The sequence below is a fragment of the Hippopotamus amphibius genome, chromosome 12 (genome assembly GCF_030028045.1).
Source record: "Hippopotamus amphibius kiboko isolate mHipAmp2 chromosome 12, mHipAmp2.hap2, whole genome shotgun sequence".
Classification (NCBI taxonomy): Eukaryota; Metazoa; Chordata; class Mammalia; order Artiodactyla; family Hippopotamidae; genus Hippopotamus; species Hippopotamus amphibius.
Genome location: NC_080197.1, coordinates 73626891 through 73698552, shown reverse-complemented (window position 1 = coordinate 73698552; position 71662 = coordinate 73626891). Strand labels below are relative to the sequence as shown.

General features: G+C 41.8%; 2 protein-coding genes across 3 annotated transcripts; both read right to left on the bottom strand.

Annotated features, from left to right (window-relative positions):
- Positions 1-13130: 13130 nt before the first annotated feature.
- On the bottom strand, positions 13131-21410 carry AICDA (activation induced cytidine deaminase). The gene is made up of 5 exons (XM_057703075.1): positions 21377-21410; positions 16297-16444; positions 13949-14222; positions 13578-13693; positions 13131-13184 (listed from the first exon to the last, which is right to left on the bottom strand). The coding sequence occupies exons 1-5, from the start codon at positions 21382-21384 to the stop codon at positions 13131-13133; spliced, it is 600 nt and encodes a 199-aa protein (XP_057559058.1). The 5' UTR covers positions 21385-21410.
- An 18545-nt stretch (positions 21411-39955) lies between these two features.
- On the bottom strand, positions 39956-50344 carry MFAP5 (microfibril associated protein 5). 2 transcript variants are annotated; one of them, XM_057702516.1, is made up of 9 exons: positions 50121-50344; positions 49593-49652; positions 48577-48612; positions 45708-45752; positions 44936-44968; positions 44465-44500; positions 42340-42427; positions 41676-41749; positions 39956-40381 (listed from the first exon to the last, which is right to left on the bottom strand). In XM_057702516.1, the coding sequence occupies exons 2-9, from the start codon at positions 49648-49650 to the stop codon at positions 40269-40271; spliced, it is 483 nt and encodes a 160-aa protein (XP_057558499.1). In that variant the 5' UTR covers positions 49651-49652; positions 50121-50344; the 3' UTR covers positions 39956-40268. The 2 variants fall into 2 exon arrangements, with proteins under 2 accessions (XP_057558499.1, XP_057558500.1); XM_057702517.1 differs by lacking the exon at positions 44465-44500.
- Positions 50345-71662: the final 21318 nt, after the last annotated feature.

Here is a 71662-nt window from a genome sequence, read left to right as displayed (position 1 = left end):
TGCTCAAATTCCAGCTCTGTTACTTCTGCTGCATGACCTGGGGCAGATTACTTCACCTGTTTGTTCTTCCGTTCCCTCCTCTATAAAATGGGGTAATAAAGTACCTGCACCATAGGGTTGTTACTTGAGTCATACAGTGTAATAGTTGTAAAGCATTTAGAAGAGCCTGGAATATAATAAGCACTCAATAAATGATAGTTATTATTCATTATTCTACAACTATGTTTCTTTTTTTAATATTTATTTATTTATTTTATTATTATTTATTTGGCTGCACCGGTCTTAGTTGTGACAGGCGAGCTCCTTAGTTGTGGCATGTGAACTCTTAGTTGTGGCATGTATGTGGGATCTAGTTCCCTGACCAGGGATTGAACCCCCGCCCCCTGCATTGGGAGTTTGGAGTCTTAACCACTGTACCACCAGGGAAGTCCTCACAACTATGCTTCTAATCCAGACTGCAGCCACTCCCTGCAGTGAGCCCTGAGGAAACTCAGGATGTGAAAACACAGGACAGTGGCCCCAGATAGCTGAGGTGTATATCAAATGAATGATTTCCGTGAGCCCAGACTCTTGCATCTTCCCATACCTAGAAAAGTGCTAAATTCCTTCACTTGAGATATTTGGTTTTCTTTCTTTAACAATAATCTTCTGACATTCCCAATTACCTGCTCTTTTTTGCAACCCTCCTATATATCCTGGCTCCTCCCATCGCCCCCTGCGAGCAGTTTCTCAAGAGTTATCTGAAACACTGTCTCCCACGCTACAGTCCTCATTTTGCTTCAAATAAAACTTAACTTGCAACTCTCATGTTGTGTGTGTGTGTATGTGTGTGTGTGTGTATATATATATATATTTTTTAAAGTCAACAAGTATAAAGTGATTTTTCTGAGACAGAAGAGTTTCCGTGTGCTTGGACAGCCCTGCTTCATTGCCTAATTACTAAAGAGCAGACAAATGCCATAGGAGCCAGAGACAAAGGAACCAACAAACCTGAATCATTTCCTGTACACCTACCTCCTCGTCCCAGCACTTAGGGTGAGTGAACACAGATATGAGTATCTGTACAGACCTGCATGATGAATTTTGACCTGTCCACAAAAAAGTAACCAGTTTTTACACAGTGTAATAAGAATGCTATCTATGTTTCCAGTGTTCGTGATAGTCACTTAGCTTCACTGAGACTCTATACTTGCTGAGAACAGCTATCCTCTGAAACTGGCCAAGGCAGTGTTTCTTAAACTGAGGTTCTTTACCTTTTTTTTTTGGCCACCCCCTGTGGCATGTGGGATCTTAGTTCCCCAACCAGGAACTGAACCCGAGCCCCTTGCTGTGGAAGTGCAGAGTTGTAACCACTGGACCGCCAAGGAATTCCCTCAAACAGGTTTTTAATGATGAGATAAATCACATCCTTTCATATAAGAATAGGCTAGACCATCTGGAATAACTATTTCATAACTAATAATTGTCAAAGTCAAGAGCAGCCTGAATGAGAGCACCAGGTGTGCCAAAGAAAGAGTCTCAGTAAACTGCATAAATTAAAATTGGGGGAGAGCTGACCCACAGATATAGAAAAAAAAACTTACGGTAACAAAGGGGAAAGTGGGGGGAGGGATAAGTTAGGAGTTTGGGATTAACATATACACAGTGCTATGTATAAAATAGATGACCAGAAAAAAAAAAAATAGGGGACACCTGAGTCATTCTGAGACACAGGATAGAATTCTGAGCTCCTTTCCATTCCTATATAAGTTATTGGCCATCTTTATTTTGTAGTAAATGCTTATGAAATCTCATCTTTGTGTGAACCAACCTGAAGACATTTCATTAGGAATTGTCACTGAAACCTTCCTAGTTAGGAAAAGAAAGTGGGCGTTTGTACTCCCAAGTAGATGATCATAGCCGGTTCCTTCTTTTTTTAATTTTTATTTAAAAAAAATTTTTTTAATTGGGGTATCGTTGTTTTACAATGTTGTGTTAGTTTCTACTTCACAGAGAAGTGGAATTCCCTGTGCTATACGGCAGGTTCTTATTAGTTGTCTATTTTATACATATTAGTGTATATATGTCAATCCCAATCTCCCAATTCATCTCCCCCCACACCCCCTGTTGCCACAGGTTCCTTCTAATTTTATTCTGTCATTGAGGTGATTTTGTGTTTTTATGACTCTAGTTCAACTTCACCAATTTTTATGAAGGCCTTTGGAAACTTTTGCAGCTCACGGATTTTGATGTACTTTATCCCTCTTGGCTTAATTTCAGATTCGGATCTCATCTGTGATAAAGGCTACATGAAGCTCCCATGGGACTTAAAATTAGAAGGGAAAAGAAACCAAATTGCATGGACCATGACAGCTTTAAAACCCTAGGGGCAGAATTTATTTGATTAACACTCAGAGGTGGTTACTTGTACGCTGTAGGTTTCATGGTCCAAAGATTAGAACAGCTTGTTATGCATCAAGCTAGCCAGCCTTTGTGCCTGTGTTCCTGATGGCCTGACTTCAGACAAGTTCTTTCCAGAGCTGGCTCTCGATCCCTACAGCTAATTCTTCAGGTCATTCCTCTTCTGGCCTCGAAAGCAAGAGATGGGACATTTCCTGAGCTGTTACTAGCCCCAGGACACTTCACTATCTATTTTTGGCTCCCTTAAACTCTCTCCTCACCTTGTAAATAGTGCAGTCTGTTCCTGCCAGGATTCTGACTGCTTTAATGAAATCAACAGGAAACACATTCTTGCTCTTCCCAGATTTTGTAGGCGTTGGCAATATTTGTGATTGTATTTGTGGACCAGCATATTGATGCATGTGAGTGGTGGTTTACAGAGCCAGAAATAAAGCAGACACCTCTCAACTTGGACACCTGTATGGAATGGAGCCTAGGGACAACTAGCTCTGCAGTGCAAGTACCCAGAACCTGTCTTTAGGTTATATGCCCTTTCCACAGCACCAAGTATTAGAGATGGACGAGGATTCAGAAATACTTCCTCCAAGCATCTACTCTTTCTCTTTTTCTTCATTTTTATTGGTGCTGGATGCTGGTTTCTGAGCTAGAAAATCCAGGAAGGGTGTATCTAAATAGAGAAGAGTTGTTGAAGATGAGAATTTAAAGGGGTTATTAACTCTATTACCTTGACTAGCTTAAAAGAAAAAGGGGGGAGGGGAAGACTTCCAGTTGGGACTGGAGAAGTGAGAGAGCTACATCATAAGCAAACCTGTCAATATCTCTAGCTTGGGTTTTCTCTTGGTAATTGATGCTTTCACTTTATGCTACAAACTTAATATCCTAGAAAAGCTGGTGGGTGGTCTGCAGGTCTTCCTGGGCTTGTGATAGTACCCAGCAGCATGAGCAAGTTTGCTGGGATAAAACCATAGGTGCTGCAGTACATTTTACTTTTCGTAGAGGAGGGAATTACTCTGTGGGATTTCTGTGAAGGCAAATTTGGTGGGTCAGTTATATTCTCTGACAGATAAATGGCAGAGATATTCTCCCAGGTTCTGACTAGTCATCAAGGACAAAACTCAAACAGTGCTTTCTAGACTGATGATATCAAAAGACAACTGTATGAGATTATATAGCCAGGTAAGCAGTACAGGTGAGATAATCCAGAGTCTTAAGATAATAAGGAAAATTACCATATATCTTCCTGAATCCCTAAATCTCTGAATATGGAAATGTTTATACAATTTCCCAGCTGTATCCCAAATCCAACTTCCTTGGAGGGTCACATGTTTCCTATGAATGTCTTCATACTACAAGGTAATAAATTCTTCAACCTTCACTAAAGTATTTTATTTATTTTGGCTCTGTTGGGTCTTTGTTGCTGCCTGAAGGCTTTCTGTAGTTGTGGTGAGCAGGGGTGACTCTTCCTTGCAGTGCATGGGCTTCTCAGTGCAGTGGCTTCTCTTGTTGCGGAGCACGGGTTCTAGGCATGAGGGCTTCAGTAGTTGTGGCACACAGGCTCTAGAGCTCAGGCTCAGTATTTGTGGCACATGGGCTTAGTTGCTCCACAGCATGTGGCATCTGGCCGGACGAGGGATCGAATGGGTGTCCCCTGCATTGGCAGGTGGAGTCTTAACCACTGCGCCACCAGGGAAGTCCCTATAAGCCCCATTTTAATTTCATCACTTTTTAAAGACCCCATCTCCAAATACAGTGACATTCTGAGCGAAGTTCCTCAGTAAAGTTTTATATATTACCTCAAGGCATTTTTTTTCCCCACAAAGAAACAGAAGTTACTCTCTATATAATGCAAAAAAAATACTAAAGCCATATTGAGATACAGATTCTGGGTTGTCAGCCTCCTTTATGCCAACATTGAAGGTCAGCCACAAACAAAATAAAAAGTATTGCGTATCCTAGCAATTTAGTATTCTAGGGAAATACTAAAACCATATAGGCGTAGAAAAATGTTTCCTTCATCTGAGTTCTTTGGCTGGTGTAATAAATTGACACAAGAGTAACAGGAGAAAAACAATTCTAATTTTGTGTGTATAGGAGCCCCATAGAAATTTGAGATTCAAGTAACCAAAGAAGGAAGTTTCTATACCCTTTAGACAAAGACAATAAATTTGTGAAGAATTGACAAGATAAAGGGGTTTGGGTTTGGTATAGGAAACAGATGAAGAGTTAACAAGGTTTGTTTACACAGACTTCTTGGCCCTAAATCCCTTGTCTCTAGGGATACAAGGATGATTTCTACCCTCTTGGTACAGGATGGGTATCTTTTTTTTTGTCCCCAAAACTCACTTTATTCCAATGTGAAATGAAGACGTGATGGTTTAAAAACAAGAAAAAGTTCTTGATCAGCTGTGGGGATGCTTCGCTTGCTAGCTCACACCCACTCCCTTTGAAACAAGGTGTTCGGACGGATCGTACCCAGAAGCAGCTCCCCACAAAGCCACCAGGCAAAGGCCCCAGCCGGAGGACAACTCCCTCCAGCTCACAAGGGTGGCCATCTCCCCCCACCCGCCAGGGCTCTGAGGCACAGAGGAGCGGCCCTGCAGGCGATGGAGGAGGAGCCGGGGCCGTGGGGCCACAAGCTTCCGCAGCCCCCTCCCTGCCACCCCCAGAGCTCCTCTCTGTAGAAGATGCCTGTGTAGCCAAGGACCAAGTAGGGAGGTAGCCTCCACAAACAAGTGACAATCACTCCTGTATCTGTAACGTCTCCCCCAGGATCCATGATTCATCCCTGGTTCCCCTAGCCCCCCACCCCCACTGTGTGTTAGGCAGCTGAGGTTCAACCGGGAGAAGGATACATTCAGGCTATACCCCAAGGTTATCCCCAGCTGGGGTGCAGGGAGTGGGGAGGCAGCACCTCCTGCTGGGGACCAAGGGCCCACAAGTAGGGGCTGGCACAGGGGTATCTGGGGAACCACCTCTGCCCACCCCTTTCCCCGGGGCAGGGAGGGCGGCATCTTTTACTTGAGAGATTTATCTCCCATTCAGGGAGACAAAGGACGGTCAGAGGGTCCTTGCACCAATTTCACCATTTTATCTCTCTGAAAACTAGAAACGGAATACCCAGTGTATTATGTATGACTTGGGAGAGGGGTAAAGGCATTCTTACATTCACCAACTAGACCTATTCATGGCCTTGGGGGAAGAGGTGTGTATAAGATAAAATGTGGGAAGAGTCAAGGAGATAGCTAAGTGCTATCTTAAGACCTATAGGCCTTAGGCAATGCTTCCTTGGGGGAAGGAGATGTTTAATTTTTTTTTCCTGTTTTATATTCTTTTATGAGATTATCAGTCAAGTGTAGCCACGAGGAGACGGAATAAAGTTCATTATACTCACAGATCTAGGCCAGAGGCTTTATTGGTGTTTCCAGGAGGAAAGGCAAGGCAGTGCAGGGTAAGCAGGTTAGGACTGGCTAGTTTGAATAATTTCAACAGGCTCTAACCTGTAGGGATAGTCCCTAGTTGCCTGGTACCTGGCCCTGGGATGATTAAGGGAGAGGAGTATTGCCTTCTGGGGTATATGAGCCAAATAGGGGCATGACTCTGGATTGGTTAGTTTGCCTATCTTTGCTGTGCCTAAGAATTGGCTCACCCTAGAAAGGACAGCCTCTCCCCAGCCTGAAAGGTATTTTTAAGTTGTCATAATATAGTATACAGAAAAAGAAAATTTTAAAATATACATAATATATAAAATCTGTAGTAGGGGTCCCTACTACATATCCATTGCCTATATTTATGTGTGACATTAAGTTTATATATGAGTTGGGTAACAATTGGCTAATTGGCCTGATATGTTTTGTTGATGTAGAAACATTAATTTTGTTTTTGCAGGAATTTGGCAATGGGGAGCTGGGTATTTTAGAGGGGTTTGTTTGCTTTCACGTCTCAAATAGTTTTTAGACCCTTGAAAAGTTAATACACTGCAGGGTAGCTTAGACTAGTTTATCAAATTGCCCTATGTCCTTAATCTATCTGCACATTTTTCAGGAGTGATGGGTTGTGGTAAGCCTCAACTTTTTTTTTTAAATAAATTTATATATTTATTTATTGGCTGCATTGGGTCTTTGTTGTTGCGAGTGGGCTTTCTCCAGTTGTAGCCAGCCAGGCTACTCTTAGTTGCGATGCATGGGCTTCTCATTGCAGTGGCTACTCTTTTTGCAGAGAACGGGCTCTGGGTGCAAGGGCTCAATAGTTGTGGCTCTCGGGCTCTAGAGCACAGGCTCAGTAGTTGCGGTGCACGGGGTTAGTTGCTCCGTGGCATATGGCATCTTCCTGGATCAGGGATCGAATCTGGTATCCCCTGCATTGGCAGGCTGATTCTTAACTACTGCGCCACTGGGGAAGTCCCAACCCTCAACTTTTGATGGGTATCATACCACCCAGTAAGACCAGACAAATTTGTCCTTGACTAATGGACTGTGTGATCCCCTGGCCTGCTGTGATACCAGGCATCAACAGACCTGATCGTCCACAGAATAGGTAGAGCCACCCTGCTGCCCTCCACAGACCAGCAGATATTTACTATTTGTGGCCCTCCAGGCAAGAGGAGGTATGGCTTGGGTGCAAGCAATCTCAGTAGAATTAAAGATCTGTTGAGAAGGGACTAACCTGGTGGCACAGTGGTTAAGAATTTGCCTGCCAATGCAGGGGACATGGTTTCGAGCCCTGATCAGGGAAGATCCCACATGCTATGGAGCAACTAAGCCCTTGCGCCACAACTACTGAGTCCACATGCTGCAACTACTAAAGCCTGCGTAGTAAGAGAAGTCACCACAGTGAGAAACCCACGCCCCACAATGAAGACCCAACGCAGCCAAAAAATAAGTGTGTGTGGGGGGGGTTGAGTTTAGAGTTTAAGTGCTGTCAGGTACCTGTGTGAGTAGCATGGGCTTATGGGAGCAGGGATGGCAGAGACAACCAGTTAGACAAGGGACTGTGGTCATTGGGTGAGACCCAGGGGCTCAGATGCAATATATTTCTCTCAAGTGCAGCTGTCCTCAAGTGGCAAAGCTCTAGTCAGTGGAGAAAGCTGCAGTTTGCTTTTCATCCACTCTCTAGTCTAGTTTTATTTCATGCCTCTCATTTCGAATTCCCACTGATACCACTTGAGTAGTAAAATCATCTGAATGGCCCAAAAGATTTGTTGGGGCAATTAAATTGTCCCTCTTTGGGGAATTTGAAGGGGGGGGGGGGAAAGCCAATTAGCTGAAAGGATTAAGAATAAAAAGTAGAGGGACTTCCCTGGCAGTCCAGTGGTTAAGACTCCATGCTTTCACTGCAGGGGTCACGTGTTTGATCCCTGGTTGGGGAACTAAGGTCCTGCATGCCACGCACCATGGCAAAAAAAAAAGAGAGAGAATAAAAAGAAGCTAGGAGCATCTATGATGGATTAAGATATTATGGAGTAGGAACTCCCAAAAGAGGAAGGCAACCTAATAAGGGAGGGGAACAGAGGGAACCCTTAGGGGAAAAAAGTACAGACAGAGACAGAGGCTATGTGGTCCCTGAAAAAGAGAAAAGTGGCCAGTCACAAGAACCATCTTAGTCACTAGCAAAACCATCTCATTTTTCCAGTTATCGTCTACATAGGACTGTAAAATAAATCCCCTTTTTAATAAGTAGGTTGAGTTGGTCTCAGTTATCTGCAACTAAATAAGCTACACTATGACAAGCACAGGGTCACAGGTACCTGTAAGTTTAAATCCACTTTTGAGGTTAGCTGAGTGAGATATTGTAAAGCACTTAGCACCATGGCAAGCATATAGTCTGCACTCAAATGTTAACTCTCTGTGATATGTGGGTTGTTTTTGTTTTTGTTTTTTTCACTTTGTTTTTCAGTTTTTTTGTTTTGTTTCTTACATATACATACTGTGACGTATTTTATGTGCCAATTTGGCGAAGGCCCAGTTTTTTTTTTTTTTAATATTTATTTGTTTGGTTGCACCGGGTCTTAGTTGCAGCAAGTGGGCTCCTTAGTTGTGGCATGCAAACTCTTAGTTGCGGCATGCATGTGGGATCTAGTTCCCTGAAATGGGATTGAACCTGGGCCCCCTGCATTGGGAGGGGGAGTCTTAACCACTGCACCACCAGGGAAGTCTCGAGGGCCCAGTTATTCAATCAAACTAATCTGGGTGTTCCAGGGTATTTTGTAAATATATTTATAATCAATAATCCCTTCATTGGAATTCCCTGGTTAGGATTCACCTTCCACTGCAGGTGGCACAGTTCCGGTTTAATCCCTGGTTGGAGAACTAAGATCTGACAGCAGACAAAAAAAAAAAAATCCCTTTATTGTAGTATTTTACATAATCTGGGTGGCCCTAATTCAATTAGTTTGAGGATTTAAGAGCCGAACTGAGAGGCTTCCATGATTTTTCAGCAGAGGACTGAAGCTTCTGCCGTAAGAGTTCTTGCCTGCCCTTCCTGCCAACCTGTACTAGACTTCAGACTCTGTGAGCTCCTCAAATCGTGAGTCAATTCCTTAATGTGTATCTTTTGCTGGTTCTCTTTCTCTGTGGAATCCTGAGTGATAGACTCCCTTTCCTGCATACTGTCTGGCCCTCAAAATTGTTTCATAAATTATTGGCAGGCGGATTCTTAGCCACTGAGCCACCAGGAAAGTCTGAGGGTGTTTCTCTTACTGAGACACTCCATAGCTATACATTCAATTATAGAATTTGGTCATTTGGGGGAGGGCATAAGAAAAGGGAGATTTGCTTTAGATTGGACATTGTGAGGGAGTGGGGTTGATTCTATGGTTGATAAATCTTTGGGGAAGGCTGACTAGAACAAGGATAAAGCTGTAATTGGTAAAGAAATAGCCATTCTTTTTAGCCAAGAAAAGCGGGTGTTGGGTGTTTTGTGGGCATCTCAGACAAATTATGACGTGGCTTTGCTTGCTCTCACTTTATCCTGGTTTTAAAGAGTAATCTTGTCTGAGGTTGGTATTCTACGAGATTTATGTCCAACAGGAAAAATACTATGGCCTGGCTACAAGTATCAGGCCAGTTTTTGACTATCAGGGGCTACTTTTTGCCTCCCTCCTCTCCCCCAACCCAGGTGCTTGTAGAGGAGATAGAGAAAAGTAAATACATTTGAGATTTAGCTCACAAGTCTACAGGACTGGGTATGGGGTCAGAGGGTGATGTCAGTGGTGATTTCTAGGTTTCTGTCTTGTAAACAGAGGATGGCAGTGCTATTCACTAAGATAGTACCAGCCTTGTGTAATCCTCCAATTTTATACCAAAAATATATGAAAAGTTAACATTATCATACCCATTTTACAGATGGAAAATTAAAACTTTACAAAGGTTAAATACCTTTCCACTGTCACATGGAATCAGAACTCTGCATTTATCTACTTCGGACATCTCATATAAGTGGAATCATACAATAGTTGGTGTTTTGTATCTGGCTGCTTTCACTTAGCACAATGTTATCAAGGTTTTAACCATGTTGTAGGATGTATCAGTACTTTCTCTCTTTCATAAGCAAGTAAAATGCCATTATATGGATGTACCATGTTTATCCATGTGTCAGTTGATGGACACTTGGGTGTTTCCACTTTTGGTCTACTACAAATAATGCTACTAGTACATTTATGTACAAGTTTTCATTTGAACATGTTATTAATTCTCTTGGATATATGCCAAGGAATGGAACTGCTGTGTCATGCTGTAATTACATATTAACTTTTGAGGAACCAGTGTTTATCATAGTGCCTGCACAATTTCACATTTCTACCAGCCAATAAGTGGTTCTAATTTCTCCACATTCTCACCAATTTTCATCATTGGCTTTTTTGTTTATAGCTATCCTAGGAGGTATAAGTGGTATCTCATTGTGGTTTTGATTTGCATTTCCCTAATGACTAAGAATGCTGAGAATCTTTTCAAATGCTTACTAGCCATCTGTCAAAATTCCTTGGAGGAATGTATTCAAGTCTTTTGGCCATTTTTAAATTAGGTTGTCTTGAGTCTTTTATGTATTCTGGATACTGGACTCATCAGATAAAATAGTTGTAAATATTTTTCCTCATTCTGTGGGTTGAAACCAAATCCCCCTAAAACAGAGTTCCCCTGCTGAGCTTATGATTAACCTCTCTATCCAAAACTTTATTCCCTTTCTTGCCCCACCCTGTTCTCCTCAGGAGTCCTGTCAAAGAAAAGGGAGAATTGAAAAGGACCCTCCAGGGTTCAAAAGCCCCACTGTGTCCCCTTATTCTTGTTCGTAGAAAAAGGCTTTAGTATTTCAGGTCTTCCCTGAGTTCCAAAGAGCAGACTTAAGCAGGTACTAACTAGGGAAGTTCTTAGGTTGAGGTATTTAATAAACTTTGAGTTAAATTTTATGTGTGTGTGGTAGAGGACCTTATTCTGCTGCAAATAGATATCTAGTTGTCCCAGAATCATTTTTTAAATACTTAATTCATTCAGCAAATATTTATTGAACATCAATATGTCAGGCACTGTACAAGGTACTGGAGGCTCCAGGTATTTTTAAAAAACATTTATTTATTTTGGACGCACCAGGTCTTCCTTGTGGCACATGGGATCTTTGTTGCGGCATGTAGGCTTATAGTTGCAGCATGCGAATTCTTAGTTGCAGCATGCGAATTCTTAGTTGAGGCATGCATGTGGGATCTAGTGCCCCAACCAAGGATTGAACTTGGGATCCCTGCATTGGGAACGTGTGGAGTCTTACCCACTGGGACCACTAGGGAAGTCCCCTGTCCCAGCATCATTTGTTGAAAAGACTGTTCTTTCTCCCACTGAATGGGCCTGGCAACCTTGTCAGAAATCAGTTGAACATAGATGTGTGTGTGGGCTTATTCCTGGACTCAGAAATCTATCCATCATACAATCTTTGTAACAACTTTTTAAAAGTCACTTTTGGAATTACTCTAGTTTGGCATTTTATCTCCAAAACTCCAAAATGTATCATTTATTCAGTTGATTGAAATGAGCCAGAATCAAATTTGTTGCAGGAAAAGTTTACTAAAAACAAGCGGATGGTTTTATAGCAATGTTATTACAACATTAGACTATGTTAGAATTATATGCTTTACTGTTAGAAGTATTTCTAAAGGTATAAACTTATGAGACATTAGGAATCCATTTCAACACATCAAAAGGGGAATTATGATAAAAATATGAGACAGTATATAGCATAAACATACAACATGAAGGAATATATGAATAAGGATTTTTAGTATTTAAGTCTTTTACAAACTATGTACAATAAGAGTAAAATTACAATCATACGTTCAACTTTTCCTGTGGATCTGTTTATCTGCATTGCAAGGGTTGCTAGATAATAACTGTACAGTGTCATGGTCATTCTGAATATTTTTCTCACAGTCCAGGATAGTTATTAGGGGCAAATAACCACCCTCTGCCATGCTGGCTCAGTCCATTTTCCTGGATAAAACACGATTTCCTTGCAATGCTCTGTCATCCTTCCCTCTCAACCATTCTTTTCTTCTGTCGCAGTTAAAAAAATGTTTATTTATTGTATCTATTTATTTGGTTGTACCAGGTCTTGGCTGTGGCAGGTGGTCTCCTTAGTTGTGGCACGCCAGCTCCTTAGTTGTGGCATGCCAGCTCCTTAGTTGCAACACTCAGGCTCTTTAGTTGTGGTCATGTGAATTTAGTTGCAGTACGCATGTGGGATCTAGTTCCCTGACCAGGGATGGAACCCAGGCCCCCTGCACTGGGAGCTCGAGGTCTTTACCACTGCGCCACCAGGGAAGTGCCCACAGTCTCATATTTCTTTGAGAGAAGAAACACATAAAGGCAAAAAGGGGAAACCTTGACCTGGTTGGCATTGCTGAGGTTCAGACACCAACAGAGAGAACAGATTTTCTTTTCTCAACATCCCAGCAAGTCTCTTCCAAGCATTCGCTGGTTATATGGGAAATGTGTAGTTGCAAAACTACGATTTTAAAAAGATCTTTTTGCAGATTTGTTACTTGAGGTATCAATTCACTTTTAGCGTGTCTTCTTCACAGCCCTCAAATTCATTTTAAGATCCTTTATTATACAAGAGCCTAAAGGTGACCATGCGTTTTCCATACCAAGAAAAAAATCTTCTGTACGTACAAACATAAAAACATGCTTCAGACAATTAAAACATACAACACATGCTTGGATATTAATGCTTTGAAGAGATGGCTTGGAGTTACAATCACCTAGGTTCTCACATTAGGAAGTTCTATGGATCACAAGGTGACAGTTTGTTCACTTGAAAGTGAATCCCAAAGGAAAAGAGTAGAAAAATTTATCATTAGTTCCATTGAAAAGTCAGAACAGGGATCAAATAATGAATGATACTGGTTATAAAACATTTGATACTCTCACCATGCTCCTCAGCATTTACCCTCTGCTTTCTCTGCTTAAATGTCAGAGTATGGACACTTAGGGGGCTCCCAGGCCCTGTAGTTCTGTCGTTTCCCAGTAGGGGACGATGTTGCATTTAAAACCTGCACCACTTGGGGCATTAACCCTGGTGGGCTTGGGTTCCTCCTATTTTCAAGACATTTTAAAAAAGTCGTCTATGAATCCTTTTTTCTAAACTCAAAGAAAGTGAGAGTTGATGAAAAACAAATTCTTGAAGGATAGTTCTTTTACCCACTATCTTCGGAGGTATTTCTTTGTATGTGACATTCTTGAAGGTTGGTATCAAAGTCCCAAAGTACGAAATGCATCTCGTAAGTCATCAACCTCATATAGGGGCTGTGGAGAAAGACAGAGTGGGCGACTTTGTAATATTTCTGAAGAAAGTAAGGGGAGAGGTAGAGGGAAAGGAAATTGTAAGAGAGGAAGGATTCTACCGGGAGGGAAACGCATTCTGAGGCAAGTCTAAGAAGATGGTGAGCGAGGAAGGTGGGGTGGGAGTGGGGGGGGGTGGTAATCTTAGAGGGCTCTGACTTGTGAAACAACAGAAGAGCAAACTCAGTTGTACAGAATTGACAACAGAAAAGAGAAAATAAATTTTTCATCAGAGGAAAAATGAGAGAATGATAAATACACACACACACACACGAAAATGTAGGAAATATATAAGAAAAGGACGTATAAGTAGCTCCAGGGATAGATGCCTTGAGAGAGAGAAAGTCCCTTACTTACCAAAAGGATGCGTCGAAGCTGTCTAGAAAGACGAACAGAATTTTCATGCAGCCCCTCCCAAGCTTTGAAAGTTCTTTCATGATTTTCCACAAAAGTATTCCAGCAATAAAAATAATCTATAAAAAGAGGGGGAAGGGCATAGCTCAGATCTCAAATCATGAGGAAAGAAAGAAAACCCTGGCTCCCACCCCCCAAGCCTTGGGTCCAAGCCATTGATTCTTTTCCTCTAATTCCAGTTGATAATTTTTGGCTAGGTGAACTAGAAGCCCCAGAATTCTGCCCCCCTGACTCTCAAACTCTCCCCACCCCCCGCCCTCCTTCTCAACTGCAAACTGTGCTTTGCCGAGCCAGGCAGCAAGGTCCCCGCGCACCTTTGAAGGTCATGATGGCGATTTGGACCCCAGCGCGGTGCAGCCGCCGCAGCCCCTCGGGCTCCGACTTGCGTTCCTTGTCGCAGAAGTAGAGGCGCGCCGCGAAGATCCTCAGACTCAGATTGGGGTACCCTCTCAGGAAGTCGGCCACGTGCCGCGCACAGTCATAGCAGGGGCTCCAAGAGGTGAACCAGGTGACACGGTAGCACCGCCCAGGGTCCAGGTCCCAGTCGGAGATGTAACGGAGGAAGAGCAATTCCACGTGGCATCCCGCCTGGGAAGAGAGAGCAGAGGGCTCAGCGGAGGGTTACTGACCTTGACTGCGCTGCTGGTAGCTTTACAGTCATTAATTCGAGTCCGTCGCACGGTGATATTTTTGGGGTGTCTGCAGTTTTGTCCTAGGTTTCAGAAAGGGTACGCAATGGTCCGAAAGGACACGATGTAAGTGGTGATCCCAAACACTTCTGCACTTTTGGCTCTAGGAAGGGAAAAGGGTACAGATTTTCTGTGGAACAGGGAGAAGGGAATGAGTTGAATGGATGAAGTAGCACCACACTATCTCAGATTTAATTTTTGTTTGTGAAGTTATTCTTTCTTCCTTGGAAGTGCCATGGATGTAACGTGGAAAAAACACTGGACCACTGAGTGGAAGTCCGAAAATTTAGGATTAGGAGATAGAGTGTGAGGCTGACAGGTGGATGTTGTAAAAGAGGTAATAGGCACTGCCGTGGGCTAAGAGCAATTAAATACAGGCATGCATTTTATTGTGCTTGGCTGTATTGGACTTTACAGATACTTTGCATTTTGAAGGTTTCTGGAAACCCTGCCTGGAGCAAGACTATCGGCATCATTTTTTTCCAAGAGCATTTGCTCGCTTTGTGTCTCTGTGTCACTTTCTGGTAATTCTTGCAATTTTCAGACTTTTATTATATTTGTTACGGTGATCTGTGGTCAGTGATCTTTGTTAATGTTATGACTCACTGAAGGCTTAGATGATAGCACTTTTTAGCAATAAGCTTTTAAAATTAAGGTATGTACTTTTCTTTGTTGTAGATAATTGCACACTTTATTGCTGTGTTCTGGAACCAAACCTGCAAAATCTCTAAGGTGTCTGCCTGTAATGTGTTTGCTCTTTGCATGACCCCCATGATTGTAATAATAATCACCATAGTGAGTTATAGCAAGTCCACTTAGCTGGTTTTTGGTTTTGGTTTTTTTTTTTTTTTGGCCACACCGTGCAGCATGCAGGATCTTACTTCCTTGACCAGAGTTCGAACCCATGCTCCCTGCAGTGGAAGCACAGAGTCCTAACCATGGGATCGCCAGGGAATTCCCAGCAAGTCCACTTAGTATTGCAGAGAAGTCGTTAGTCCCAGAATCTGAAGACCTAGGTTGCATTTCCTGTCATCACCACTCTTGTGACTTAAGTCACCCAACTCTTGGGTCTTTTAATTCCTTATCAGTAAAATGGAGTTTTGTTGTGAGGATTAAATGTGAGGGAAGGAAAGGGTTGGTAACACAAGCTTTCTGTGTTCATAGAATGCAACTTATCACTAAATAGGGAACAGATTAGAAGGTAAAACAACTGCAGTGAGATAATTTACACAATACAAATGGAGGCCAAGACAACTGAAGAGAAAAACTAGCCCTAAAAAAATGAGGCAGTGTCATTCCACCCATGGATTCTTCCCTGGGTGTCCACCAAGATCAGATCTCACTGCCTGTTATGAGAGGAAATATTCATTGGCAGAAGCGTATGTAAACCCATCTGGATTTTGGTGAAGAAGTCTCTTGGAAACATAATTCTTTGATTTTCTAGTTTAAATGAATGGCTTCCCTGAGTTTTCTGGGCCTTACTATGTTGAATGTACTCCCTGGCCTACAATCTAGGTGAGCAGGAGGGAATAGAAATCATTTGGAAGACAGAATTGAGTCATTATTTTTCTCTAAATTTTTCTTCCTTAATTTTTTAAAATTCTAAAGCCACAATTTGTTTTTCCACGTTTAAAATTCAGCTTGAATGAGCTGATAGTATTCATGCAAATCAAAAGTCTTTCTTTGGATATCGTCTTTAATCTCAGTGGCAATTTGGATGCTGGGGAAAGGAGAGGAAGGTTTGGGGCAGTTATTCTTGGCATTGAAGCAAGGTGTGGTCTTGATATGCCCAGCATGATTGGGGAGGCTATTAAATGACACCCTTTGGGGCATCTCTATTGTGGTTGTAGGGACACGTAAAAAAGAGATTTGAGGAAGCTAGTGGAGACAAATGAAATAGGCAGGCTGAAAGCAGTACCATCAGCAGGTGGCTCTAAAAGTGCCCTGCCTGGGAAGCACCTATTTATTGATACCTTGTTTCGAAGGTGCCCGAAGTCCAGGGAGAAGGAGGTGGCGCTATCCCGCCGCTTCACCACGTAGCACAAGTAGGTCTCATGGCGGCCCTTAGCCCAGCGCACGTTTTTGAAGTGGTAAAGAAACTTCCTCTGCTTCATCAGGAGGCTGTGGGTGAGAGGAGGGAGGAAGTGCAAGAGCACAGCTGATTCTCTGGTCACGCCTGGCTTTCCTTCAGCTTTTTAAAAAATCTGTAATACTTGGGCCAAACCAGAGGACATGCTGTTGCTTCCCTTTGTTGGATGCCTGGGGCTTACTGAGCTTGGAATCCATTGCAACCCCCTTTTCATGCTTATATTTAAGATCAGTTGAGATAGCAAGAACCGCAAAGCCATATGGGCTCACAGGACAGGCTCCTCCCACAGCTGCCTTCTAGATACTGATAACTTAGAATAACAAACCTGTTCCCCATACTGATCTTTTCAGGCTTCCCCTCCAATCTCTGCCTAAATGTCCAACATGGACCTCACACCCAATGTAGTTAACACAGTATCCCCAAAACTGCCCTGTCCTGACCTGCCTCTCCTTCTCCCCTACCGACTTTCCACCCCAAGTAACCAGGCTAAAAGCTTGGAATCATTTCTGATTCTCCTTCACTCATCATATTTGATTCATCATCTAAATTTATTGAGTCAAACTTTCAAATATTTCTGGATTTGTTCCTGCTCTATTCCCTCGGTTCTCTCCTTGAGTCCAAACCCTTTAACCATTGTCCTGACCTCTTCACAGTTCTTTTGCCTGCATTCCCTTCAAAATAACATTTTCCATGCTGTACCTGAGAGATTTCACAAAAGCCTAGGTGTGGGCCTGTCATTCCCATGCTGAAAAAGCCCCTAACTTCTGCCCATAGAATAAACACCACATTTCTTTTTTTTTTTTTTTGGCAGCTTGTGGGATCTTATTTCCCCAACCAGGGATCCAACCTGCACCCCCTGCAGTGGAAGTGGGGAGTCTTAACCACTGGACCACCAGGGAAGTCCCAAACTCTAAACTCTTTAACATGGTACAGCTTTCACCTGTGAACATTATAATCTACATTCCTAGCACTTTTCTCTTTTCCCCACTGCTTCGGCGCCCCCTCCCCACCCCTGCAGCAGACCCCTGGCACTAGTCTCTTTTTTTCTTTCCAGCCACCTTGCTGATACACATCTCCAGACTGAATCCTTCCTTGCCTTTTTTTTTTTCCACGGGGCAAAACCTACCCATCCTTCAAAGCCTAACCACAATTTCAGCTCATCTAGTTAGACCTTTCTCACTGCCACTATGCCAAAATGTCTAGGCACAATCAGACATGAACAGTAGTTTGCTGCTGTTCTCTGCTTATCCCTATCAAAGCCTTCAACCTTTGTTATCAATTGGTCATTACATCTGTCGTCTCAGAATTTCTGTGTTTTTTTGAATCAGGAAGTGTCACTTTTTGAGTCATGTTTTTTAAAAGTATGAGTAATAGTTGACCATTGTCAACTTGAGTACTACAAAAAAGTAGAAAGTTAAAAATTTTTTAAATGTTAAAGGATTGGAGCTTAGGATATCAGTGTATCTAGTGATAATTAGACACACTATCTAATGACAATTACTGTTAATATACTTAGGTTTTTCGTTCTAGTCTTTATAGGTATATATTTACAGGATTTATTTTTTTCATTTTTTATTTTTTTTTGCTGTGCACAGGCTTTCTTTTAGTTGCGGTGAGTGGGGGCTACTCTTCATTGTGGTGCACGGGCTCCTCATTGCTGTGGCTTCTCTTGTTGTGGAGCAAGGCTCTAGGCACGTGGGCTTCAGTAGTTGCAGCACATGGGCTCAATAGTTGTGGCTCACAGGCTCTAAAGCGCAGGCTCAATAGTTGTGGCGCACGGGCTTAGTTGCTCTGCAGCATGTGGAATCTTCCTGGAGCAGGGCTCGAATCGTGTCTCCTGCATTAGCAGGTGGATTCTTAACTGCTGCGCCACCTAGGAAGCCCTATTTACAGGATTTAGATTAGGCTGATCTCCTGGGCAAATCTGCAATATGAACTAAATATTTTGCCATGTTCTTCACACACCTGGGGTGGTGGGGGAGGTGGGGAGGCGGATTGCACTTTGTCTCCCAGCACAGTGTCTTGCATACCATAAGCACGAAATTGAGTTGAATTTGTGGAAATACTCTTTGCTAACACAAGTTTCTTTGTGGTCGTGAGCACAACACAAACTATACAGTGTGAATGATACAAAAGCATCAGGAGTGAGTGTCCCTGGTCTTTGTCCTTGGTCTTTTGCAGAAATGTGCTTAGCTAATCTGTGGAGATAATTCTGCCACCTAGTGGCACTGAGCAGAAGTGCAGAGGACTTGTTAAAGTAATGACCTAGTCAGTAATTTGAATACGGTTTGCTGGCAAGAGAATTGAAACTTTTTTCAATCTTTTTTTTTTACATTGAGGTATAATTTACATACTTCACCCACTTAAAATGTACAATTCTATGAATGTTGGCAGATGTAAACACCCAAAACTGCTACCACAATCAGGATACAGACATTTTTCAGGGCACCCCTCCCCCCAAGTCTCCTCATCCATCTTTTCAGTCATTTCTTCCCCTCCTTCCCAGGCAACTACTAATCTGCTTTCTGCGACTATAAATTAATTTTCTACAATTTCATATAAAGCATACATTATCTCCTCCTTTGTGTCTGACTGCTTTCACTAAGCATATTATGACTTTGACATTCACTCATGGTGTTGCATGTATCAGTATAGTTCTTTACTGCAAAGCAATATCCCATTGTTTAGATACAGCACATGTCATTTATTCATTCACCTGTTGATGGACATTTGGATTGTTTCCATTTGGGGCTATTGTGAATAAAGCTTTTTACATTCACACACAGTCTTTGTATGGACATATATTGATTTGATATTTTAATAATGAAATACGTAAGATAGACAAGTCAATTCCCAAATGTCACCCTTATTAAGTAGATAAGCAAGGACCAGAGATTTTTAAAGCTGTTGCATTTTGAATGTCTTCCTCACACACATGAAGCTTATTGGAATCCACTTGTGTTTTTTTTTTTTTTTCCTGGCTGCACCACACAGCATGTGGTATCTTAGTTCTCCAACTAGGGATCAAACTGTTATCCCTGCAATGGCAGCACAGTGTCTTAACCACCAGGGAAGTCCCTGGAATCCACTTTAAATCCCAAGGCAGAGAATTAGATGTATCACCAGTATATACATTACGCATAAGAAACCATATAAAAATTCATCAATCATTTTTAGAATCAGAACTGCACACTTGACAGGAATCCGAAATGGAAGCTAACAAAGATCTAATAATAATTGGCTTTATTTTATTTTATCTTTTTGGCTTTATTTTAATGTGATAATAATTTACTATGGTAACCACCACAGCACCACCTGTTACTACCACTATTATTAAATAATAACATAATCACCCTCAGCATATTACACAAACCAAATGCATAATAAATGCTTAATAAATACTGGAGAGGAAGAAAAAAATTTCTCTCTGGGGCCCAGTTTTAAATAAATTAAGCACCATCTCTTACGAATAAATTCCTTTTACATTTAACCTATCTTCCTGGGGTTCGTGGGTGAGAAGTGGGGGCCGGGGGACTATGATGTATTGCCGGTGGTGGTTGGGGGGGGTGGCTGTTACTGTGAGGAGGAAAAAGTGTCCTGGGAGTATAAGAAAAGATAGGACATTTAATTCTACCTCCTACCCCATGTGAAAATACAGTAGTTCTGTTTCCATCAGAAGTTACCATTCGCAGTGAAGTGAATTGCACGACTGTGACCTTGTTAATTAACTATCTTGATCCGTCACTTTCTTTAACTATAACTGGGGGCCTGTTTCCAGTACCCTATGTTCCTCTGGTTTCTCTTATGTGTATGAAGGACTCAGCAGAGACAGTCTGTAAGGCCCACAGGTTGACAGCTGCGCAAGACAGCTGTGTTCCCTGAGGCAGAACACTGGCTGCATCCCCAGCAATGCAAACCTGAGACAAATGGGTTAAAAATAATCGTGACAGGGTCATCCTCTCCTGCCGTGTACCATCACTACTGTGCTCTGCAGACAGTATTTTCCTTAATGAAAATCATGTATTTCCCTTTCTCTCCTGCTGAATTTCATCTCCTTTGCCCTTCTTTGACTTTCTCTGAATTTCAAGTCTGATTTTACCATTGCTTTGCATTTCATTATTTACAAGTATCTCCACTGAGCCTTTTTCCTCTTACACCTCAGATTAGTTTTCAAAATCTCACTCTAAACTGGGCTGACATTTGACATTTTTGCACTCAATTTTGTGAAGAACATTGAATCTACCATTAAGATTCTTAGCTATGTAGTTTAAATTCTTTGTAAAAGATTTAAATTGAGATAAAGTGTACAGATTAGGTATAAATTTTCATACATTTGCAATAATTAAAAATAGGAATAGATTGCTCTATAACAACTGTCATAAACCACGTAAAGACATGAAAATATTACAAAATATACACTAAAGAAATTATGTCTGAAGAAATGGAAAGATTAGGTAAATAGTAAAAGGTCATAGTGACCTTCAAGCAATTAATTTTGAATATTGGCATTTAAAAAATAATTTCCTGACTGTGTAATTATTCAGTGAAGTCTCCCTAGTAAAGTTTTTCTTCAAGGGCTTTTGTAGTTGAATGCTTACGGAATTATCACAGTTACCACTACTGTTTTTAGTACAGTATTGCTATGACCTTTTCATGATTTGAGTCTCTTAACACTTGCTTGGCTCTTATTACTACCATAAACTAGTTCTGACTGCAAGGACAAGTCAATACATGGTGCATATAAGTTCCGAATATGAAAAGAAAAGAGAAAGAGACAACTGGGCGGAAACCATGTAAGATCTAAACAGATGAGAGAGATCCAGAAGAATATATGTGCACCTTGACCAAGCAGTTGTTGTGAGTCAGACAGCGATAGGGGAGAAAGGGACAGTTTACCCATCTTATTACTCAGATTTGCTCTGAGAGAAAGGCCAGCACAACCACCCATGAGCAGACTGCTTTACCTGTCCATGGTGGAATCCAGCGTGTCGTTCTTGGCTCCTTGAAAGTCTTAGGAAGGAAAGCTTGCCTCCAGCACTGCTGCTGCACTGGCTGACAGTTCTTTGGCCCCACACATTCAAATTTGAACTCAGTCCTTTAGGCTCCTCCCCCAAAAGCATCACCACCATCAGGTACCCCAGCAGCCTTCCTCCTGTTTGGGTCCAGTGAAGAGGGGCGGGGTTTTCACAGGCAGAATCACATAGGTAAAATGACTGAGGGCCACTCTGCCTAATGCATAGGTTCCTTTAGGGCTGCTTCTTTAAAAGTCCAGTCTGTGCTGCACAGGTAATAAAGATCAGGAGACAGGAGGAGTAGACAGTTTGTAAACTGTAGTCATGATAAAATGAGATCTTTAATTTTAAAAGCATAATAATCATAGTAACATTTATTTGAAAGCATCTTGTGTTCCATCAGCTGAAAGCATCTTCTCCCTCCCTCATTTAATTACACAATATCTCTGAGTCTCACCAGAGACCAGCACTAAAAGCTCCTGCTTGGTGACTGGGTAAGTAAACCCAGTAAAGTCAGTGATATAGGATTTGGAACAGAGATTTTGCCTCTTAAATCACTTTTTCCCCCCTTTGATTGCTTTACAAGAATTCCTAGAAGACTAGATGATTACACCAAAGGATAATTTTTGCATAAGCCATCTTTTCCACAAAAGACATATATTAATTTGAAGTCAGAAGCAGTAGCATCTCAAACAACAAAAAAAATGTATTTCATTAGACAGAATCAGCATCTAAATGACTACATTGAACTTGGAAAACAGGCCGGGCTTTTCAAATAAGAGGCTTTAAGTTCCTTCCCTCATACAAGCTGGTCTATTAAAGATTTTGCCTCTCCTTCCTACCTGAGTCCATATGCATTCTATTTATTCATCCAATAGAAACAATACCCACTAGATGATAGAAACTGTGCCAGGTGCTGGGGTATAACAGTGAGCAAAGTGGCAAAAGTCCCTGCTCTCTTCCTGCCTCCAGGCTTTGATTACCACCTATATACATTGATGATTCCCAAATCTGTAGTTCTAACCTGGACCTCTCCCTTGAACTCAAGGCAAGTATGTCTATCTTCTGCCTCAGCACCTCCATCAGAATGTCTAATGGGCATTTCAAACAGCTAAAACCGAGCACCTACTGTCTCTCCCAGCATATAAACTATTCCTCTTGTCACCTTCCCTATCTCAATGGCAATGTTATTCTTCCCATTGCTCAGGCCAACCTGGCTGTCTTTTTTTTTTTTTAATTATTTATTTATTTTTTTATTTATTTTTTGGTTGCGTTGGGTCTTTGTTGCTGCACATACGCTTTCTCTAGTTATGGCGAACTGGGGCTACTCCTCGTTTTGGTGCGCGGGCTTCTCATTGCAGTGGCTTCTCTTGTTGCGGAGCAAGGCTCTAGGCACGTGGACTTCAGTAGTTGTGGCACATAGGCTCAATAGTTGTGGCTCATGGGCTCTAGAGTGCAGGCTCAATAGTTGTGGTACACGGGCTTAGTTGCTCCATGGCATGTGGAATCTTCCTGGAGCAGAGATAGAACCTGTGTCCCCTGCATTGGCAGGTGGATTCTTAACCACTGCTCCATCAGGGAAGTTCCAACCTGGCTGTCTTCTTAATTGCTCTCTTCCTTTTAAATCCCATCTCCAGCCTGGGGATGGGGGGACGGATAGATTGGGAGTTTGGGGTTGACAAGTATGCATAGCTATATTTAAAACTGGTAAAATAGATAACCAACAAGGACTTACTGTATAGCACAGGGAACACTGCTCAATATTCTGTAGTAACCTAAGTAGGAAAAGAATTTGAAAAAGAATAGGAACATGTGCATGTATAAATGAATCACTTTGCTGTACACCTGAAACTAACACAACACTGTTAATCAACTATATTCCAATATAAAAAAATTTCAAAAAAATAAATCCCATGCCCAAATCCTGTTCACTGACCACTTTCACCACCTCCAAGTCTAAACAACCTGGATGGTTATATGCAAGCTCTCAATTGGTCTTCCTTTTTTCAATTACAGGCTATTCTCTGCACAGCAATCTTTCCAAAATATTTTTTTTCTAATATTTAAAAAAATTTTAGTTTGGTTGCACTGGGTCTTAGTTGCAGCCCAAGGGCTCCTTAGTTGTGGCACGTGAACTTTTAGTTGTAGCATGCATGTGGGATCTAATTCCCTGACCAGGGCCCCCTGTATTGGGAGCGTGGAGTCTTAACCACTGTACCACCAGGGAAGTCCCCTGAAATATTTTAGATCACGTCTCTCTGCTGTCAAAACTCTCCATGGCACCTCTTTTTCTCAGTCATAGCCAACATCCTTACAATGGCTCACCAGACCCTCTACCATCTGCCTCTGTCATTCCTCTCTCCTTGCTTGCACAAAGAACACACAGGAGCAAAGAATACTTGGTGACCCTTCTGCCCAGAATGCACCCCCCATATTGTTAGAGCTTGATCCCTTATCTTTACTCAAATACTATCTTAGTTGAGGCTTTTTCTTGTCCCATATCTAAAATTTCAACTGTATCCTGTCATCCTGACTTTTGCTTTTCCCTTTTCCTAATGTATATTTCTCTTTAGTGCTTATCACTTCAAATATAGTATTGTCTATGTTCATTGAATCTTAGGTCCATGAGAAGAGGGTGTTTTGTTCTGTTTCTTTTTTACCCCCATGGAGGAAAAGTACCTAGTACCTCGTATAGCAGATACTGAAAAAAAAGTTGAATGAAGTTAATAAGTATCTCATGGAACTTAAATCCAAGCGGGGAAGAGATATTAATCAAGTAATTGCATTCACATGTAAATATAGAATTTTAAAAAAAGGTGATGTTTGGTATGAAAGAGAAGTAAACATCACATAACTTGTCGAGGGACCGGGTGAGAGCACTTCTGGTTGGGAGGTGGTGATAGCTCTCCACTCAGTCAAGATCCTTTGATTAGGTTATGGAAGCAAGGGAGTATTTTCTATTTCCTCTCTATATTCCATGCCCAACTCAGAAACTTTTTAATTTCACCCTTCGTTAAACCATAGAACTCTATAGACTTCCCTGTTTGTCGTGCCTCTCTCCTCACCCCATTAATCCCAGGACTTAAGGAAAATTTCTGAAATGAGGGGTTAATTTGAATAACAACCAGTGCTTTGAACTGGTATTTTGGTTTGACTGTGCCTAGGCTTTAAATACGAGCCAGGCATGTTTAGGAAGGCTGGTGGTGGGGACAGTCTCTTGTAGTAAGCTCCTGAGTTCTGATCAAAGTCATTGCTTCTATGAATTATTCTTTGTTCCAGTGCAAGTCCCCAGATGGGGATGGCGTGATGCTAGTTCACTCTCAGGACTCTCTTGGAGGGAGTGGATTTAATGTGGAGCAGCCTCACTTCCCTTTACAATCACTTTTCTCCAGCACAACCACACCAAATTGTAAAGGTACAGCAGGTTTAAATATTTATTTATTTAAATATTTATTTATTTGGCTGCATCAGGTCTTAGTTGTGGCTCCCAGGCTCTCTAGTTGTGGCATTGCCCCTCAGCATGTGGGATGTTGGTTCACCGACCAGGGACTGAACCCGTTTCCCCTGCATATTGGGAGTTGGATTCTTAACCACTGGACCACCGGGGAGGTCCCAAGGTACAGCAGGTTTTACTGAAGATTTGGAGAACCAAAGGGAATGACACATGAAAGAAGTCATCTACATTCATTCACTGTCATACACATTAATATGTTAATTATAGTTCAAGGGAATATTTTCAAGGAATTAACCTTCAGAGGAACCCTGCTCACAACCACACCCTACTTCTAGTCTTGCGCCCCGTCTTCACATCCACCTCTCTCTGTTACAAAACTCTACCTTGTGCTGTCATAGGTTATTCTCACCCAAGGATCTAAGCTTCCTCTCTATACATTTGTTTCTCCAAGTCTTAATTATCTGTGGAATAATTCCTCAGGGCACCAGAAAGACAGCATATGGTCACCTGTGGCACTCGAGTTCTTCAGAACAGATGAGTGAGGAAAACAGGGAAGGAGACTTTTCAAAATTCCCCTGCAGAGAATTCCCTGGCTGCTCTGTGGTTAGGACTCTGTGCTTTCACTGCCAAGGGTGCTGCTTTAATTCCTGGTGGAAGGGAACTGAGATCCCACAAGCCCTGCAGCACTGCCAAAAAAACTAAAAAAACAAAAATATTCCTCTGCAGAGGCCAAGGTGGGATCATCCGAGGGCAGGTAAAAATCTGATCTTTTGTTTCCTCAGATATGAGTTGCACCTTTACCCTAATATCAACCAATTGTCCAGAGAATAACACACACACACACACACACACATACACACACACATCCTTCCAAAGGGTAAATTTTAATTCTCAGAGAAGGTAACATCTCTAAATCCAAAAACTAGATAAAAATTTCCCAGCTGCCCCAATGGGAAGCTCCCTCACTGATACTGCAGGTGGTAACTTCACATGATGAGGCAAAACTGTATCAGCTCTTTTTGTATATTCTCTTTTCAAATTCATGCACTTTTGTTACAGCCAGAAATAGGAAAATAGGCCCATTGCTGATGTGTGCTTTTTTGTTATAGTTTTGGTTTGGTTTTTGTATTTTAACTTTTTTTCTCAGCTGCACTGCACAGCATGTGGGATCTTAGTTCCCCGACCAGGGATGCAACTTGTGCCCGCTGCAGGGGGAGTGCAAAGTCTTAACCACTGGACTGCCAGGGGAATCCCTGTAACCATATTTTTAAATGCACAATTCAGTGGTATTAATTGCATTCATAATGTGCAACCATCTCCACTACCTGTTTTCAAAACCTTTTCATGACCCCAAAAAGAAAACCCATCGTCATTAAGGCAAAACTCCATCCATAACCCCCACCCCACACCCCGCCATCCAGCCCTGGTAATCTATGAATTTGCCTACTCCAGACACTCCTAAGTGGAAACATACAATCTTTGTCCTTTTGTGTCTGCCTTATTTCACTCTGCATAATGTCAAGACTGATCCATGTTATAGCACATATCAGAAGTTCATTCCTTTTTATGGTCAGCCTTACTTCAAAGCTTATGCAGTGTTGTCATGCTGGTAAAATCAGCCTTGCAGATCTTAATCGGGTTGACCATTATCAGTTTAGAAATCTTCATCAGAGCCGCAGAGAAGGTTTTTTTCCCCCATATTACTATGTCTTTAGAATTGTGTTTGGCTGCATATGTCAGGCAAACTCAATAGATTGCTTACGCAAGATACAATTTCTTTCCTGCATACAAAGTGTAGACAGTTGGTCTAGTGAATAATTAAATCTAAATCCAATTGAAGCATGGATTTTGGAGCTCTTTGTTTTGTCAAAAGAGGCTCTGTTGGCCATTTTTCACCAGAATGTTTTCCCATCTCTCAGTTTAATGGTGAGATGTAAGTCTCAGCCAAACAGCAAAGAGAAATAAAATACTACCTACTGGGAAACATACAAGACCAGGCGGTATGGGAGAGGATAGAGAATGGTGGCCATCAAGTCAGTTCCTCCAAACTAGGGTCCAAAGCAGAATTATCTGTGGATATTTATTGATTCTGTTTTAAAAATTAGATTTGATAGAGTTGGCAGAATCTAATAAACTCAACACAAAATAGTCCATGTACATTCTTGTATCCTATCTCTTGTTTTGAAAATCTTACTTTGCAGTGTATAGACTACTGTGTAAAAGATTCTCTCCAACATATGCAAATGTTTTAGATATCCAGTACTTGAAAATGAAGGTACTAGGGAGAAAAAAATCTGTCTGTTTGTTTTGATGTTCTATCCCTTTGGGGGCAACTCAAAGTGCTTTTATAAGTAATTTATAAACAGCATCTTTGAAAACTGGAATTCATTCAGTATTTGTTGAAGGCCTATTATGAGAAAGCATAAGACTGAGCTTTGTAGGGGAACTAATGGTGCACATTATAGTTCAAGGAATTTATAATTTTGTTGTTTACGTATGTATTTTTGGCTGCGTTGGGTCTTTGTTGCTGTGCAGGGGCTTTCTCTAGTTGTGGTGAGCAGAGGCTACTTCTTGCAGTGCATGGGCCTCTCCGTGTGGTAGCGTCTCTGGTTGTAGAGCCCGGGCCCTAAGTGCGCAGGCTTCAGTAGTTGCAGCAATGTGGACTCAGTAGTTGTGGTTCATGGGCATAGTTGCTCCGCAGCATGTAGGATCTTCTGGGACCAGGGATGGAACCTATGTCCCCTGCATTGGTAGGCGGATTCTTAACCACCTCGCCACCAGGAAAGTCCCTATAATTTTGTTTAAAGCTTTAAAATAGACAATACTTAAAAGATAATATAAAAGAATTAAATGTCAATAAAGACTCAAATAAAAATGACAGAATCGTAGCATCTCAAAGTTGAAGGGACCTTAGCGTTCATCCAGCCTTGTGCTTCTCAAAATGGGATGCCGCACGTTTACACCTAAATTTGATCAATGGCAGTACATAAGGGAGTAAGTCAAATCTACAAGATAAACAGGTCATGTTATCCTAGAGCATAAAAGTTTCCCAAAGATATGGGGAAAATAGTGTTTTATTTAAAATTATTTAGAGTAGAATATAACGTGCATGTTAGTTTTCCTTATGCTAATGCTTTTCCCCATTACCCTCTATCACCTGCATTTAAAAAAGTAAAAGTCAGGGCTTCCTAGGTGGCGCAGTGGTTAAGAATCCGCCTGCCAATGCAGGGGACACAGGTTCGATCCCTGCTCCAGGAAGATCCCACATGCCATGGAGCAACTAAGCCCGTGTGCCAAACAAACAAACAAACATAAATAAATAAAAAGTAAAAGTCAGACTTCCCTGGTGGTGCAGTGGTTAAGATTCCACCTGCCAATGCAGGGGACATGGATTTGATCCCTGGTCTGGGAAGATCCCACATCCCTCGGAGCAACTAAGCCCATGTGCCACAACTACTGAGCCTGTGCTCGACCGCAACTACTGAGCCCGCACACCTAGAGCCCATGCTCTGCAACAAGAGAAGCCACTGCAATGAGAAGCCTGCCCGCTGCACCATATTAAAGAGTAGCCCCTGCTCATCACAACTAGGGAAGGCATGCATGTAGCAATGAGGACCCAACACAGCCAAAATAATAATAATAATAATAATAATAATAAATTAAATTTAAAAAATTAAAAAGGAAAAGTCTTCATGACATGGAAGGTTTCAACAATTTTTATTCTCCCCACATCTGGCAGGTCCACAAGTAAATAGAACATGTAAAATGAATCAAAACAGAGATTTCAGGGAGATTTCAGCCCCACATGGGGTGGTTTGAGATTATAGCCTCAGATACTCAACATTTCTTATTGTACTCTTCTTTATAGCACAGTTTAATGGGAAAAACAAATTGAGAACCAATGATTCCATGATTCTCTGTAGAGAATTCTTGCTAAAGCATCCCAAACAGTGGTCTCCTACCCTCTTGTTTAATCCCATTGACAGAGCACCATCATTCACTCAGTGCCATGAATTAGAGGAAGAGATGCCATAATCTAAAGCTTCATAATAGACCTAGTTCTTGATAGAGATGCTGATGAATGCATAAAATTTTAACACAGAGCAGAGAAATTTCTGGAGGACAGTCTCTGGAGATAGACTTGGGCCCTAGATCTGGACCTTTCACTTATGAAACGTGTGACATTGGGAAAGAATTCTTCACAAAATCATTCCAAGAATCTACTTAACTTTACTGTGTGAGTGTGAAAGCATGGTATCATGGTATTCAAACATGAATATGCTTGATAAAATTTCTCATCCTCTCTGCAGTGTCAGAAACAACATGAAAAAAGGCAGAACTGTAAGGATGGGCTTCATGTTTAAGCAACAATGAGTAGCTTATTCTGTCTGGTTTGAGTGATGGCTCATAACAAAACAATGATGACAGATAAAAATGAGATTGTCATTCATATTTCATATAGGCTTCTGAAGGAATGCTTTCTAACAAAATGGAGACAAATAATTTGCATAATGGCTGTAAATTATTGCAAAAATCATTAAAGAGGCATGATTCATCCAACATAAGAAATAAACTTTATTTCTCAGAAAGCTATAGTTCCTGCTCACCCTTCTGTTAAAGGAAAGCAAAGTACATCTCTGATGATAACAATAGCATTTTCCATTCCTGGAGATTTGGAGTTAGAGTAAAAAAACAATTTTGTGGGGTTTCCTTCAGCTATTTTTGAAAGTTATTTTCCTAACCACCTTCTGCCCTCACTAACTTCTCTTGAAAAGTTAAAAACCACAGAAACAACATGACTTGGAAATTGTGCTTCTAGCAGCTGAGTTAAGCCTTGGACATCTGGACTTCACTATGGGTCACCTTCATGAGAAGCACAAGGTGGGGGTTTCATTATGGCCAGTGTGTGAGGCCAGAAGGCCCTCTGGGAATCCTCCAGGGTACACATTCCTGCATCTGAAAAGTGAGATGCTCAGACAGGGACTCCCAGGCCACTATTTCTGGACACCAGGTAGATTGTTCAATATGATACTTTGTTGTTTTTGAAAAGAGCCCCAAAAGGTTTCCGTGGGGGTTAAAGTGTGGTTTTTGGAGTGCTTCAACTTCTGCATTTCCCAATTTTTGTTTTTCTCACTTTGCTGCCAGCCGTATTACTGAATATCTCTGGGGGTATGAAGAAGCTGAGGGACATATACAGGAATTACTCACTCCGCTTCTGCTGTGCAGCTGCCCAGGACTTACTGAGGTTGAGAGAACAAATAACTATTCATCAAAAGCCTGGGATTGGTCAAAGGTCTAAAGAAAGAGTTATTTTTGATGAGAACATGAACCAAAGCTTCATTGACACACATATGCAAGAAAGAGTAAAAAGTTAGTTTTCTGTAATCAAACATATGAAGACTTGAATTTTGTCTCCACCATTTTCTAGTGAACTGTCTTTCTGTGTTGCCTGATGCCATATGTTTTAGTTTCCCCATGTATAAAATGTGAATAAATAATAGTAATAAAAGCTAACCTTTTGTGCACTTACTTCATGCCAGGTTCTGTGCTAAGCATGTTGCATATATTATCTCATTTACGTCTAAGAGGTAGGAACTATTATCCCAATTTTCAGATGTGAACATTGAGGCCCAAAGAGTTGAGATAATTATCCTAAGGTTGTTATAAGTGGCTCTGCATGTGGCCTAGTGAATGGAAGGTATTCCATAAATAACTGTTTTTATAAAATAGTATCTTATAACAGCTGATAATATGAAGAAGACTAGATACTTGACAAATATAAATTGTGGTCATCAAAATTAACTCCTCCCATGGTTCAAAGTTTTCTGATTAGTAATAAAATGTGAATGTGTGATTCTGAGGTTCTCATACTTTGAGGTTTGAGTACGTAAAGACTGCATATTCCAGTCTTTAATCCCTACAGATTTTGACTCAGTAATTCTGGAGTGCAGCCCAGGACTTTGCCTTTTTGACAAACACCCGTTAATTCCTAGCAGGTGGTTAGTTTACATTGGCCTAGAAGACCTCTAAAGTCGTCCCCAGCTCTAAAATTGTGTGACTGTATATGCTTTTGAAAAATGTGTGTGTGTGTGTGTGTGTGTGTGAACATGTTTGTTTGTTTGCTTAATAAAGCAATGGAAATGCCAGGGAAAATGAGAAGTGCTCCAAATAACATGCAGGTCTGTCTTTCTCTTTGTGGGTATGTGCATTCCAAACACCAAATTCCATATTTGTTTTGCTCAGTGATGGAATATAAGGAATGATGTGATTTCATTGACTGGTAGAGATAATCTTGATAAAAATAGTTCTACAATGACTAAGGGACAGGTCCTGAAGTAAGGATAGCAGATTAAATGTTACCTGTAGAACTGCTATTCTTTACTCTTTCTGTCTAGTCACCAACAGTCGTTGGTATCAGATCATCCTCTGTTTAGAAGTCCTGGGACCATATTGGCACATTCTTCCTCCTTAGTTCTCTAGAAGGGTTTGTTGTTGATCACTGCCTTTCTTCTACAATAATCATTCCATCGCTACTAATTAGATCACATCTCCTCTTGATTTAACTAAATTCAGTATCTTTGAGATTTGAGAAACAGGTATAATACCTGATATTGAATTCCTCAGTGTGTGAACCTGGTTTCCTCTTCCCCCAAGACCCCCACGTTTTTCCCTTCCCCCAACCCATCCACACATTGGTTAAGTGTACCACCAAGATCTCTTCAGTTTCTTACCAGAGGACAGGAAGAGTCAACACCCTGAGCATGATTAGAAACCCATTCAGTACCCTCAGTACTTTGGTTAATTCATTCAGCACAGCCTTGCCTCTCACATGTCCTGATTACTTTAGACCTCCATCCGCAAGTACCTTAAAGGTGGTATGGCTACAGCATAAAAAGTAAAGTAGAAGTTCTTTCTATTAGTAATTTATGTCCTGTACAGATAACTTTAAATCCTGAAAACGGCAGACACAAAAGGCCAGATAATGTATTTATATGAAATATCCAGAATAGATAAACCCAGAGAGGCAGAAAGCAGTTTGGTGGTTATTCAGGTGCTTGAGGGAATGCGGATTAGTCATGACTGCCTAATGGGTATGGGGTTTTCTTTTCTGGGTGATGAAAAAAGTTTTGAAAGTGGATAGAGGGGGTAGATGAACAACAGTGTATGCACTAAATGTCACTGAATTGTATACTTTAAATGCTTATTTTTATGTTATGTAAATTTCACCTAAATAAAAAATTTTTAAATCCTGCTTAATTCAGAGACTTCAAGGGTCTGAACATCTGGAAAAAGGATGAGAGTGACGATGGGTATTCTCTCAGCTGTTGGTATGTGTAAGCAGAGGAGTAAGCCCATAACTGAAAGAGGCAAAGTTGATATGTGCCCTGGAGCAGAGGAGAGGAAAGAATAGAAATGAGAATGGGAAGAAAGAACCAAGACAGAAGTGGGAAATTCAGTTGAACAGAACACGTGCTTACAGGGAACTGAAGGTTATGGGCAGGACTGTACACAATTAAGGCTCTCTCTGCCCCTGAACAAGAGGAAATACAGTCTGTATTATAAGTCAAAGCATTGCTTTATCTTCGATCAAAAATAAAACCTGAAAAGAAAACACATGCCATTGTAGGAGGTGAAAGGTGTTATGGAAAGTAGAAACAAGTTGAGTAATAAAGATGTGACTCTAATCTCATTGAAGAGACCATGTCTTACTCATCCTTTTTGACCTAAGGATAATGACACACACTGACTTGCGGGCCTATGTGCCAAGTGCCATTCTTTCTTTTTGTCTTTTCTTTCTTTCTTTTTTTTGTTTAATATTTATTTATTTGGCCATGTCGGATTTTCATTGTGGCACATGGGATCGTCACTGTGGCATGTGGGGTCTTTCATTGCAGGGGCTCAGTAGTTGCCGCACGTGGGCTTAGTTGCCCCCGTGGCATGTGGGATCTTAGTTCCCCGACCAGGGATCAAACCCGTGGCCCCTGTATTGGAAGGTGGATTCCTAACCACTGGACCACAAGGGAAGTCCCTCAAGTGCTATTCTAAACATCTAATTCATTTGATCTTTAAGGGTTCAGTGCCATTTTGCTCTCCTTTTACAGGTAAGGAAACTGAGGCACAGAAAGATTAAGCTCACAATGGTGGAGTCATGATTGGTGCCCATGTGGTCTAGCTCCACAGTTTGTGCTCTGAAACACTTTCTCAATTTCCCAAAGAAATCAAAGAAACCATGATTAAAAGGTTTTTTTAAATTTATTTTTGTTTATTTATTTTTGCATTGCTGCCCACGGGCTTTCTCTAGTTGCAGCCAGCAGGGGCTTTTCTTCGTTGCGGTGCCCGGGCTTCTCATTGCGGTGGCCCCTCTTGTTGTGGAGCATGGGCTCTAGGCGTGTGGGCTTCAGTAGTTGTGGCACATGGGCTCAGTAGTTGTGGCTCACAAGCTCTAAAGCACAGGCTTCAGTAGTTGCGGCACACGGGTTTAGTTGCCCCTCAGCATGTGGGATCTTCCCGGACCAGAGCTTGAACCTGTGTCCCCTGCATTGGCAGGTGGACTCTTAACCACTGTGCCACCAGGGAAGTCCCCTCCATTCTTCTGAGAAGAGGAAAAATATGACCATCTTTGGCATTTCCCACTTTCTTCCGTGTTCTTCTAACCAGATCCATGGCTAACAACTATTTGCTGTCTCCACAAAGTCTCCACAAAATTCCAGAGTAGCACAGTGTATGAAAGCAAAATAGTCGCCTGCAGTCTAGATTCCCTTACAAACCTTGAGCGAGCAAGTAAACTACTTCTCATTTCTAAACAAGATATTATTGAGTTTTCCTTTTGCAGCTGAATGAGCATTAACCTAAGATTCAGAACTTAGTTCAGGCATGGTTCTGCCGCACGAAACTTTATCCAGTCCGTGAGGCTCTTCTCTAAACCTTGTTCCCTGTCTGAAAAATAGGAACAAGGATCCCTCTGCTGCCCACCTCACAGGGTCACTCTCAAAATGAAATAATGTTTGTTAAAATGAACGAACAAACAAAACACTTGGCAGAGCGGTAGGCGCCATCATGTGACTGGACTTTGTGGCCACAACGAGGAGTTCAGGGCAGGGATCCCAAGGCCAGGACATCGAAGGCTGTTTGTCAAGCTGTACAGGGTTCTGACCAGTCAGACAACCAACTCCACCTTCAGCCAAGTTGTGCTGAAGAGGTTGTTCGTGAGTCACCCCAACCAGTTGCCTCTGTCCCTTTCCTGGAAGGTCGGGAAGATGAAGCTGTGGTTACAGGAGTTATATCTGACATGCGCATGTCCTGGTATAACCCCCAAACTGATGATACACACCTGCTCAAAGTGCAGGTGTGTGCTGGCCGGGAGCAGCCGCACCCGGAGGTGCACCCCCAAGGCTGAGTGGCACCCCCAAGGCCAGAGGCAAGATCCTTACTTTCGACCACCTGGCTCTGGACTCCCCCAAGGGCTGTGGCACCGTCCTGCCCTCCAGTCCTCTCAAGGTGTCCAGGTGTCCAGGGTGAGGCACAGGGGACCCCCCACAGCCCCGTCTATCTTGTCTGCGCTCCAAGCGCTAGAGGTTGACCCGCCAGCCGCTGCTACAGCTTTTTGTAGGCTGAAAAAATTAAATTTAAATTAGGATGCTCAAACTGTTGAGAAACTAACATTGGTGACATTGTACACCTTTTGCAGGCTTCCGTACCTCTCCACGCAAAGGCTGATCTGCAAGGGTCATCTCACTTTGTCACAAGGGAAAGAAGAGAGTCAATCTACTCAGGGACAGCTAGGAAGAAACCAGTCAGCTTAGCCAGGAAACAAGTCCAACCTGTGTCCCCTGCATTGGCAGGAGGATTCTTAACCACTGTGCCACCAGGGAAGTCCCCAAGTCCCATAATTTTAAGTACATATTAGCCTTAACAGGTGCAAAACCTTTGAATACATGATCTTGTTAATCCCCAGGACCACTTGTAAGGCAGATGTATTGCCACCAATTTACAGTTATAACAGAGGTTATTGCCTTAGGATCACACAGTGTGGGTGCTACATCAGGACTGGCCCAGAAACCAATATCAATTCTTTTATATTATTTAAAACAAACAGGATGAGACACCTCCCTGGGGGAGCAGTGGTTAAGACTCCTCTCCCAGTGCAGGCATCCTGGGTGGGATCCCTGCTCAGGGAACTAGATCCCACATGAATGCCACAACTAAGAGTTCCCATGCCGCAACTGAGGAGCCCACCTGCCACATTTAAGACCCAGTGCAAGTAAATAAATGAATAAATAATCAAAAAAAACCCAAACAGGATGATACAAATGTGCATTTTATTATACTTACAACCACCTGATTTAGGGTCTAGATACCCCATGTTTAGATGATATAATTTTTTTTTTACATGGCAAGAGAAATTATTCTTGTCCTATGTCATTAGATCAGACTGTAGTTCTTATGAATTGTAATTTGATTATGAATAATTAAATTACAGTTTATGAATTATTTTACTTTTTAAAATAAATTTATTTTTATTTATTTATTGGCTGCATTGGGTCTTCCCTGGGCTTTCTCTAGTTATGGCGAGCGGGGGCTACTCTTCATTGTGGGGCACGGGGGTCCTCATTGCCATGGCTTCTCTTGTTGCAAAGCATAGGCTCTGGGTGTGTGGGCTTCAGTAGTTGTGGCACACGGGCTCAATAGTTGTGGTGCACGGGCTTAGTTGCTCTGCGGCATATGGGATCTTCCGGACCAAGGGTTCGAACCCATGTGCCCTGCATTAGCAGGCATATTCTTAACCATTGTGCCACCTAGGAAGTTCCTATTGTACTTTAATTATCGATTTATTACACAATGTCAGATCTTTTGATCCCAGGTTAGTTAATGGCACAGAAAAGAGCATAGTTGTTTCACTCTATCAAGTTATAGCTCACCTTCCAACAAACAAATTGGTTTCTCTTAATAGCCAACTAGGAGCTGTCATGCTTGATTTTATATGAACATTTATGAAGTAGTTTTTGTTTTTAACATATTGATTTTGATGTTAATATTACACATTTTCATAAGCTGATTTGCATTTATATTACTTGATTTACCTTCCTCCTGAAATCTCACCCATTTTCAAGAATGGATGGATATATGAGTGTTTTCCTGTGCAGTTCTCACGACCCTTCATTGTAACTCCTGGCGTTTGACCATTTGGGACAGAACAATATATTAGGAAAACATAATGACACAGTTGATACCTCAATTCCCATCAATCCCTTAAGTATAATTCAGGTTATTTTCCATTAAAATATTTTCTTATACTTGCTCAAAGCCCATCTGTTACTTTTTAAAAGGGTTGGGGGTGGGAAGGTGACTCTCACACAAATATATGAGATCATCTCGAGTTCAACCCCTGTGAATTGGTAGGAACTCCAATAATGTAGTTCCCAAAGCTACACAGTGTAGATTTATGAACGGGTGTAAACAGAAGAAAGGAAAAGGGAATGAAAGAGAAAAACACTGGAGACAGAAGAATTTCACAACCCCTGGCTTAAGAAAAAGCTAGAATCTTACTGAAAGTGATTGGACAAATTGAAAGAAAAAGAAAAACCCCGTTATTAGCTATTTTTAAAACTATTGAGGGTTTGAGGTGAAGTGAAGCTCATTTTGTCAACAGGAAGCTATGGGCTCTGCACCTCTATTTATATAAACAACATTTGCTTTTCCATCTTAGGTTCTGCCCAGAAGTTGTCTGACCGCTGCTTCTGGCTCTGGTTGACTGGTTTTTAGAAAAAAAAAAAACAACACTGTAGCCACCTGTTCCTCTCCCTACCACAGAGAAAGTCAAGTCACTTTCGCTGCTCTTTGGTTACTGAAAAATGCTAAAACACACAAGCGTTTTAATATTTATTGCATTGTTGTATTTTAAACCAAATCTTTGCCTCCCTGAGTTTGACTAAACTCTGGACAGTCTTGCCCCTCCTCCTGTGCTCCTGATGTTCATTTTACCCCATGAGATTCTAGGTGGTTGGGTATGGTCCTCACCCGCACTTTGCGAATTCCCTTCTCCCAGACAGATCAGTGAATTCCTGGAGCCTCTGGCTCCCCTGCTCTGACGTCAGCCCGTCATCCTTCTGCCATCTCCTTATCCTCCTTATCCGGTACTCTTCCAGGTTTTCTGTTTCTTCTCAGATGTCTCTTTTCACTGTGTTATACAGCTGCTTCGGTACAGAAGGAAGGTGAACCTTAGAGATTGCAAGTTGCTTGCACCTTCTGACCAGGTGTAAAGTATTTGGTTAAACATCCACTTTCACCACGAGCGCCTGAGGCAGGGGAGGGAGGAGCGAGGTGATTGTGGCTGGCACCACATTCTGCTTGAGGTCATCAAAAGTGGGGAGACAGTTTGGGGTTTGCACCAGTTGAGTCAAATGAATACTTAGAGAAAGTGTGCAAGGAGCTCCTTTTTAGAGAGTATAGTGCACACTTGAATTTCCAGAACTTCTTCACTCAAGGAGGAAGGAGAATTTTCTTAAATCAGAAGCATGAACTATGGGGAAAAATTAGGCTCAGAGCAGGATCAACTCAATTTTGGAGGAGAAAATAAGAGTAAAATTTATTTTTTAGTTAAGATCAATAGGCAGGTGAGTCTCTTCAAGGTATCAGGAAGGTATTCAATCTCAAATTGCCTAATGATACTTTTACCAGATCTGTTAATTCCAACATTAAAGATCCATTTTTTTTTGTTCAAATAACTCTTTTTCATCAAAATGTAAGTTTCTTATTTAAGAAGTTTGTCATTTGTGTTCCCCAGGAAAAAAACAATACCACAAAGAATGAAATGTTTTCAAATCCTTTTATGGGGAGGATCAAGGAAAGAAAACTAGAACATCAGGGATATGAAATGGGTTGAGAGTAAAATGTAGCAAGAAGGAGAATGGAATTCTGCAAATGGGGAAGAGAGAACAGAGGGAAAGAATTAGAACCGAAACCAACCCCCCAAAACTGCCCTGGGACTGTTCTTAGAGGAAAGTTATGAGGAAAAATAAGCCTTTGGAAAGGATGAGGGAAGAAAGCACGGGAAGTAGGTTGGAAGTGCTGGTTTATATATAGAGAAGAGTACAAAAGGCAGAGGGCGTCAGAACAGTGAGAAATGGCCAAGCACAGGAATTGGATGACGCAAAAGAAAAGTGAGGGTGAAGCACGAAACTTCATCCAGGAAGATGGAAGGAGGCAGAAAAGAACCTCAGTTCTCCCGAAGAACCGAGGATGGGGCCGCATCTGGGGGAGCGCAGACGAATTTGTAATGTTGGAGACCCAGTGGTCAAGTCGTGGAGGGAAGGAGGAAAAGGATGGAGAAGAGCAGAACAGAGGAATGTGAGCAATGCTGCTACTCAGCTTTCAAAGGGGGATAAAAGCCTAAGTTCAGGTCTTCTTTCTAAACACAGAAAAAGAAATAACCAGACCAAAGACCACTCTCTTCTGAGAAGGAAGTTGGAAACATCTATTTTAAATGTTTAATTTGCAAAATACACAATACTGGGATTGGGGTGTTTTCTGGTGGGAATGCCACCTCTCCTTCAGTAGTAGGTAGTTGGAGGGTCAAGTTCATGAACTGATAGTGAACAGATACCACTTCCAGTTCTTTTTATACATATTTTTTTAAATTTATTTATTTGTTTACTTATTTATTTATGGCTGCACTGGATCTTAGTTGCTTTGGGCTTTCTCTAGTGGTGAGCAGGTTCTACTCTTTGTGGTGTGTGGGCTTCTCATTGCGGTGGCTTCTCTGGTTGTGGAGCACAGGCTCTAGGCATGCGGGCTCAATAGTTGTGGCATGCGGGCTCAGTAGTTGTGGCACAGGGGCTTAGTTGCTCTGCAGCGTGTGGGATCTTTCCGGACCCAGGCTCGAACCTGTGTCCCCTGCATTGGTAGGCGGATTCTTAACCACTGTGCCACCAGGGAAGTCCCTCATGAAGAGAATCTTAAATGATTCTTGGAAACACTTTGCCTATGAGACACCTCTACAGTGGTGACAATATCCATTGACTGTGTCTGTCTATATACAAGTACATTTGCTTTGAGGGATTGTGGCAGGGCTTACACACTTTGGGGCTTTTTCTAGCATTACTCTTCAACCATTCGTGCAAATCCTATTAACCTAAATTGCTTCTTAGCAGCAAGAATCTGGTCCTCATGTGAAAGGAGTGCAACCTTTACCAAGTGGAATTCTGTCACATATAATGTCTAGGCTTCGAGAAATACGAATAATGCATTTAAATCTCAAGTCATTGAGTTAAAAGAAACCTTTTAACATAAATTTAACCTTGTCATGTTAAAGATGGGGAAATGAAACTAGGGCCTAATGAGAGAACATGACTTACCTGAGGCTACCTGGCTACTGCTAGAGCCTGGAGAAGAATGCAGGTTGTCTGAATATTGTGTTTCTTTTACACTTTTCTATAAACTGTCAGGTAAACTTTATACTTGTGTGTTAAAGTTCAGGTTTGAGTTCCCTTCTTATGCCCCAAATCAGGCTATTCCAAAATTCATTTGCACAATAATCTCTACAAATTTTGGTAAGTGGTGAGGATGAAGAAGTAGCAACCACTCAAGGAAATTCAGAGCAATGATATGGTTTCACATGAAGTTGTCTCATTAACTTGTGGAGGTGGGCTAAGCCCAGTACTATTGTAAATGAGTGAGTATATGAGACTTGCTATGCCTACTTGCCCATTGAACAACAGCATGAAAAATTGAATAGTTTTATACCTGGCATACTCCTCTCTCTTTAGCCTCAGCCTCTCAGCAGAAGACAACATTTCGGGTCTTTAGAGTAAGGTTGTATAACTCTTGGTTCTGGAGAATTTTCTAGGACTCCAAAAATTACCATAATTCTTCTCATAAAGAGGACCTACCGGGGAAATCCCACAAAATTAGTTAATAACAGTAAAGAGGACTATTTGGTAAAGAGGACTATTTGGTTTTCCTAGATTAACTCATCTAGGGAACTCTTGAATGGAAAATGAAAGTTCCATGGTTAGTTAAGGTAGACAGTGATAACATCTTCCACCCTAAGATGTATCTCAAACAGATTCAGTAGTTAATATCATTTTCAATAATTTTATTGAAGTTCAATTTTCCCTTGAAATTGTATGTAGAATGTTTGTATCTAAGCCACATGGTAATCATTTATCTACTAGGTCTAGGATATGGGGAAGCAGCAAAATCATGCAATACTATAGACTGTATTTTAAGTATTGAAAAATGAGATAAATGGGTGAAAAATCAAAAAGTAGGGGCAAAAGCTAGACATCGCAACGGGATTGGTTTAAGAAATACTCGTGTCTATGAGTTGGCTGACAATGGTTGGACAAGAAGTTTCCTCCCAGCCACACATTCTTTCCTCGTCCTTGATGATCACAGACCACCGGGTCTCTGCAAATTCACATCATCACAGGGAGGAAGGCGGAAGTAGTTGGAGCGACGGAGTCGCCTTGGGGGTAGACCAGCCATCTGACGGCAAAGTTCATCTAGAAGAGAAGCAGAGCATGATGGGTTGAGAATGTAGGAAGATGGCAAGGGCTCGTGTCTTAAGGAAAGGGAAGACTGCAGAGTGGTACAGTGAAAAGGTTGAAAGGAAATACATCAGGGTTAATACCCCAGCTCTGCCACTTACTGGTTATTTACTCCCTACCAGAAAGTTTCTTAAATTTTCTGAACCTCACTATCTTTTTCTGTACTACAAGCATTAAAATACCCACCTCAACAATGTAGTTGTCAATATGAAAATGAAAGAATGGATGCAAAAGTACCTGGCACACAGGTGGTCAGTACATTTTAATTACCTCTATACAACGTGCTCCCAATTCTTCTATAAGTGGACTTATTATTAAATAGCAAAACCGTGAGGTCCAGTCATTCAATATATATTTAAGTGTTTACTATGTGCAAATGGCTAACTTTAGCTAGCAGGTCCCCTGAGACACTTGAAAGTGCCTAGAGTCCCAAATACTCATCCTCAATGTCAAGGTGCTTCCCTTGCAGGTGGCTTGAACAGAGCCAATTGGGGGCAAGCAGCAAGGTTCCTTCTGCGAAATTAAGTACAGCTCTTACTCAGGGGCTCGGTGCAAGGCGAGCTGCTGAGTCATAGTGGCTTTCGTGTGTGGTGCCTTTGCCGACCGCAGCCATCATTTGGGGCTGGCCAGGGGCAAGGTGAGAAATAGCTTTTTCCCACCATGCACGGTCTATAACCACATACTCTGGACCCTTGTAATTGTTTTTATAAAATCTTTCTACCTTCCTCTATCTCTGACCTTTCACAATAAGCAAGGTAAATGGTTCTTGGAATTGATGGACTATTAAAAGTTAGCCAGTGTCTAGACGTCCAGTTGATTTTTCACACATCGAAACGTTACTGTCTCCATGTTAGTCCCCCCTCCCCATCCCCCAGAGTTATGAGCATGGCTGCAGACTAGTAGAGACTGTTATTTGTAATGACTGACTTGCCTTCTGTCTAGACCTCTGAAAGATCTTCAAAGCAACTAGGGCATCTGAAAGCTCTCTATATGAGAGAAGTTAGGGGTTATTGTCTAGTTGGAAAGAGATCTGGGTGCTGTGTAAATTAAGCATACTGCTTTCCTTAGGTTGTTTATTTGGGGTGACTTGGTGGAGCAAGGATTATTAGTAAGTCAGAGAGTAACCTAAAGCCCTCCTCCAAAGCCAGACCTTGGATCTGTTAGCATCTTGACCCTAGTTATTGATAACCTAGCGATAACCCTAGTTAGCTCTCATTACTGTCCCTCCCCACTCAAAAGCCAGTCTTACCTTTCATAACATCATGCTCTTTACAGACAAGACGGGAGCAGATCTCATTGTTGATGATGTACATACGTCGTAAACTGCCACCATCCCAATGTCATTGTGCAGGAAGGAGAAAGAATGCATTGAGAGGGAGAACTAGCCTAGGCCTGCAATGCCTCTTCAACTCCTGTATTTCCCACTCTTCCCTATCTTTTCTCCTCCTATCTGGATTCCCTTATTTCAGACTTCTCCACCCCCGACCCCCACTTCCCCAAGTAGTGTAAGAGATGCAATGGGATCCGTCACTCTTCCTGGTAACATTTTGCACACTCCACCTCGACCCAAGCTTCATAATCATCCCCACTATTCCCTACTATTTTCTGCCTTCACACGTGCATCTTTAGCTCCAGCCTTTTTCAATGAGGGGGTAAATTTGAAGTGCTTCCCTCATGACAATCCTTCCTCCAGCCCTCACCTTCATTCGCCTTCTAGCGTCTACACTTGTTAGTCAAACTATTCTCTGTGTGCCTCAATCCAGACTTCTGGTTCTCATTGGCACCTTCAGGAATAGCTAAAGAGGGTTATGCTAAAAACACCTGCCCCTCCAAAGACTGAAATTCCACAATGGATGCTCGTTAATGAAAGCACTATCCTGGACGATGCTCTCTGGGTGTTCTGGGACCTTTACCTGGTGAAGCATACTTGATGGATGCATTGCTTGACTGGCCGATGGACAGAGTAGAGTCTCGTGCAGGGAAATTTCTCATCCCGGCACTCTGAAGAGGCCAACATAAAAAACACAGGCATGAACAAAGGGTTAAAGGGGATGGAGGAGGGGAGATAGAGTTGGGGAAAACCTACAAAGTAGTCTCTACAGAGGATCACGGTAAGTTGGGGCATGTTCTTCCTGTCACCAAAACAAAGCAATAATAGAAGTTGGCTAAAAAATGAAATTTAGGTGCTTCCCTACCTGGAAGGAAAGTAGATTAAAATAGTCCCTGAGGGCTCTTCTAGGAAAAAGTCCTTCTAGGGTTATACAGGTGGTCCCATGCAACAGTGGCCCCATCTTTTCCCCATGATTTTTAGAGCAGGTGCTTACAAAACAGTGGGGTATCGTGGGAAGGTAATGAAGAGTACTACAAACAGTCTTACAGATAGAACTGGAAACAGACTAGATGTACCAAGTATCCTCCCAAGAACAAGGAGGTAAGGAATCCTCAGGAAGAAAAAGAAGCTGAAAAAAAAGATGTGCAAAAGACAACCATATCTGTGGTGGTGTTTTTATCGTGCGAGGCTAGAAGGCAGAAATTTTATGCCGTTATTACTGGTTCTAGAAGTCACTGCTCTGTAACTGTCATGTTGCCTTACTTGAGACCCATGTGGGGCACCCACAAATAGATGAATTAATAACTCCGTTTTAGCAACTTCTTAGTTGAGATATTCATTGTGTTGAGAGTATCTTTGTTTCTGTCAAGAGGCAAGTTTAGTAGAAACACAAGGCAGAGAGCCATGTTCAAAAGAACTTCATCTTAGAGCTAAGGAGAGAAAAGATTATTATCCTGCTGTGGAAGCTCTTCCTCTAAAAGGAAATCTCTTCTTTGTAAATTAGATATATCATCATGGGTTCTTGGATAAAAGTTGGTAAAGAACAGCAAGGGTCATAATCATGGCCAACCCAAACCTAGGGGCAAGTTAAATACTGGCTAAGTTTGTAGAATGGAGAATAAGTCAAGGAGTAAGATGAGTCTTGAGGAAATAGACTAACCACATGTGTAAACGTGTCACTGAAAGGGTTGCTAATAGGATACAATAGGAAGAATGCTAAGTGATCTCATCCTTATCTATCCCAAGGTTTCAATTGTAGGTTTATATGCTGAGAATCCTCCAACTCATATGTCTAGCACAGATCTTTCTTCTAATAAGCCTCAGACCTACAAATCCAACTGCCACTTTGTGGAAGAGCTCATGGATTTTTAAAAAAGATCCTTCCATGTCTCAAACTTCCTTATATTTCCCTTCACCAATTCAAAATTGTTCTTCACTGAATGGTGCCACCGTCTATCCAACAACAACCATCTGCCTAATAGAAAACTGGACATCATCTCAACAGTCCCCGCTCCATGACAGCTCATTTCTCCCCCTTACCTCTAACATAGTTCAGGCCATCATATTTTATGGGGACTAGGCAATGGCAGTCTCGCTGGCTTTCCCATTCAAGAATCTGCTTAGAATCTTCCTTTGCATGAACTATTCTCTGATTGGTTTTCATTTCCATCCTAAGCATTTGCCCATATTGTTTTCTTTACCTGAAAGCTCTTCCCCTTTCTATTTACTTGATTCACTTCTACTTGTCTTTCAAGAATCAACCCAGTCAGTGTGCCCTCCAGAAAATCCTTTCCTAACTCCCAACATCGAATATTGTCAAGGACTCTTTGAGTCTTTCACAGCTTCTTTTGCTTATCCTGATTATAGCATTTTGTGAGACCGAATAAAGTTATCTATTCCTTTGTTTATCTTGTCTATTAGACAGATGACATCAAGATGAAAATCAGTTTTGTCGTGCCTTTACCCACCTAATCTTGGAAACTTTGAGCAAAAAATCAAGTCTTGGTATTTTGTGTATCAAACCCTTCTCACAGTTTTTGCTTCTTAAGGGATCAAAAATGTCCTTAAATTATACTGTTGGATGAATGTGCTACATAAAATGTGGTTCTGTTTAGTATCCTTCACCAGCCGTAGTGCCTTCCGTACTGGGAGATGGGGAAGGACCAGGATGGCCCCGGTGGCCCTGGGATTCCCAGATCTGAACTCACCCAGGTCATCTGTGGAAGGCTTGATATCGGCCAGAACTGAAAAGGCACAAAACAGCAATGTGAGGAGGGCTTCGAACTGGCAAAGGGGAAGGCAGAGTGCAAGAGGGGAGAATGCAAATAACAGGGCAAAGTCAAGACTGTGGCTGGGTTTGTATATTATGTGCAAGGGAATAGAGTTCATTGAAAGTAATTGAATTTTTTGAACATTATTTGGCCTGTTGACAGTGTACTAATTTTTGGAAGAGTTTATATCATGCTTTTTCAGCTTTTAATCCACTTTGCTTCCTCTTTTTAAAGGGCTAGGAGACCTCTTTCTTTTTATCCCACTGTCACTGAACAGCATGCCCACAATCCCTGTATCCCTTTCCATGTGATAAAAATTCATGATTAATTCAAGACCCAAGAGCTGGAATAAATATTGTGGATATTAACAAGAATCATGCCATTTTTAAGAACTGGAGTGAAGCCTACCTGTTTCATCTGTAGCAGGATCGTTCACCAGATCTGCAAAGATACAACACAGGGAATGAAAAGGGGAAGCAGGATGAAGGGATGGTGATCAAAAAGGTGGCAAGATTGAAATGAAAGAATGTGGACTCTTGGAGGAAACATAAGGGACTGTCACAGAAGGAAACGGAAGCAATAAAGGGACTGGGCATGTTTGTAGCCTCGGTAGCATCTAAGATAGACAACAGGGCTCTGAAACTCAGCAAGTCCCCTACACGTGAACACGTTCCGTTCCGAGAGTGTGTTCAATTTGTTCGTTAAGTCCAACAAAGTGAGCCTAGGTACCCAACTACTGTAATGTAATAGGTTTATAATACTTTTCACACAAATACATAAATAAAACACAAAACAACACAAAAAATAAACATTTTTAATCTTACAGTACATTACCTGGAAAAGTACGGTAGTACCAGCTACATCACCGCTGCTTTAATGCTTGCTTCAGGACATCTTAGACTTGAAAGACACTGTACTCTATACAGTACTGTACAGTAAAGTGCACAAAAGCACGACCACTTACAGAGGATGCACGCATGTGACAATGCATGCCAGACGTGCGAACTAACTTACGTGATTGGACATGAGCACGCAGGTACACATCTTTGAAAGTTGGCAACTTGAAGGTTCGTACGTAGGGGACTTACTGTTCTAGTCCTTCTTTAAGGAAGGGTGTGCACACATCATCCTCAACCCTTCTATCCCCAGTGTGATAGCAAAGAAATAAAGAGTATCTTACTAGGATCTTCTGTGAATGTTTCTGAGGTCACTGGAGTCACATCATCTGCATAAAAACAATCAGAAAACATTTTCTGAGCATTCTCTGTCCCCCACCTTGTGCTCCCAGTAAGTGAAATTGTCAAGCACAGTAGCCGACACGTGGTAAGATCCCAAAAATGTTTTTCTTCCAACCTAAGTTCTTTCCCCTGTAACCCAAACAGATGGGTTTCCTTTCCTACTTGCCTGAATACACCTGCACAGTCCTAATCCTAGAGTGTCCTTTTCCCTTTGTCCTCCTTATTTAGAGGAATGAATGAACTAACTCCACGGCCACCAGATAGTCTACCACAGGTATCCTCTTTCTCAGTTAGACTTTGGTTAAGCATTGGACTGCAAGAATGACTTCATCCTAACAGAAAGTAACAGATACAGCTCATTTGGAATTACTAAGTGCTTGCTTTTACAGATGATAAAACTGAGGACCAGGAGAATAAATAACTCACACCAGGTCATAGAGCTTGTTAATAATTATAATGGATTGATGAACTCTTTGCAATACTTTACAAAATATACTTTATACTTTTTTTTGTGCAATGCTTTACCTCTTTGTAATACAAAATGAAAATTCTTTTTCTCAGACTGATTTTTTAAAAAAATTTATTTTATATTGGATTTTAGTTGATTAACAATGTTGTGATAGTTTCAGGTGTACAGTAAAGTGATTCAGCTATACATATACATGCATTTATTCTTTTTCAAATTCTTTTCCCATTTAGGTTATTTAATATTGAGCAGAGTTCCCTGTATATAGTATACAGTCCTTGTTGGTTACCCATTTTACATGTAGCAGTGTGTACACGTCAACCCCAAGCTCTCTAATTATCCCTTCCTCCCATAAGTTTGTCCTCTAAGTCTGTGAGTCTGTTTCAAACAGACTGTAATTTTGATATTCATAATTTTGATGTAATTATGATATAATTTTTTATGATACTTTTGATATCAGTCTGATGATAGGCTTTACACAAGAGAGTGTTCAGAAAAGGTAACAGTGGTAGTTTTCTGATGCTCAGTGATAAGTGTGGTAAAGAGAGGGGAGAGGAAATGCCTTGCTGTCGATCCTTGGAAAGTAAATGCAGGAGGAGAAGAAATAAAAATGGTCACGGTCTTGGTGGAAGCTATTTGGATAAACTAAGAAAACTGTATCTGAAACTGTAAATAACAGCAATTCCTGAAACAAATAGTCTCTGCTTTAAAAAGCAACATCACAAAACAGTGTGAAGACCTGAGTGCTCAACAAACATCCTACCTGTAATTAACCTTCCTTGTAAATGGCTTGTAGTTATAATCTGATTTACCCACTAGGGGTCAGCAAAATCACAGTTTGCCTTGAGGTCAGCGTACAAATGTCAGATTTAAAATCTAGTGACAGTAGCATTTTTTATTTTTATAAAGCATGTCAGAGTTACTGATCCTTGCACTAGAAGCAAAACACAAAACATTTTGAATGAATTCCTCCCACTTATTCCTTACCTCATCCTTTTAAAAAAATTCCAGATAGAAAGTCATCAGATCTGACCAGCCTTTTTTTCTTTAACACTCAGTATAAACTTTCTTCTTCCGGAACAAATTTTGATGAAAGGAATTCAGATCTGCTGCACTCCCACAGGATATTTGAAAAACCACTGACCCGAATCATTCCAGAGGCTGTAAGAAGGGAGTGGATTCTCTCTGGGGTGTAGCTCAATCCTGCCCTGTTTCCCTTTCTCTCTAGCTACATTCCAGTCCATCCACTCACAGAAACAGAGGAAGCAGTGGGCAAACAAAAGGGTTTGAGGGTATCCTAGCTGTCTTCTCAGAGTTTTAGGCAGAGTACTAGTTTTCTGTATATTCCTCAGTTTATCCACCTTTCCCATGAGCTACCACCATATGAATGCTTTATTAAGGATTCGTGAATGTTCTCTGGAAAGGAACCTTAAGAAGACATTTTCATTATCTCATAACATTTCTGCATCACATAAAATAGGACTGGATCTTAACCAGCTCAAAGAAAGGAATTTTTAGTTTTGGTACTGCCGAAATGACTATGACCTAGGTTCAAAAACCTAGGGATTCAGACCTCTATACCCGCAACAGAGCAAAAATTTTTTTTCTGTATAAAAATATCTTCTCTACCAGGATGCACAGTAAGAAATTATATTGTGCCCAACTATACACATAAAAAGTTGAAACAAGTTATACAAAATGATACTTTTGTAATGTGCTTTCAGTGTACTCTATTTTTATTTTGACATCAATGGGTTGCATACTGCAGTGCTCTTCAAGGTTTGGGAATAGCAGGAGAAATTATACTTATGTTGGATGCCTGGAGGCAGACTGGAGATGCTGATCAGCGTGGTCTTTTGGAAGCCAAAACTTTTGGTTTCTGTCTGTGCCACAATTTCTCTAGTGCTGGGAAGACCTTTTATTTTGTCTTCATTTTATTTTCTCCACGACGACATGGATAGGAAAATGCTTTCTGTTAGGATTTGAGGGCATTTTCCGAGGGAGTGGAAGAAATGAAATGGCAATAGAGAAGGTTTTGGGAAAGATATTTACTGAAATAAGAATAAGAATGTTTTATGAAAGAACAAGAATGTTTTATGAATGGGATCTTAGTTCCCTGACCAGGGAACCCGTGCCCCCTGCTGTGGAAGTGCATAGTCCTAACCACTGGACCACCAGGGAAGTCCTGGGATAATAGGATTGTTGACCTGGTGAATTAGATCCTGTTTCCCACACCTTGGCAATACATCTCTGTGTTGTGTTACAAATTCTTGAACTCTGATCATTCAGCTACATAGTCCTGATTAAAAAACCCCATCAGAGCCCAGACCCAAGGGCTTACTTACCTCCACGTTGGCCGCTGACCCCTAGGGGTGTCCAGTCTGTACCAAAGGAAGGAGAAAAGATATGTGAATGAGTCTAGCTCTATGCCCCATAAAGCTTTTATGAGATGAACCAGAAAATCATGGAAAAATTATCATACTTTATCTTTCTGTTTTATTTCTGTTATAGCTCAATATGAAAGTACTCAGACCGTTAGTGCTACACACAGACATGGAAACAGAGACAGCAGATTCCTGAGAACAAAGGCGAGCTCTGCTATGCCCTGACTCAGGAGGCCCTTTTGCCCTCAGTCCAACCAGAAGGGGTGGGGTCCTCATCCACACACCAGGCCAGCAGACTTTATGATGTCCCGTCCTTCTGTCCCCACAGCCAACCCCTCTAGCTAAACTACTGAACAAGGCCAAAAACGATGATCTCCGTCTATTTGGCAGAATGAGAAAAAAAGAGAGTAGGATTTCTTTGAAGCCCCAGGTTCACTTTCTGTGGCTAATCTTCTAGTGAGAGTGTGTGAAATCTGTGAAGATCATTTTTCTTTTGTGTATTTTCTGTGTGCATGTGAATCTGTTTGTGTGTAGGCTGGTGTTAGTGTTTCTTAGGTGTTTATCTTCACGATTTAAACTTTTGAGATTTCTTATGAGATGGTCCTTATATATCTGTACACATTTGTATATATCAGCCTTTTCCTTTGGTATCCGTTTCCTTGTGTATTTCTATGTGTGGCTCTCTTTTGGTTGATATGCATTTGTGTGTATCTTCATTTTACCTTAATTTCATAGCTCTCAGGATGCCTTTTCCCAAATCTGAGGTCTAATCACATTTCTAAACACATTTCTGCCCTTTCTTCTTTGACACAAAATCTGTTCTTTCCTTCTCTTAAACGGCAATTTTAGAACTCAATAGCAAGCATCCCTCCTCCCGTTCCCCTTCAGCCTCATTCTACACACCCTCTAACATACACCTCCACCCACATCTGAGGAGCTGACATTTTAGGGAGAAAAGAAAAAAGGTAGGGACTCACCAGAGGAGAAGATGAGTGCAGTGAGAAACAGCAGCACTTTGGGTCCCAACAGCAGCATATCTGACAGGTGGGTGGGGAGAGTAGAGATTTCAGTTCCAGGCCAGGATATTTGTAGGATCCCTGTCTCTGCATCTTCCCAGGAGATTTCCTCGTGCCCCATAAGTCTCACATCCTTCCTCTCTTTCACGCAACATTTCTCCTTCAAATTCTATTCTTTGATCATTTGCCATTGTTCTCTACCAAGTCAGAGGAAAATTTTACACTCTAAGTGGTTCTTAATGGCCCCCACCCTGTGGCTTCTTTCAACCCTAGTGTCTAATCTTCTGTTTTGAAATCTGTGGCTTTTTTATATCATCTGCTCATCTTGGTGTCTCCTCATTGGAATTCCATGGATAATTGGATGTCTGTTTAATTCTCAGTCAGTGACATTTCCCCTTGCCTGCTTCCAGCCCTTCAACACACACACACAGGCACACACACACACACTCCCCCTGTCTATTTAGGGTTTAGACAATCAAAACAACTCACTCTTTATGGTTCTCTGCTCTTTCCACCAAGTCCTTTGGTTGTCTCTCTCCTCACTCTGCTCCACTTTGGCTAGAGAGTAAGATGAAGAGGGCCACTCCCTGGAAAGGACTTCAGATTTGGCCTATTCTGAAACAATGAGATGAGGGAGAGCGAGGAGGAGAGAGAGAGAGAGAGGGAGGAGGGAGAAAGCTAGGCGAGGTGTCGGATGCTGTGCTACAGTGAGGCTGGGAGGGGAAGCGAGATGGGGCTTCGCAGTCATTCACACCCTCATTCCAAAGGTTATGACCACACTGATAAAAAATACTGCTGCCTTGAAGGGCTGGCTCATGCTCATGTATGCCTTTCTTCTGTGAGCCACCATCTGGCCCCAGCCTCCCTGTTTCCTTGGGTTCCTTCTCACCTGAAGAGCAGTAAAAACACCACCTAGAATCTGTTTCTATCTCTCTGGCTGTCTTCCATATTTGAATCCTTGATCTAGCCCCCTTTCTCACTTTTGTCCTTTGGAATTCTACACCAAAAAATTTCTCTGTATCCTTGTGTTTCTCATTTTTCTCTGCCTCTTTCTTGACCAACTCATTTGACCCCCTCCCCACCTTGAGAATCTCATTTATTGCTACATCCAAGCAAACAAATACCACATGAGTTTTGTCCAAGAGGAGGGCTGCTGTCTTGGGGGTAGGAAAAGTTACTGAATATAGAACCCTCGTCTTTTTGAAATGTGGAGGAGCCCCATGAGACGGGATGCCAGCCTTATGTTGTCTTTTGGCTTTGTTTAAACTTATGCAAAGAATCTTGGTTTCTGAAATCTTAAGGATAAAAATGCCATCAGAAGCCCAAAGAAAATTGGGAGCCAAGTTCATTTTGCTTGCCTTATTTTCCATCAGTAATTTCCTTCATATCATGTAATATGTACATAGCACTTTCTCTGATCCAGGAACTATAAAAACTTTGTCTTTGCTCTTATTCCTAGAAATTCTAATGCTGGACCATTACAACATCCCCACTTCAGAGGGAATAAACCTGAATTACAGAAACTCAAATCTGAGGAATAGTTGACTTTATGTGCACTAGCACTGTGTAAATTTGAAGTTATCTGTTAGCTTCTTTGGTCTATATTTTGTATTTCCTTTATGACAGAGCAGATAGTATTAATGGATTACAGACCAGAAGAAGAGACTAAATAATGGAAGGGAAGAAGGAAGGAAGGAAGGAAGGAAGGAAGGAAATTAGCTGTCAAGGAAGGAAGAGGTATGGACATAGTTAGAAATAAGCAAATAGCATCTCTGGTTTCTCTTAGGGAACTATACGTGCTCTATGTCTGAGATGCACAGGTTCTGGTCAGTCCCCAGAGCAAATCTGTGTACAAAACCCAGCTCTTCCTGATTGACCTGGTCCAGAACTTCATTCTTTCCCCGTCTGCTCCACAATGAGAGTGCAGAGGCTGCAAAACAGATGTGACTGTAATCTGGGGAGAGCCAGAGCAAGAAAAGGCAGGGAGGCGGGGGTGGAGGAAGAAACAAAAGCAGACGCAAAGCAGAACTAAGGCAGGACATACAATAGAGAGCCTAGAGCCACAGTCATGTTTTCCATGAAGCACAGACAGATGGAGAAACTGAACTCAGGCCAGTCATTTGGCAGGGGCAGCAATGACCTCAACCTGCTGGCCCAGCCAGAGACTGTAGCTGAGGAAAGCCTCCCCAGGCAGTAGGAGGGGGCACTCTCCTGGGGTCTCGGGGAGGGGGGTGGGGGGAGTCTGAAAGTTAGGGCAGTGAAAAAAGGAACAGAATGTTCAGATTGGAGGCAGAGGGAGGAGGCAGAGAGCCAGCAGGACCTCTAAAGGAGGGAAGGGAGAGGAAGAAAGGAAGGAAGGCGGGAACTAGTGGAAGAGCAGAAACCACCATGTATTCTTGTTGGTCATTCAAGAATGCTGTCTATTTGAAAGTAATTGGGTTGGTTTCTTGCTCATGGTAGCTCTGGTGGCCCATTCTAGCACTGCAATGAACACGGAGTCTTTTCTGCTTTAGAGATCCTCCGATTTATTTTTCTCAGGTGGTTATCATTTAATTACATCTTGTCAAAGTCAGCACCCTTGGTCAGGAATGAGCCACTGTCATTCAGAGACTAGACTGAATGCAGACCTTGGGGAAGAACTCCCTGGGCAGCAGTCCACATAGTCATCCAACACAGGCTGGATCTCCTGCAGATCGAAGACATGAGAAAGTCCTCCATGGAATTGACTGGCAGGTGCGGAAGCGACTTAATGCAGGCAATCTGATGTCTGAGATACCCAGGCAAATATTAGTTTTCAAAAGAGGTCTCCAATCAGTGGACAATGGGTAAAGTGCAAAGAAAGAGAAGGGATGCCCAGATGTGAGACAGCGTGCTGGTTTATTCATCTGTTTACTGGCCTGTGAAGATACACCCATTAGCTGAAGGCCTCTGGGCAAATGTACAGAAACGTTATTACTATAGTCCGATCCAACTAAATTAAATCCAGGGCCTAAACACACACACACAAATCCCATAAAAGGAAGGAAAGCAAGGGAGGAGGGTTATATGTGGTGGGGGGTGGCGGTGGGGGAGTGCTGTGTGTAGAGGAATGAAGCAATAAAGTGGTAACAGCCAAACTTAAGCGATTGACTCGATAACTTAAGAGCCAGCAAACATACGTCCTCAGAGAACCTGGGCGAGGGAAAGCTTCCTGCTTCTTAGTAACCCATACCTCTCTCATACTCTGTTCTTCATGCCTCCACGCCTTGCACTTTCTGTTCCTTCCTTTCTCAAATATCATTTTCCCAACTCCAGTAAATAAATGCTGATACGTACATCAAAACCTGGCCCCGATGCTGCTCTTCCCAGAAATCTTTCCTGGTCCCCTCTGCTCCTGGAGAGTTAATCGTTCCCCCTACAGAGCTACCTCTTTTTTTTTTTTTTTATCACTGTGGCAACACTTTTGTTATATTCTTCATAAATTTATTTTATTTTATTTTTTTGGCCACACTGCGCGTAAGGGGGATCCCAGTTCCCTGAGCGGGGATCGAACATTTGCCCCCACTCACCACAGTGGAAGCACCGAGTCCCAACCACTGGACTGCCAGGGAAGTCCCCCTCAGCTTTATTATATTCTTTCTTCTTCTTTTTCTTTTAATATTTATTTTTAGCTGCATTGGTTTTTAGCTGTGGCATGCAGGATCTTCCTTGCGGTGCGCAGGCTCCTCTCTAATAGTGACCTGTGGGCTCAGGAATTGCAGTGCCCTGGCTTAGTTGTCCCGAGGCATGTGGGATCTTAGTTCCCCAACCAGGTACCAATGCATCCCCTGCATTGGCAGGCGGATTCTTAACCACTGGACCACCAGGGAAGTCCCTATATTCTTTCTTTTACATGTCTGTGTTCTTGATTAGACTAAGAGGTCCTTACTCATCTCTAGCTGACATAATGATTAGCACAGAACAACTCAAAATTTGGTCATTTCAGCTGAGGTGAGATGAAGACTCAATTCAAAAACTGAGTCAAATGCAAAGTAGTGGAGAACATTCTAGAGAAGAAAGTAGTTTGAGAGGTTACAGAAACACAGCCAGTGAAACAACTAACCAGTGTCTTGATCCAATACGAAGGGAATAGACCCAAAGGAAACCGGCACAGAGATTGGGCAACAGTTATTCCAGAAATAAAGGAATTTTGGCAGAAGTGCTGTAAAATCAGTGCATGTGGAAGATATGTAACTTATATCCACAATAATGAATGCTTTTTGTCTTGTTTTGCTTTGTGTAAATTTTCAGATGGGGCTGGTGATCTTGCACCATAGACTCCCTTGGTCTTGGTTGAGAGAGGGAGCATTCCCAAAGCAAAGGAAGAAGCTGCAGATCTCTTAGGGCTCAGCATCAATTACTCAGCATCACCCCCATGTTCTGTTGGTCAAAAGAAGTCTACGGGCTCTCAGTTCCAATTTAAGGGGAGGAGAAACAGTTCACCTCTTGATGGGAGGAGTGGCAAAAAAAGTGTGTAGCTACGTGTGTCACAAAGTTAAACTGAATCTTTTTAACAGATTAGGTAATGCCAAAGAACATTTGTATTTCTGCACTTTCTCTGAAACCCCATTCACCTCTCACAATTCTGAGGACCTCGTGGATGTTCAATATGATAGTAAAAGTTAAGTGTTATTTTCTTGTTTTCTGCAGCGTCAGGCACTGTTGGCCTGTCCCTTTTTTTCGTTTTTTACCTTATTGGCTGCTGTGAGCAGGGGGCGTTGCTGTGCGCAGGGGCTATCTCTAGTTGCAGAGAGCAGGGGCTGCTTCTCATTGCCGTGGCTTCTCTTGTTGTGGAGCACGCGGGCGTCAGTAGTTGTGGCACGTAGGCTCCATAGTTGTGGCTCGAAAGCTCTAGAGCACAGGCTCAGTAGCTGTGGTGCACGGGCTTAGTTGCTCCATGGCATGTGGGATCTTCCTGGAGCAGGGATCGAACCCGTTGTCCCCTGCGTTGGCAGGTGGATTCTTAAAACCACTGAGCCACCAGGGAAGCCCTGTCGCTCCTTTTTGAAATGTCTCCTTCCATTGGCATCTATGCCATCACTTCCATTGTTCTTCCCTCTTTAGCTGGGCTCAGCATTCTTTTCTATTTCTTTTTCTTCTGATGCTTACCCTTAAATGCTGGTAGTTTTCAAGGTTCTTGTCCCAGCCACCTCTTTTTACTATACCCCACTTCTGTGTCTCTGTTTACCATCTATTGGCTTATGCTCCCAGATCAATACTTCAGTCTATTCTACGCCTGCAGGTGCAACAGCACATCTCTAATTGGATGTCCTATTGGCGCCTTGAGTGTTTCGGGCTTATATTAGAGAGAGCAGGATCATTTAAGCCAGGCAGGGGGAGGGGAGCTAAAAAGCAGACTCCCAGGAATAGCTACCAAGACACTAGTGCCCCTCCCACCTTCTGGAGGCCACCTTCCCTGCTGAGATGTCACCACACTGGCCTTGCTAGAATCCACACTAGCAAATCGGATCCTCACTCCCTGTCTCTCTTCTCTCTTCACATACCTTGATTTTGAATTCAAGTCTTAGGTTAGTGCTTATGGTTGCTAGAATGTAAACCACATTCAAACTCTAGCTATAGGAGAGACTAGGGTATGTAGTTTTCCACCCTCTGTAATACAGGAAGCTGCCCAAGAAGGAGGTTTGAATACATGTTGAGTAAGTTCAGCCTTATTTTTGCATATGTAAAATTGAGTCATGCTCCCTGCACAGTCCCTCCCCATCCTAGGACTATGGTGCCATCATCACCGCATTACCCAACTGAAGCACATGAGTCACCCGTAGTTTCATCAGCTTCTTTTTCCCTCACCTAGAGTGTCCTGTCCATCGTCCCCCCTCAACACACACAATCTTTCAGATCCATCTGTTTTCTCTATTGTTTCCATCACCACTTCAGTTCAGTCCAGTCATTGCTCTAACAGAGTCTTTTTTTTTTTTTAAATGCATTTATTAGCTGTGTTGGGTCTTCATTGCTGCACGTGGGCTTTCTCTAGTTCCAGAGAGGGGGGTTCGTTGGGGTGCACTGGCTTCTCATTGCTATGGTTTCTCTTGTTGCGGAGTACGGGCTCTAGGCACTTGGGCTTCAGTAGTTGTGACACATGGGCTCAGTAGTTGTGGCACACGGTTGGCAGGTGGATTCCCAACCACTGCGCCACCAGGGAAGCCCTCTACCAGAGTCTTAACTGGTCTCCCAGTTCTGGTGTTTCTGCACCTTTATTTATAATACAAAGCACTATGAGTGATGTTTCTAGCATTGCTCAACTTAGGTCACTCTGGCTTAAAGACTTTAGAGGCACCTCATTTTCCTTGGGATATGGATATAGTTCCTTCTCTCACCACCAGTGCTCTAACCCACCCACCCCACCATGTTTTGCATGTTGCTTTCCAACCACAGTTCTGCAAAACCTCCAAGCTCTCTAAGCTGCTGTACATGCTACATTCCATTTGCAACATCTCCACCAAACCTTCAATTTACCAATTTAACATAACAACCCTTATGTTCATCTGGCTAATTTCTATGCATCCTTTCCAACTCAGCTTTGAATTGTTTTCCTGAGTGTCTCCACTACGATGTGGGCTTATTGTGGGCAGGTGCTTTGTTCACTGTTACAGGCCCAAAACCCAGGCCAGGGACTCATTAAAGATGTGTTGTTGGGCTTCCTAGGTGGAGCACTGGTTAAGAATCCGTCTGCCAATGCAGGGGACACGGGTTCAATCCCTGCTGCAGGAAGGTCCCACATGCTGCAGAGCAACTAAGCCTGTGTACCACAACTATTGAGCCACAACTATTGAGCCCACGTGCGGCGACTACTGAAGCCCATGCGCCTGTAGCCCGCGCTCCACAGCAAGAGAAGCCACGGGCAATGTGGAGCCCGCGCACCACAACAAAGAGTGGCTCGCGCTCACTGCAACTAAAGAAAGCCTGAGCGCAGCAACAAAGACCCAACACAGCCAATAAATAAATAAATAAATAAATAAATTTATTAAAAAAAAAAGAGAGAGATGTGTTGCCTACATGCTGGAGAGACTGTATTTCCTAAAACTGAGCACAAGAGGGCAACAAATCACTTCGCCAGACCTGTTTTGAAGTTTAGCTGCCTTTTTCTACACCTCATTTACTGTTCTGACTGTTGACATAGTTCATGTAGCACAGCTCTTGAGCCGTGCCCAACGGTATGAAAGATTCCTAATGACTCAGAACTGTACTTCACTGATATTCCGGCTGTCTTCTCAGTGCCAGGCACTTCACTATATACTGGTGATTACAAAAGATGAATCAGTCCCAGGTTCTCCATTCAAGGAACCAAGAATCTAGTGGGAAAGAGAGGCAAACCGAACTTTCTTTATTCCCTGACATATGAAGAAACAAGTGACATAGGGGGAAACAACCCATTTTTTTCAGTATCATTGGCTGCTTAAGGTGGTAGAAAGGTTAACTATTGGGTGTAAATAAGATTCTCCTAAGTGACATGTTTGAAAAGCATGATCACCACCAATTCAGCTAATTCAGTCCCAGGTAATTCTAGGATGGCTAGAGAAGCATCCCCCATCCTAAGCTCCCCCCCCTTCCCCCCCCCCCCCCCCCCACACACACACACTCTTTAAGTAAATTTTTCTTTTTGGAGCAGTTTTTATGTTGAGTGGAAAGTACAGAGAATTCCCATATACTCCCTGCCGCAGATACCCACATCCTTCCCCACTATCAACATCCTGTCCCAGAGAGGTCCATTGTTATAAGGGTAGCTTAGGGTTCACTCTTTTTTTAAAAAAAAGAATTTATTATTATTATTTTTTGGCTGCGTTGGGTCTTCGTTGCTGTGCGCAGGCTTTCCCTAGTTGTGGCGAGCTGGGGCTGCTCTTTGCTGCAGTGCGCAGGTTTCTCATTGCGGTGGCTTCTCTTGTTGCGGGGTACGGGCTCTAGGCACTTGGGCTTCAGTAGTTGTGGCACGTGGGCTAAACAGTCGTGGCTCGTGGGCTCTAGAGCTCAGGCTCAGTAGTTGTGGCGCATGGGCTTAGTTGCTCTGCAGCATGTGGGATCTTCCCAGACCAGAGATCGAACCTGTGTCCCCTACATTGGCAGATGGATTCTTAACCAGTGCGCCACCAGGGAAGTCCCTGGGTACACTTCCTGTTGTACATTCTCTGGAGTTTGACAGTTGTGTAATGACATGTATCCACCATTAATAGTATCATACAGTACAGTTTCCGTGCCCTCAAAATAGTCTGTGCTCTGCCTATTCATTCCTCCTTGCCCTCTAAGCCCTGACAGCAACTGACCTTTTTACTGCCTCATAGTTTTTTATCTTTTTCCAAAATACATATGGTTGGAATTATACAGTATGTGGTTTTTCAGATTGGCTTCTTTCTCTTAGCAATAATGCATTTAAGTTTCCTCCATGTCTTTTCATGGCTTGGTAGTTTGTTTCTTTTTAGTGCTGAACAACAGTGAGATTATGTATTCACCGACTGAGGAACATCTTGATTGTTTCTGTTTGGGCAATTATGGAGCTGTGATAAGCATCTAGATGCAGTTTTTGGTATTTCCTTTGGGTAAATACTAAGGAGCACAATTGGTTGATCATATGGTAAGAGTATGTTTTATAGGAAACCCTAAACTCTCTTCCAAAGTGGTCGTACCACTTTGGATTTTCAGCAATGAGTGAGAGTTCTTGTTGTTCCACATCCATTGTTCCATGTTATCAGAATTCTGGATTTTAGCCAATTCTAAGAGGCATGTAGTGATATCTCATTGTTTTTGCTTCATTTCTCTAATGACATAGGATGTGGAGTGCCTTTTCATATACTTATTTGGCATCTTATATTTTTATTGGTGAGGTGTATGTTTCAGGTCTTTTCCCATTTTAAAATCAGATTGTTTATTTTCTTATTGTGGAGTTTTAAGAACTGTTTATATATTTTGGATAACTGTTCTTTATCAGGTATGTGTTTTGCAAAAATTTTCTTCCAGTCTGTGGCTTGTCTTATTCTCTTGAGATCGTATTTTACTGAGCAGAAGTTGGGAATTTTAATGAAGTTCAGCTTATTAATGATGTAGTGACTTTGTATCTAAAAAGTCATTACCATACCCAAGGTCATTTGTTATCTTCCCGAAATTTTTTTTTTTAAGATTTATTTATTTGTGTGTTTATCTATGTCTGTGTTGGGTCTTTGTTGCTGCACACGGGCTTTCTCTAGTTGCAGAGAGCGGGGGCTACTCTTCATTGCTGTACACAAGGCTTCTCATTGTGGTGGCCTCTCCCGTTGCAAAGCACGGGTTCTAGGTGCATCAGCTTCAATAGTTGTGTCTCGCAGGCTCTAGAGTGCATAGGCTCAGTAGTTGTGGTGCACAGGCTTAGTTGCTCCACAGCACGTGGGATCTTCCCTGATCACGGATCAAACCCGTGTCCCCTGCATTGGCAAGCAGACTCTTAACCACTGCACCATCAAGGAAATCCCTTCCTGAAATTTTATAGCTTTTCATTTTACATTAGGTCTATGACACATTTTGAGTTAATTTTTTTTGAGAAGGGCATAAGATCTGTGTCTAGAATTTTTTTTTTTTTTTTTGGCATGTGGATGTCCAGTTGTTCCAGCAACATTTCTTGAAAAGACTGTCTTTGCTCCACTGTATTACCTTTGTTCCTTTGTTCAAGACCAGTTGACTGTATGTGGGTCTATTTCTGGGCCTTCTGTTGTATCTTTGATGTATTTGTTGCCAATAACACATTGCCTTAATTACTGTAGCTTTGTAGTGCTTCATGTACAGAAAGCCAAATGCTGAGACACAGAGCTTTGTAGCAAAGAAAGGGTTTATTCATGAGGCAACCAAGCAAGGAGCACCAAGCTCTTATCTACCTCCCTGAAGGTTGAGGGTTTGGGATATTTATGAGATAAAGAAGCAGCGTGGCCTGAAGCAGGGTTCCCTATGGGGAAAGAGATTGGAGGCAAGACAAAGTAGAGGTAGTCAGTGTTCTGCGCAGGTGTTTCATGCTCTCTGTGGGACACATATTCAGAAAATGGTGGCATTAGCATGACCTGAGGGTGGAGTTTTGACCCTCTGATGTCAAAGGTCATCCATCAGGTCCTGGTGATGGTTTGAACGGGACAAGACTAGCTCCCTGTTCTTGAAAAATATTTCGAGCAATTGTTACTATCATGAAGCATACATCAGAGCCTTTATTTACAGGGGGCTGTTAAAGAGGTCTTGTGATGTTTTATTTAAGCTACATGAAGTTTGAAGGGTATGCAATTTGCAAGAACAATTAAGCAAGCTTGAAACAGATTACAGGTTATCATTTCTTAAGCAAGTTGTAATTCAAGGGGTCTCAATAGTAAGTCTTGAGGTCAGGTATCGTCAGTCTTCCAAATTTGTTGTCTATTCCGGGTCTGGGTCAGTCTGTTGACATCCACAAAATAATTTGCTGGGATTTTGATTGGGATTGTATTGAGTCTACAGATCAACTGAGAAAAACTGACAGCTTGACAATATTGAGTCCTCCTATCCATAAACATAGGCTATCCACTCATTTAGTTTTTCTTTGATTTCTTTTTTCAGAAGTTTTCCTCTTATAGTTTTTGTATATATGCTGTTAGATTTATACTTAAGTAATTCCTTTTATTGGGTTTCTGCATCTCTGTTCTCCCCTTCCCTGAATACAGCTCATAAAATCTTTGGAATATCAGAGATACTTGTATTTCGTATGCTAATGAATGGCTGGTGGTTGGGGACTCCAGGATCATCTCTGGATGAACCGCTAGTTGGCCAGGGTAACTAACCATGTGATTAGAGGGTTGGAACTTTCCACCATCTCCCCACCTCCAGGGAGCCATTACTTGTTAATGGACAATGATTTAAATAATCAACCTCATGTAAGGAAGCCTTCATAAAGATTACCTAATGGAAAGGGTTTGGAGAGATTTTGGTTTGGTGAATACATCCAAGTGCTAAGAGGGTGGAGCACCCTGAGAGGGCTCAGAAGCTCTGCTTATTCCTCCCTCATACCTTGCCCCATGCGTCCCTTCCCTTTGGCTGTTCCTGACTTTGCAGCCTTTATAATAAATGGGTAATAATGAATAAGTAAAGCAATTCCTGGAGTTCTGTGAGCTGTTTAACAAAATTATTGCACTTGAGGAGGGGGTTGTGAGAACCCTTGATTTATAGCCAGTGTGTCAGAAGAACAGGAGGCAGGACTGGCAGCTGAAGTGGAAGCAATCTTGCGGCACTAAACCCTGAACTTGTGAGATCTGACACTCCAGTTACATAGTGTTAGAATCACATGGAATTATAGGATACCCAGCTAGTGTTTGAAAATTGGGAAACTTGGGGAACCAGACCTACATATTTGGTTTCAGATTTGTTGTGAGTAGAAAAAACAAGTTTCTCCTTTCAGGTGCTAATATAAATGGTATTGTGTTTTTAATTTCAAATTCCACTTTTCATTACTAGTATATATCTCTTATTAGTTCCTGGAGGGTTCTTTTTTTTTTTGGATCAGTTACTTCAGATTTCCCAAATAGATGAGTATGTCATCTGCAAACAGACAGTTTTATTTCTTGCTTCTCAGCCTGTAGACTTTGTCTTTCCTTTTCTTATCTTATTGCATTAGCTGGATATCCAATATGATGTTGAAAAGCAGTGGTGAGACTTGCCTTGTTCAGGATCATAGTAGGAAAGATTTGACTATTAAGTATGATGTTAGCTACAGTTTTTTGTAAATTCTCTTTATTCCTAGTTTCCTGAGAGTTTTCATCATAAATTGATGTTGAATTTTTGTCAAGCCCTTTCTGATTTATTGGTATAATCATGTGATTTTTCTTCTTCAGCCTTTTGATGGTATGGATTATATTTGAATGTTGAACCAGGCTTGCATTACCTGGGTTAAATCCAACTGGGACGTAGAATATAATTCTTTTTTATTTATTTTTTTGACTGTGTTGGGTCTTCATTCCTGTGCACGGGATTTCTCTAGATGAGGTGAGCGGGGGCTGCTCTTCCTTGCTGTGCGCGGGCTTCTCATTGCTGTGGGCGGGCCTCTCATTGCGAGGGCTTCTCTTGTTGCAGAGTACCGGCTCTAGGTGCACACGGGCTCAGTAGTTGTGGCTTGAGGGCTCTATCTAGAGTGCAGGCTCAGTAGTTGTGACACACGGGCTTAGTTGCTCTGCAGCATGTGGGATCTTCTTGGACCAGGGATCGAACCCATGTCTCCTGCATTGGGCAGGAGGATTCTTAACCATCACACCACCAGGGAAGTCCCTTACTATGTATTTTTTAAATAAATTTTTAAATGTTGAATTATGGAAAGAAAATAAATGTACAGTGTTAAAAAATTGTAAAAAGTCCCTGGAATAGAACTCTTATACCTTGTTGGATTTGATTTGTTAATACTCTGTTAAGGATTTTTGCATATATGTTCATGAGAGATAATTTGTCTGTGGTTTAATTTTTTGTAATGTCTTTGACATAATGCTGGACCCAAAGAATCATTCAGGAAGTAGTTCCTCTACTTCTATCCTCTGAAAGTACTTGTAGAGAATTGGTTTCACTGATTTTGGCTCTAATTCTTATTTCTTCTGCTTAAATTGGATTTCATTTGCAACACTGTCTTCCTAGTTTCCTATGGTGTAACCTTAAATTATTGAATGTAGATGTTTGTTTAATATATGCATTCAATGACAGAAATTTTCCTCTACACACTGCTTTTGCTGCTTCCCACAAATTTTGATAAATTGTACTTTGATTTCCCACTGACTTTTAAAAGGTTACTGTGATATAGTGTGATGCATATATAAATATATAAAATCACAGTGTTCAACACATTAAAGATAAATTGAGGCATGATAAATATTCTGAGTTTGAGCAAAAATTGATTTGAACCTGGTAGTACCATAACTGGAAGTGGTTAGGCGTACTCCACCAACAGGTTCTTGGAGTGAGATTTGTAGAGAAAAGGCAGAAGAAATTATCGCTTGGCTATAGCTTAAGGCCTATTTGGCTGTTTGTGATTGGCTACGCTTTGGTTTCAATTTTGTAACCCTGAGGCATTTACAGGCTTAGATTTTGGTTTGCTTATTCAGGCCACTTTGGAATCAGAGCCACCTCAGTCTAATGGTCCCCTGCTTAATTAATTTGATTGCTCCCTTTTGACCATTCTATTTTACATGATTCACCAAAAATTTGGTATTAGCAGCGCTCTCAGTCACCATCAGAGTTAAGTTGCTCCTGTATCGTTGTGAAACTGATTGTGATGTCAGGTTCGCAGAAGAATTTGTTTTTGGGGAATTCCCTGGTGGTGCGGTGGTTAGGACTCCAAGCTCTCACCGCTTAGGGGCCGATTTCAATCCATGGTCTGGGAATTAAGGTCCCAGAAGTCACGCAGTGCCAGCGTGGCCAAAATAAATTTTTTTTTGTTTTTGTTATTCATCTTATTTCTGTTCTGCAAGCACAGTGCTTGTGCATCTGATGTACCGCTGATGGCTGTGAATATGCATTTAAGACCTTTGGGAGAACACAGTGCACCAAGGAAACAACCATTATGACTATTAGGAGGGTAATACCAAGAGTAAAGTATATTCCTTAATCAAGACCTCCCATGAACCAAACCAGTTGTTATCAAATAAATCAGAGAATGTAGCTGAAGGGTCATCACCCTGCCGTAGCCAAGTGGCTATTTATTACTCGGTTGTATTTGGTACAATACCCAGTGGTGTTGATTCAGGGGCAACAGGAGGCGTTCTGCTGTGGCACAAATTTCTCCTTATTCAGCTGATAAGTAATGTCAAGCAATTCTATTATCTAAAACCATCCTAGCAAGAAAGTCTAGGGAGTCTTGTTGTGCAACTATGAATCTATAGTTATAGATTCACGCATGATTGCCAGAGTTAAGGGCCTTCCAGGAAGTGACCTTCCTTATTCACCTGGAAAGGCTGCCAGGAAGCCTGCAATCAGGATAGTAGGCTAGTTTTTCCCACGGGGCTTTTTTGACTCCACACAGTCAACCATAGTTTTACTCTGGGCTTTAAAATGCTTCTAGAGCTGCACTTCTGTTCTTGTAGCGACTCAATGCATAAGGCAAGTGCAGTTTTTAATTTCTCAAAGAATAGGGTTGCAACCTGAAGGAGATCAAGAGGCTAACCCACCCACCCAAATACATTCTCTTCAATGTGTTTCTTCATATCAGGAAGAACTATCTCTCCAACTAAGATGGAAAGATTCCCATGTTCTAGATTTAGAGCTGTGTGTCACTGGAATATTTTCGTAAATGCTTCCACAGTGACCTCAGAATGTTTTTCTTTCCCTCTGGGTACATAGTTTCGTTTTAGCTCAGGAGAGAACGCCTAAAAAAAGGTTTTGAATATTAGTTTCCAATTAGGCCAACTTCTGACCACAGACCTACTTTAAAAACTACCCCCCACCCCGCCCCAATATCTTGTCAGATTTGAGCTGGGACACACAGTAAATATTCCTGGGTTTGACAAATCCCAGGGAGGCAAGAGGTGTTTTCAGAGAGGGTCCCAAAGATATTATCTTCCCAAGATCCAGAGCCACTTCCAAAAATAGCCAAAAGAGAGAGCACCAGCAATCGTCAGTAGAAACTTAGCCACAAATTGAGTACAGCCCATGTGTCTGTCCAGCCATAATTTTGGTCCCCCAAACCCGAGGGCTGAGGTACCCGCATCCTCACACAAGAACCAACAACCTGAGTGCTCCAGGCAGGCAGAGAGCCAAGCCACATTCTCAGGACACAATTTGAGACCAAAGGCAATAGCTGTCTCTGGGAGAGAAGCAACGGATAACCAGTGGGTACCCCAAAATCAAATTAAAAATCTGAATTTGGAAAGTAAGGGACAAATGAAACTTTACCTTCCTCTCTTGACCAGGCACCACAGACAGATCTGGGAGATCTGACTTCTTAAGAATTCTCACCCTTTGCTCACTTCTGCCAGTTTCCCCACGATTCTGTCTGCAGGGACAGTAGAGAGCAGAGTGTCCCAGCAGGTCTTGTTCTGGTCACTAGAACCTGTAGAGGAGGAAAAATAATTTTCCTTCTTTATAGTGAGAGAGGCTGGGAACCCTTGTTCTCTAGGGCACCTCTTGACTGGATCTAGGTTACGAGTTCCCCACCGTGGGATTATCTCTGGTGAGATTAATATATGGGTTTAGTCTTAAAATTTCATTCACCTGAAGCCTCACACTGGACCCAGTTCAGTTTAGGTCAGACCCAGTTCAATCCCCAACCCAGTCCAGTTTTTAAGTTGGACCCACTTTGACTCTTTCTGGACCTAGTCTGGAAAAACTATGCTCACATAAAAGTCTGACAGCTCATAATACAAGGATCCAAGAGGGACTTGGACAGACAGAGAAGCAAACACAGAGAAGCAGTGAGTTAAATGGGCTACGTGGGTACCTCCTCCTGGTTCCGCAGTTCCTGTGGGAGGCGGTTGAGGGGGAGGGGTCCTTTGGTTCCCTCTTCTGACCTCAGAAGAGTTGAAAAGAGGCATATTAAAATTTTTAAGAGTTTATGTGAACTAAAATCAATTCTAATTGGGCAGCTTCCCACCCACGGGATCTGGGGAGAGACTTTCCCAGGGAAAAGGGAGAAATAAGGAAATTACTGATGGGATGTAGCTTAAAGCCTGTTTGGTGGCTCTGCAGTCTAATAGCCCTAACGGAACACATTTTATTCCAATTTAGGGAGGGCTCCCTGGTAGAATGCATATCATCGCAGCGAAGATTCTTGAGTTCTTTTCTTAGGGATTTCAGTTTGGTGTGACTGTGGTGTAGAGACAAGAATCTTGCAAACACCTCCAGGTGTTCTTACTAAAGGTAGGACTTCTTACTTCATACAAGTATTTCTCAAAGTTGAGAGTGAGTTAGAATCCTCTGAGGATATGGTTGCCAGATAAAATGTGGAATGGTCAAATAAATCTGAATTTCACATACACAATATTTTTGGTATATCTCAAAAATTGGGACATCATCTGTTGTTTTAACTGAAATTCAAATGTACTTTCTTTCTAAGTGTCACTAAATACTTTCAGATTAGCGTTTTAAATTTTCCCTGTAGCAGATATTTGTGTGATGGTTGTCTGTTTTGTCTTTTTCAGAAATTATACAATCTCATCAGGAGATTCTCTTTATCTCTCATTCACCTACTGTCCTTTTCTAAGAATCCTCTGTCCTACTTCTAGGGTCACCTCAGTAACTTAGTGGGTAACAAAAAGCTGAAACTGTTATATATCTAATCTTTCATACTTTAATATTTTTTCTTTGTTTCTGCACAGCTCTTCCTCCTCCATTTCATCTATCCTCTGCTTTCTCCCCTCTGCTTTCTCCCCTCCTGGCTGTTTCTCTGCTTTTATTCAAGTTGTCTTCATTGAAATGTCTACCACAGCTTTCTCTCTTTTCCTTCCCTTCCCTTCTTTCTTTCTGTTTGCTTTCTCCTCTTTTTCCTTCTCCCCAAGTCTTCCATGGAGCACAAGTTAGGGCACTTCGGACCAGTACACAGTATCGTGTTCCAGAAAGAGATTGTGTTCTGACAGTCCTTATGCAAGAGCAAGCTCCCAGTCATAGGAAAAGAGAGCTTCAAGAAACAATTGCTCTGCCCGAGGATCTGTTAGGCGAGTGATGGATGGCACTGCAGTTACTTGAGAACTGCCGGAAAAGGAGGGGAGTCATTGCCAGGCAGCGTGAGGGGAGGAGGTGGCTGGGAGAAACAGCCAGTCAGGAAGAGCTATGAAAGGGGAGGAGAATGCTGCCTGTGTGTGCTGCTTGCAAGACCTTTCTGCAGATATTGTGTCTTTGTGAGCTGACTGCAGAGGCCATGTGCATGCAGACCGTATGCGAATGTATGCGTTGCTTATTTCAGATCGTGGGTCTGTGTGAACTGCTGACTGCAAGAAACAGGAATGTATTGTTGAAAGGATTTTGCAGTCAGAGTGCTTGTTTGTGGTTGTGTGGTATGTGTGACTGACTTTTTGCCAAATGTGCTGTTCTGATTCCAGCTCTCAGAGTTGAGTGGAAGTCTGGCTGACTAAGCCAAGACACAACAAAGTCAGAAGGAAATATGGAGGCAACCTGAGATGGAAATAGAGAAGCTGTTGCAACAAGAGGGAAAAAAATTTTTGGAGAAAGGAGAAATGAATGAGAAAACAGAAGATAAGCAATAAAAATTCCATCCTTAGAAAAGGAAGAAAGAAAAGCAACATTCTTCCAGATGTAGACACTATGTATATCCGTACTTCTTCTGGTAACTTAGTGAGATGTTTCCTGGTTTTTCTCCCTTATTTCTTTCTAGACACAGTTCATCTTGGTGGGTATATTGCACGTATATTTTGGTTACAAGCGGGGGATATTTTAAAACTCAAGTTATCCAGAAAGGAACATTACCAGTTCTTAAATGAGAAAGAGGGTTTTTTGTTGCTGTTGTTAGACAGGAGAGCTATTGGAGGTAATGGAAAGAGCACTACCTATACCTGGAATGAGGTATTTAACTTAGTCATGAGAACTTACTTCTAGATCTTGACCGATAAACAGAGGCAGTATAACTTTGAACTTGGATATGGGTTGGGAAGGGAAGTTCCTGCTGCGACCATCCCAGTTTCCCTTTGTTGCAAAAACACAAAGAATTTTGGATCGGTTCAAATTGCAACCTCAGCTCTTTGCTCCCTTCATTTTTAAAACATTAGGAATTATTACAATTGTGTTTCCAGTATACTACTTTTGCTCTGTTCACCAATATGTTTTTTGTTTCACTCAGCCATCTTTTCCTCCCTTTCCACTATTTTTTTTTCATCCGCGTCTCTCCTTTGTTTTTCTTCTTTCCCATCACGTTTCCCTGGATTTGATTAAAATTCTCTTCACTTCCTCTCCTCACCACTCTCTCCTTTATGGAAATGATTCCTTTTCAGGCTTGTCTCTTTCCTCATTCCCTTCTGTGGTGTCTTTGTCTCCAGCAGAGGGGGTCTGATGTTGATAGGGATGGAGGGCTGGGAGAAAGCAGCCTGGGAAGAGGGAAGAGGGAGGAGGAAGTGGTGCTTCAGCTGTTTCTGCCATTAGCCGATAAAAGGCTGACTTAAGTCTGCCTCTGTAATTTCCTACCCTCCCGCCTTGAGTCTCTTCCCGCTCCGTCCCCCCCTCCAAAAGGGTCTTTCCACTTCCCCACCTTAAATTCCACCTCCTCTACCCTCCACCCCATTTCTTGGGTGACATCACTCTCAACCAGCTGTGACTGCCAGGGACACTGACCTACTTTTGCCCCTCTCTGTCAGGCACTAAACCCTGGTTTGTCTCCTTAACCCTGAGTTTCTGCTAAATCCCTTTTGCCCTAGCATATCAGTGGGTCCCTTTTTGAACCTCAAAACAATTTGTTTCCCACAAATAAGTTTTTATTTTTAGTAACTGAAGTTTGAGAGAAAGCTTAATTATAAATAGCTTCTATGACTTTAGTAAATCCATCTATGACAAATGGATTTGTACTTTGTTGATCACAATAGAATCTACATATATTTGGAGAATAGCATTAGTGATAATTTTGGGGTTGAATCTTTATGCTTTATTAATGGGCTCTTAGATCCTTTGTGACACACACACACACACACACACACACTCACCCACCATTATTTATCAAATGTTTGTATATGATGTTAGAGACATAAGCCAAAGTAGCAGGCAATGACATTCAAATAAAACATACTAAGTAGTGCGAGGAAACAGCCAATAATATCAGTTGTGTAGCCTTTGAGGGATTATAAGGAGTTCTGATGCTTGGACTCAAATCATGGTTTTGCCACTTGCTAGGATTAAACATATTCTAAGACATATTAGGTTTATTAGGAGACTGGGGACAGATACAGAACTATGTATGTTTCAAATATTTCTGTTGCAATTTCCTCATTCATCATTTATTTACTATGCAGGCCAGTATTATATATCCTGAATTTTGGTTGTCTTCCCTAGATGTCCAGAAAAGTTTTGAGGAAGTACCAGGAAGGTTTGGAACTTGTATATTAGAGATTTGCCTAGTAATTCCACTGTTTCACTCAACATAATTTTTCTTCACTTTTTCTTTCTCTTCACTGTCTCCTAATGCTGCTAGGATAAATCCCAATTTGAAGAGCACTGAGAGAGAGAGAGGAATCAAGGAAACAGTTAGTTTGGGGGAATCAGGTGGAGTTGATGGAAGAAAGGTTAAATAAAAAAGCAAGGGAGATTAAAAAACCTAGCTGAAGATCAAAATGGGTTTAAAACCCAAGAGAGCAAAAAAGAACAGAGCTCCCTAGTCTAACTTTTTTTAAAGCTCTTTATTGGAATATAATTGCTTTACATTGTTGTGCCAGTTTTTTTCTGTACACCAAAGTGAATCAGCTGTATTTATACATATATCCCTATATCCCCTCCCTCCCGTGACTCACTCCCACCCTCCCTATCCCAGCCCTCTAAGTCATCATCCATCATCGAGTTGATCTCCCTATGTTATGCAGCAACTTCCCACTAGCTATCTATTTTACATTTGGTAGTGTATATATGTCAATGCTACTCTTTCACTTCGTCCCTGCTTCCCCTTCACTCACCCCACACCCCCACACCCCGCTGCCATGTCCTCAAGTCCCTTCTCTACACTTGCATCTTTATTCTTGCCCTGTCACTGGGTTCATCAGCACCATTTTTTTTTTTTCAGATTCCATATATATTAGTTAGCATATGGTATTTGTTTTTCTCTTTCTGGCTTACTTCGCTGTGCGTGACAGTCTCTAGGTCCAACCACCTCACTACAAATAACTCAATTCCATTCTTTTTATGGTTGAGTAATATTCCATTGTGTATATGTGCCACATCTTCTTTATCTATTCATCTGTTGATGGGCATTTCCATTCATCTGGTGATGGGCATTTTAACTTTTTTGATGTGCAAAAGACAGCAAACTGGACAGTGGTGGTGTCATGATGGTGGCAGGTCATTAGGGTGATCTCAGAACTCATTCATTCATTCATTCATCCATTTAATCTGTAAATGTTCCTTAATCATTGAAGGCGCTGCTAGTGACATAGATGTGTTGCAAGTCCTACAACCCACGTACCATTTGATGCCATCATTTCTATAGCTGAAATGTTAATAAATTCAATCAGGTGTCTCCCTTCACCGAGTGGAGGGTTCTTGTTTTCTTTTTTCCCCTATTATTTAAGGCTTCCTCTATTCTTTAGAAGAGAACATGCTGCTGCCTTTTTACATTTGCTTAGTCCATTCTCTCTTCTTCTGTTTTTCCCAGATTGAGATGCTTTTAAGATACTCCAGTGGATAGGGAATCAGGAGACTAGGAATTGCCATCCATGATTTTATCTCATTGCCTCAATTTTCTCTTGTCAGAAGAGAGTAACAATATTTACTCAACATTTCTAGGTTGCTTGAGGCTTACATCAAGTTTATAAGTTCTGAGTGCTTTAAATTAAGAACATTTTTACAACATTGTAAAGCAACCATACTCCAATCAAAATTAATGAAAAAATTTTAAAAAGAACATTTTACAAATGGTTGTCTTATTAAGACACTTTCATGTGTCTGAGAGTCAACTTGGTAAGCATGTTAAATCTGCACAGTATTGGCTGATACTTTTGTGTTTGGCTCAAAAAAATGCAGAAATCAGGGCTAACTCAGAAGGGCAGGGTTGAAGGCCAAGGAATCTGCATTTTAAACACCCTGGTTTATTCCTGTGTAGTAGAGAAAAAGAAATAGTAGCCAGATACAATTAAAGAGAGGGGGAAAACCTGCATCACCTCTCTTTCTAAGTCTTTTTTTTTTTTTCCTTTACTGCTTTTTCCTTCTCTGATTCAGCCAGTGTGTATAGTCTTTCCCCCCTTTCCCCACCACATCCTCCTTTGTGTCTGGCATCTGCATTTTCTTAGCATAGTTAGAGAGGCGCTCAGCTTACTGTGCAGAAATGGAGTAGAGGGAAAGGAGGAGGGATGTGGGTGGAGAAAGGCTAGATCAGGGTTTAGCTATTCTAACTGAAGACGGTTGTTGCCGGGCTGGTTCTAGCCGGCTGGCTGCCGGGCTGGTTCTAGCCGGCTGGCTGTAGCCGGCTGGCTCTGGGAGAGGAAGCACAGGGAAAGCTAGCTCTATCGCAGCTGCCACTACTGTTCCTTATTTGCTAGCATAAGTTCTGATATAAGACACCCACTACCTTTTCTCCACCCACATGAATCACTCTAGATACCCCATGATCAACACTATTTTAGTTAGGTACTGACAGCAATTCTGGATTCACTCCTGTTTACAGTTTTCTCTTTCCTACCCAGCTTGTTTCTTTGTCTTTAACCCCAGGAAAGAAAGATTTGCAACAGATGGTGTCTATGGGGTACTTGAAGATTTTTGCTTGACCTTTGGTCAAGTTAATAGGTGAGTTTTGCTTTTCTGGTTGATGTAGGTATACACCCATGCAACTCAAGTCGAATCAGAGCACCTTGGCAACTTTGTTGGGGGAGATTTTGTTTTCATCAAGTCATCTGTATTATGTGCCTCTCTCACTACAACAGGACATTTCAATAAGGTCATACGTGGATAATTCCAGCAACTCTGTTGTCTAAACCTTGGTCTTCAGCTTGGCTGCACATCAGTCTTGTGTAATAATAGCTAATATTTATTGCGTGCTTAACATGTAGCGCATTATATTTAAGTTACGTCATTAATCCTTATAGTTCAGTGAAATCTTCATTTTGTCAACTGAAAACTGAGGCTTATAGAGGCATCAATCCCATGACACCAGCAAATAAAGCTGGGATTTCAAATCAGATAAATCAGATTTATCTGACTCCAGAGATGTGAGGTTACTTATAATATGTCTTCTCAAGGGATTCAAACGACCCCCTCCTGAAGAATATTAATTTGTGGGTTACGAATGAGTGGTGCATGATTAAACCAAGATAAGCTACGTTGCCACCCAAAGGAGATGTGAGTTCACACCTATCCAGACATAACTAAGAAACTGAGCCTTTCTGGAAATGCTAAAAATAATTTCTGCC

What these genes read in the sequence shown, in the direction of transcription:
- MFAP5 (XM_057702516.1), bottom strand. Translation starts at nt 49,650, where the DNA reads ATGCTGCTGTTGGGACCCAAAGTGCTGCTGTTTCTCACTGCACTCATC. An exon ending in GGTCAGCGGCCAACGTGGAG is followed by an intron (nt 45,753 to 48,576) that starts GTAAGTAAGCCC and finishes GTTTTTATGCAG; the next exon opens with ATGATGTGACTCCAGTGACC. An exon ending in AGAGCATGATGTTATGAAAG is followed by an intron (nt 40,382 to 41,675) that starts GTAAGACTGGCT and finishes CTTCTCTTCTAG; the next exon opens with ATGAACTTTGCCGTCAGATG.
- AICDA (XM_057703075.1), bottom strand. An exon ending in TCGGGCACCTTCGAAACAAG is followed by an intron (nt 14,223 to 16,296) that starts GTATCAATAAAT and finishes CTCTCTTCCCAG; the next exon opens with GCGGGATGCCACGTGGAATT. An exon ending in AGCTTCGACGCATCCTTTTG is followed by an intron (nt 13,185 to 13,577) that starts GTAAGTAAGGGA and finishes CTTTCTCCACAG; the next exon opens with CCCCTATATGAGGTTGATGA.